General features: G+C 37.8%; 2 protein-coding genes across 3 annotated transcripts in view; both read right to left on the reverse strand.

Annotated features, from left to right (window-relative positions):
- Positions 1-507: 507 nt before the first annotated feature.
- On the reverse strand, positions 508-44,850 carry GUCY1B1 (guanylate cyclase 1 soluble subunit beta 1). The gene is made up of 14 exons (XM_076336641.1): positions 44,780-44,850; positions 44,359-44,432; positions 26,810-26,910; positions 25,666-25,784; positions 20,348-20,545; positions 13,593-13,823; positions 12,042-12,158; positions 11,073-11,206; positions 10,069-10,266; positions 7,985-8,222; positions 6,976-7,116; positions 5,670-5,824; positions 5,226-5,352; positions 508-1,837 (listed from the first exon to the last, which is right to left on the reverse strand). Exons 1-14 carry the CDS (start codon positions 44,780-44,782, stop codon positions 1,814-1,816), a joined length of 1,860 nt encoding a protein of 619 aa, XP_076192756.1. The 5' UTR covers positions 44,783-44,850; the 3' UTR covers positions 508-1,813.
- A 5,771-nt stretch (positions 44,851-50,621) lies between these two features.
- Positions 50,622-72,089, reverse strand: part of GUCY1A1 (guanylate cyclase 1 soluble subunit alpha 1) — a 39,726-nt gene continuing 18,258 nt past the window's right edge. For both annotated transcript variants that reach the window (XM_076336640.1, XM_076336639.1), the window contains 8 exons: positions 68,167-68,578; positions 65,153-65,214; positions 63,422-63,480; positions 61,651-62,360; positions 59,098-59,583; positions 58,437-58,580; positions 56,101-56,255; positions 50,622-53,835 (listed from right to left, as the gene is read on the reverse strand). In XM_076336640.1, coding sequence (XP_076192755.1) covers positions 53,634-53,835; positions 56,101-56,255; positions 58,437-58,580; positions 59,098-59,583; positions 61,651-62,360; positions 63,422-63,480; positions 65,153-65,214; positions 68,167-68,415 — 2,067 coding nt within the window. In that variant the 5' untranslated portion in view covers positions 68,416-68,578 and the 3' untranslated portion in view covers positions 50,622-53,633. The remainder of the gene's footprint in view (positions 53,836-56,100; positions 56,256-58,436; positions 58,581-59,097; positions 59,584-61,650; positions 62,361-63,421; positions 63,481-65,152; positions 65,215-68,166; positions 68,579-72,089) is intronic.

Consider the following 72,089-nt stretch of genomic DNA (forward strand, 5'->3'; position numbering starts at 1 on the left):
GTCACCATTAAAGTTTTGAAAGCTTGATCAATTCCAAGTGCAAATTGCTGTTGTGTACCTATTAGAGTGAGGGCAATCTCTCATGGAGTGCTGGGACGCGTTGCTGCCTGACAGTGAGATGATGGAAAGGAATGTATGTGGCTTCCTCTTTTCATTTCCCATTCCTAAAGCTTTGGTTGGTAATGTACCTCCTGCTCAAAGTGGATGGCTAATAATTTTTGATTCTTAAATATTGTCCAAGAGTTTCAAAGGAAGGTATGCATTTTTGTGACCTCGTCTACTATTTTTGGAGCGTTAATCTACACATTTTGAACACCACTTTAACCTGAGGATGTGATCCATTAACCTGAATGTGGGAGACTCTTGGACATTTGCAAACATTGGAACAATGACTTGGTAAATTATTTAAACTCGGACTTCGAATTATGGAATGGAGAACATACTTGTTTTGTATCAAACGATGAAATACAGCTTTCACCGAAAAGAAAATCCCAAAATTTCTATAAGTCAGTGGAAAAAATAATTTATTGCAATTTCTTTTGCACATTAACATGAAACATTTATACATATATATTCTGTGCTGATAAGGTATACTAAATATAGACAATTTTTATACACAAAGTAATTGCACTATCCTATTTTATAATGCAAATATTCAGAAATTATCAGTCAGATAAGAACGGATATGATTCACATAAAAATGCACTGTATGCTGAAGTTATGGAAGATCTACGCATCTGAAACCTTTTCCACTTTTACTAACTGTATCAGCTGATAAAGACACTATGTCCCCTTACAAGCTTTACATCCCTTAATTATGCCATGATGCCTAGAATATTATCAGGTCCTCTCAAGGAATAAAATAAGATCATTTCTGAAAATTAGAGAGACCAAACCAAAAGGCAACCATGACAACTGTGTCCCAGCAGCAAGCCTTTGAATTCTGGGAGCTCCATCAGAAAAGAATCGAAGGACTACAGGTGGTCTAAAATTGTCCAGCAATCTATTATTAACATGACAACTTAATTTAGTTAATATAAATCAATGAGAAACACATTGTAAGAGAACAGCATTTCAGTAGAAGTACATTGGCACATGCTTCAAATGGCAGTATCAGACAAACAACTGCCCCCTTTCAATATAGAAAATGTTTACATAGTGTCTACAAAGGGAAAATGCAGGATGATATCAAAAGAGGAACCTTTTTCTAACCAGGAATTTACAGTGCACCAAGTGTTATTCACAAAATGAATGGGAAGCATGGTAATAGCAGAACTAAATCTGATAAATAACATTTATACAATAATTTTCATAATGCTGCTTTAGGTATTATTTTTAAAAATAGTTCTTTAGGTTCATTGTTCTGCCCAACAACTGAAATACCTATCTTTCCAGAAATGTCACTGATTCACGTAACCACTATACTTCAGAGATGGAGATGAAGATGTGAAGCATCAGACTGAAGTGGTTAATTGTGGCGTGCATACTACAAAATTTTATTCAATATTATCTTGGCGGTAGGAAGGGCCACATGACTGACGTGCAAAAATGCGTATCAAAAAAAGGAAAGCTTGAAATACATGCTCACAGCAGAGATATAACAATACCAAACATTGAGGGGAAAAAAAACAGCAAGCGAGCCTGGAGAAAAATGGTGAGTATGATTTCAGGAGCAGGGCAAAAGACAATGGTACTGCACATGGCAATGGGAGATATGGTGTGAAATAACATCCACAGCTCAACCTTACTGCCTGGCACCCTATTTGGAGACAGTATTGCACCCTATGCAGCGTCCTCTTCCTCCTCCCTCAGCTCAGAAAGCATCTTGCTTTGTTTCCTTGAGTGCATGCAAGTAGAATTTGAGAAGTAAGGGATTTTCGTTGAAGCAACAACATAGTGGGTCAATGCAGTGACAAAATACATTTGACAACTTGCAACCAGTATCAGTAAATAATAAAAATAATAAAACACAGCATAGGTAACACATGTATTTCTTTTGTATGTGTTGTATGTAGGAATGTAACAATTCCTACATTCCCTGATGAACTACCAGCTCTGACTGAGATACTTTAACTTGTTCCCATCAGTAATGTGGGGGACAGGGCAGAAGAGAAAGATATTTGAAAGTAGGGAATGATGGAAATTGCAGTCAGACATCTGAGGCTCTGCAACTGCAAGCTTTATTTTTTACAACAAATCTGTTTCTCAAGAAAGAAGCTGCAGCTGAACCTCTGTTAAAATAATAATGATAGTAATAATTAATCTTATAACATGCAAACAAGTGGATGCAAAATGAGTAATTGGTCACAGTTGCTTTTGACCTATGTATATTTCTGATGCAATTCTAATTTTTGCTGTAATGGTATCATGGAAGAGGTATCTCAAGTGGAAAAAAGTGGAAAAAAGTAAAGGAGCAGCACTCCAAACCAACACTGATTCTTGTAAATCAGGTCTTTCTCAGAAGTAACTACTGATATTAGAGATGCCAACTTAGGAACTAAGTTTGAGGTATGCTGAGCTGCTCCAACCCGATCATTCTCTACAGGCCTAGCAGAGAGTCAGCATATTTTAAGCCTTGGTTTCACACCTCTATGCCAGCTGTAAGTATTTTGTCCTCTTTCCTCACCATATATTAATTACTGGGCTTCAGGGTAAAATATTATGCTGATAGATTTGCAAATGCTGAGCTAATCACTCTCTAAGGGATATAATGAAAGGGAGAGTATATCACTAACGTGAATCTATCCTAGATTTAAAGATATTGGAGGTAGAAAACTTCACAGTAAAAGAATAATCAGCAGAAATATCTTCAGGACGATTTAAGAAATATGTTCATGTTTACTTCTGTAAGCCACTTCTTGCAATATTCTGGAGTGACCCTTCAGGAAATTTACCATATAGTTTCTGAATATATGTTAACAAGCCATATTTATTGTTATGAACAGTCCCCCTGAAATTAACGGCACTGCACATGATAATACAAACACATGTGTATGTGTTTGAAAGGTCAGGGAGAATAAGATTCTAAAAAGAAAACCAAGACTACACCCTTGCCTAAAGCAAAGCGATTACTCCAAGGTAATCAAACATAAGAAGTTGGTTATCTGATTTCCGCTTTTGGATGACAACTATTATGCACAGCCTATAAAGTGCCAGAAATAACATGAAGAATGCCTTCACAAGACAAAGAGAAACTGTAAACAGTTCAGAAAATCGTAAAGGAGTAAAACTCAGTGCATCTTTTTGTGTATGGACAGATGAAATTGTGCAGGGAGTGAAAAAGAATTAAAAGATTAGAGGATTATATTCTTTCACTTTTCAAAATCACCTTTGACAAATGGACTATCAGTTCCAATCATCACATGAATGTATCTTTCTAGTCTCCTATTCTCCCAAACTTTCTGCAATTTAGAAGAGATACCTGTGATGGGAGAAGTCCTTCTATCTATAAGAATTACATGTATATCTCAATCTCAGAATTAACAAAAACTAACAAAAATTAAAGAGACTTTTTGAGTATGCTTAAACTGTGAGTCTTAAGTGCTCCTGCAAATCACGCTGACAGTATTTTTCTGTCAGGTTTATTCCTGCCCCCGTGTCCCCCTCTACAAAACTTGACTACTAGATAATACTATCAGCAAGTACCTCTCAGGACTGCAGTGAGGATTAATAAAACCAACTGTTGTACAAGATCTCTAAAAGGAAATTGCAATATTTAAAATTCTAAACTATCTGAACCCTATATTCATATTAAACACGTGTGAGGCTGAAACAAGGAAAATACCCACCTGACTCAATACCCCTCTGAAATTTTACATCTAAAATTACAATGTGCCCTGCTACAAATGATAGGACATAATTTATAATGCAGAAAAAAATGAAAGATGTTTAATTAAAATACATTTTAAATACAACTATAGATTTGAAAGAATGGTAGCCATGTGAAATTACAGTTAATCTTGATATAGAATAAAAAGAGAAAAGTACTATCAAAAGTGGCACCCAGAATATTATTGTAAGTAATATATACTAAAATACAGACTTCAGCAGAGTTAAAGTACAGGCTCTCCCCTGAAGTTTAATACTGGGGGTTAATACTGGGAGTTACCATTAAAAAGTCAGTATTCATATACTTGGGTACCAGTTGTAATAAATCTGGATTAGATCTCCTAAAGAGCCCAAACAGTTTAACAGCCTAAATTTCATTTTCAGAAGCACATGAGTATTCAGACGCATAATTAATTTCCTGTGACTTACAAGAATTATTTCAGCCAAGGTAACTGATGACTTTCGTTATTTTAGTCAAGTGTATTTTTAAGTTTAAATACATTAGCTTAAAACGCTTCCTTTTTGTATTACTTCAGGACAAAATTCAAGCTATGTAAATTACTTTTACCCTTTTTTTCTCCCTGTTGGCAATGGGTCGAATGTATGCACCTGCTCAGCTATGGCAAATCAGCTGGCATACTGTTACCTGATTAAGTGTCTAAGTTTGTAGCACACTTACGAGTCTAGATCTCATTGGCTTTTAATGAGGTTTTGGTTAATACATGCCCAGACTTCTGAAATTGAGGCATAAGCTTAAAGACCACTCAGTGCTTGAAGAGCTTTACCCTACATCATTTTGAGAAGAGGATTTAGGCTCCTGTGTCATTTAGAAGAAATAGTTTTCACCCTGTATATTTCTAAAGCAAGACCTCTATCATGCAACAGTCTCTGAACAAGCCAATTCATCTGGAGTTAACAGACCACCATACACATAGGTGTGAACCTGCCTGCAAGTAGTTGCTGGACTGTTGCCTAAATATTTGAAGGCACATTTATTCACCTACTGTAAGAAAGCAAATGGTGAATTTTGCAGTGCTGATAACCAGACATGTCAGCTAAACAGAAACGGACATTATATTCCAAAATCTAGTACAGTGGAGAAATCCGTATGAAGAGGGAGATATAAATATTTAAACACTTGGCACTCCCTCAAGGACTTTTTAAAACACAAAAGTATTCTTTCAGGGACTGCACAAACTGCAAAGACAAATAATCAAGGACCTTAATGTGCTGTCAAGATAGTAAACGCATTAATGAAATAGTGTTGTACAAAACTCTTCATTTTTCTCGGGAACATTTAGTTTTGCAAATGCAAATGGATCTCAGTGGTTTAGATTAAATTTGTCATGTTTATGCCTTGTTTAAAAAAAAAAAAATTACACTCTGGTTAGTCATACCTCTGTCTCTGTACTCTTTCTGGACAAAAACCAAACCTGCATTGGTTCTTTTTTACCCTTCATAGAAACTGGACCCCTGTACTCCAGGTGGAACTGAGGATCTGAATTTTCTGGTGTCATAAGACACCTGAAATTGAAAGAGAAAACATGTAAATATATGTACTATGCATGCACACCATGCACTATATAAAATATTAAACATGCTACAGATATGTGAGCAAATTAACAAAAGAGTAAAATCTATCTCTAGATCATTATTAAATTTGCATACCGATAACAGTGTATCATAATGCAGTCTGCCATACAGTTTCATGAGAACTCATGTACTTAAAGAATGTGTTGCAGGAGACCTGTCACTTTCAACTCCAAAGACACTTTGATGTTATGCTGACAAAGTGATTTCTTTTAAGATGTCAACACCAATAAAAATACTGTATCACTCACCTGTAAGTATATTCAGAGACATTGATCTTTCCCTTTTCTCCAGTAGTTTCTGTTCTGCTTGTTAGATTGACAGTATTTCCAAAGAGACAGTAACGTGGCATCCTTTGGCCTATGACACCTGTGACTACCTCACCAGTATGGATTCCTATTGTTATCTTTAGAGAGAAAAAATAACGTTTGAATATTCAAAATCAATGTAACTAATCTCATGCTTCTGACTAAATACAGGTATTATGCCATTTCTATCTACTAGAGTTTATTTTTTCAGTGTGCCACTCCTGCTTCTTCAAAGCCTTGCATTTTGTTTTGTTGCACTTTTTTTTATTGTAGTGCAGTGTCATGGCTCTGCCTCCCACATGAAAGAACAAACTCCATATTTTTCCAGCGTGCACCATGCCATGCTGCTATTATGTACGGTGAAATTTTAAAAAGTGGAAAGAGAGGCATACTCTGCAGGTCTTTGTTTAATGAGTGCTCAGAAGATGCAGAAACAGATGGTGTAGGTCAAGAAAAAAAGATGTTTCTCAGAGGAAACATCATGGTATTTTGCATTTAAAAGCTCAAGAGATAGGACAGGGGTTTGGAGAAGCTCATTCTTATAGCACATTACAGTTATTGTAAAGCCCCAAATCAAACCTTCTCACTTCTTTGCCCAGTGACAAAGTGAAGTACACAGATCTAAGCTAGGCGTTAGACCAACAACATTCATGTAAATAGAAATATGCATCACACTCATTACTTATTTTGCTCTCACAGCCTTCTGATGAGGACAGGTCAATGCAGCCTCCCCAGTTCTGTATTAATGCCACAACACCTTCAGAAAATCCCACAATGAGTGAACTTCCACTAATATACATTGTTGCCAGTAATCATTGCCATAACTGCCTATGGAGCTGTACTTTTCTTTTTAATGCAATATTTTCTCAGGCTGACGTGAGGATCTGAAGCGTGATCAAAAATATCAGTGAGGAAATGTTATTGTTCTGTTCATTGAGATGAAGAAGACTCAATGAATTGTACTTGATGCGCAATGGGAATTTGTTGATTAGATTGAAATGATTGGAAAACAGACATAAATGATGCGGACCTAATTTAGTCCTTCAAAAGGTTAAGCAAAATAATTAGATTTTAAGGTCTGGGAACTGCATATGTCACATCTACCTGTGACTCTTCATATTATTTGTAGATATCAGTCTCAAAATCTAACAAAACTTGCATGGACTGGGACTTGAGCATTATCTTATTTCAAAGTATTATCATCATATCAAAGAATGGGCTCTTCATTCAAGCCCGCACATTTACTAACCTGTACAGGCTCACCATCCACTTGAACTTGGCCTGCTATTTCCATCATATCCAATGCCAGGTGGCAGATAGATCGTGCATGATGAATGCAAGGCTCTGGTAGACCACTCACTGTCATATACTTGTCCCCAACTGTTTCCACCTATCAAGATATATATTTTTCAATTACTTTATTATCGTGGGCTTTAGAATACTAGAATGGATGTAGTGCTTCCTTCAAGACTCCTTGTCCTTTCAAACAGTTTCCCTTCGCTTTCATTCAAATCACCCTAATTCCCGTCATCTCTGCTCATTATTGAAGAGAATTTATTGTATGCCCACAATGTAACAAATTAAAATGACACTGTGATTGTGTGAACTTGAGCCTCTCTTTTGGGGTCTTCTGAATTTCTGTAGAAACTGAGCACTACATCTATTTTGACTCACACCCTTGATTCACTTGGTACAGGACATAAAATTGATTTCTAGTAAAAACTAGGAATGAATCTTATACATATAAACACACAAGCATACACATGTACATATATATGGGATCTCTCTCTCTCTCCCCCTCCCCCATCTACCTGCTATCAGCTGCATCTGCAACTACACCTCATTCCTAATGAAGGAATGAAATTCACATTGAATAACTGAATAATAAGTTATAATTTACAACCAGGAGACCGAGGTATATGACTGAAAAACTGAAAAGCACAAGGCCAGCAGAACCACAAACTGCTTGTATAAGTGTTCACATCTGCTAAACTTGGAAGTAGATTTATATATCCACCTAATGGGTGACTGTGCAGAAATCCTGCTGAGAACTAAGTCTTTTATGTTCCTTCACACATTTAGAGATAAACATACCCTTTTTAGCTATGTAATATCAGGTAACACAGTTCAAAGACTGAGAACATAACTAGAACAGAACTTTTTTTAAAAAGCCTAAAATACAAAGGATGGACGAGAGTGACATGATAGTAAATTATTGAAAAGTCACAGATTAAATACTTTGAAAATCTTCTGCTTACCTTATAAACAAATGGATTCCTTCGTGAATCAGTCAGAATATCAAATCTCGTGTAAAGATCATTTAAAAGATTAACAATCTTCATGGCTCCCTCTCCAGAGGCATGTTTACTACAGAAGGCATTGAATCCAACAATGCCACTGAAAAGAATGGTCACATTGTCATATCGCTTAGCTGGAACAGGACGCTTGTGTCTCAGCTCATTTGCCACTGACGGTGGTAGAACAGAGTACAGTAATCTAAACGTGTAAGAAAAGAAAGGCACAAGCAAAACAGAAAGAATGACTCTTCAAATATTAACTTAGTACCTCCCTCCCACAGGGTTTATAACATACTTGCATCATCAAAGAGCAATATAAAAGATGTTTACTGAAGAATATGTTATTTAGGAAACAGGAACTGATCTACATCAGCATACCTAAAGCCATGACATTTCAAACACACATTAATACATCTAAATTACCAACAAAATGAGGCATATATTACTAATTCTTCTGACATGATCTGTTTAATAGCGTCTTGGATCATTTTTGCTTATTGCTTAAGCATTTCTGCCATATCCTCAGCTCATATAATCCAGTTTTGCTCACAGAACCATAAAAACTGCAAAAAAGGCCATGAAGAGATCAAACAGTTTTCCACCTTTGATCAATTCATGCATTGCTAAATGTTTCTTCTTCTGTTCAGAATGCTGCTTTTAGGATTTATTGCATGTTTTTTTAATTAACAGTCTACATGACATATTAACACTTGTTCATATTACAAATTATGCAAATAAAATGTAAATCACACACACAGAGCTTCACCCTACTCTCATGTGTATTCCTTCAACTTTCTAACTGCCACCTGAAGGTATATTTCCCTCCTTACACAGCTGAGTGGGCAAGCTGAAGATCTCTGTTTCACAAATCTTGAGCATCATTTTGTACACAGCCTCCCGCACAAACCCTCATTAGTTGCATTTTTGGCAAGTTCACTACTGCCTGAGTTATAATTAGTGAATACTTTTGGCACATGATATAGTAACTGACACTGTCTGTTCCAGTGGCTGCCAAGAAGGCTAGAATTCCTGAAGATAAAATGACTTTATAAAGCAAGTCAACAGGAATGAATAGAAAAAATATTTTTTAGGCTCCTTTTCTCTCTGACTCTTCCATCCACCCTTTTCAAGTCTTTTTACAATAATTTCCATTACTCTACTACAGAAAAAAAATACCTGTCAAGAGAATTCATAGCACAACAATTGTTAATTCTACTACTAAACAAGTATAATCCACAAGAAATTCTTCTATTACAGAGATGGGAACTACGTTTTATAAACGAGAGTCAACCATCAACCCCACACTGCTTGTCACACAAACTTTTGTTTAATTTACCTGCCAGTAGTCCTTGAGCTGAAATGCCATAGACTAATGCTATGAATTTGATTTTATATAGTTACCTGTAGAAATGGACTTGGGGCCCAATGCATATACTTTATTATTGTTATGTACTTATATCTAGATAGTAGTATTATCTAGATAGCCCCAAATCCATTTCCACAGAGAACTATAAAATCAAAATCATAGCATTAGCCTGTTGCAAAATTTCACCTTTACACAGACTATTTTTGAGGCTTGCAAGATATGTTTTTCTGTTCTATTAACCTGTGAGCATGGCAGTCCAGAAAGACAAAGTGGTCTACAGCTGGTTTACAGAACTCTGTCAAATAGTAGTGTTTGGGCATTCATCAAATTCATCTTGGCTACAGGGACTGCATGTAAGAAAGTTTGCAAAACTACTGTTTTGGGCAATTCACAAAGCAAAAAGGATTGTCAGTTCCCTTCTCATAGCTTTCCTTACCAGGGAAGGAGCCATCAAAACACCTATGCATGTAACAGCCTAGACTGCAGATGACATTTGACAATCTAAATAAAGAAATACCCTATGAGGCGTTAAAGTAAAATGTTCTTTCTTGACTCCAAAATTATCGGCCCTGAATATCTCTTATATTCCTTCCAAGATTCTGTTATTTTTTGAAGAAGGTAGCTATAAATAATATATTGCTGTGACTGTTTCAGCTCAAAACCAGGATTTGGTTCTTACGTGTCTGTCTTTTTCTTTTCATCTTCCAGTGCACGCAGTGTGTGCTGCAGTCTGTCAGTGAGGATCTCAAGCTCTTGAGTCAGTTTATATTCCTCTCTGAACTGCTCTCCCAAAAGAACCAGATCACGGGTAGCATCATGCAATGGAATATCACTCAGATATAAACCTCTTCTGGTTAAATCATCCAAGTTCATCACACTGCAATGTGGAGAAATATATAATAGTATGGGTACAATTAAACTTGCCAAAGGAGCATTTAAAACTCAAATGAACAGCAAAGGCTGCTGAAAAACAGAAGAAAGATTATGCTTCTAAACTTGTGATGAGCTGTACAACATATCCCTTCTACGAAATACCTTATTTGTGTTCATTCATGTTAACACATGGCTCTTGATTTTTGCATTTAAATACAGAATTTTCATTGATGCGTTCAAATGTACATACTTCAGTATACAAATAAAAGCAAGATTACGTTAAGGTAGCCTCTTCCCTTTCTGTCTTCATCCACTCTCGCCCTTTTACACAGGAGATTAATTTATCATAGCTGTGTAATCTGATGTATTAGTTCAACACGCTCTTAGCTAAAGAAGCCCTCCATTCAATCCCCCATTCCAACCACTTATTTATAATCATCACTGCTCTATTACATTAAAACTACTGCAAAAATATATGAATCCACATAGGAAACCAAATCATTATGACATTTCTTAGCACTCTCAGAGTAAGAAACAAAGGCCAAAACTTGCCAAAAATCATGGCATCATGAGGAATTCCCATTTCTACAAACTGGGCTACAGCAACCCAATGTTTATACTGAATTATTTAATAATCAGTCAAGTTCCGATGTTTAAATGCTCCTCCCTCTTCTAGTATAAACACATCAAAATCAATGAAATCAATACTTGAACCAATTAATCTCTGTAGTACTACTCTCATAAGTGTTCTTAAAATTAGTAATTGAAAAATGAAAATCAGTATTATAAAACTCTTAAGGTTTAAAGTACCTTGGTGAACAAAGAAAGAGAATGCTGTCTGCTTCAGGCAAGTAGATCATTTGCCCTTTCAGGCGTAAGCAGCTGATTTCTGTGCCAGTCAGTTCATCTTCACACTCCAGCTTTTCCACATCCAACAGCCCCTCCTGGTGATGAAGTCACAATTATATAAGGGCAATGGTACATGTGTTATGCACCAGGCCACGTACATAAGTGCTTTCACTATGAAGGCAGTCAGAATGTTGGGAATAGAGTTACAGCCTACATTAAAACCCAATTAATTTCTCATTTGAACACCATACACTACCCGTATTTTAATAGTGTGATTTGCTACCTCAAAGATATAAAGTATGGTATCTTTCTTTACGTTCAGGTTCATCACTTCTTGTTTTCCTCTGCGTCATTTCTTAACAATAGTTTGACAGAAGTATTGCCTATTCTGTGAAGTTCTATCTGTGACTGGGAGCATCTGTAAGAAATCTTGTTGGTTTCTCTCAGGTACAGTTTTCTATAAATAAACAGGCTCCTTGACATAGTAGATGCTACTCTATATGCTGCATTTTTTCACATCGCTTGCCTCCTCTCCTGCCCTCTCTAGAGAAAAGGACACAGAACTATGCATGAACGTATGGGCCCAAGCAAGAACACATTTCATCTTTGTCTCCCATACCGTTATGAAGCAAAAGTAAATGTAATTGTCTTTCTACTTTTTCTTTGGTACAATGCCATATAATGGGTTGGCCCCTTGCAAGGAAAGCATCAGACACTAAGTATATGTACTTCACCATTCCTATAAAGCATTCTACTTAACAGCTACACATGAATTCACACCTGTGACTTTTTCTTGGCTCAAGACTCAAAAGGGACTGAGCGTACTACTGTGCAAAGAATTCTCTCTGAAGACTTCTGAGCTTTCAGCACTTCTTATCTCTCCAAAGCATACTTACTTAAAGAAAAGCCAGGTGAATATTCTCTAGTTACCTTGGTCCTCAGTACAAAGACCGTATTGATATGTGAGAGGATCCCATGGAAACTAATATCAATATGAGGCCGGACCAAGGAGAAAACTGACAACAGACTGCAATTTCCTGGCTGCAGCTAGAATAAAAAAAAATAAAATAAAAAAAAGGATTGTTATGTTTTATAATAAAAATATATGGAGTAATTATATTCAATTTGCTTAGATGACAATACTGAATGGAAGAGAATATATTTTATGCATTTCTCCATTAAACCACAAGGTTTTTAAATTAAGGATTTTACATCAGAAGTATATTGACTTCAAAGTGCAATTCTAGTCTGCAAGATGACTTTGTAAAATTGTGTTAGATTATCACATTCGTTATCTGTCAAACTGTTCCTGCTCTACAGTAAAAAAAGCTTTCCAGTGTTTTCCTCCTAAGCGACCTCCTTCAAACTCCCTTTTCAATAAGCTATGCTCTCTAAAGCATCAACTCTGATAATAAGGATTCTGATAGCCATCCTCAGTAGGCTGAATAGTTAGTTATAGCCGTTCAGTGAATGCCCTTGGGAAAAATCTGGCAGAGCTACTTACAAAGTTCTTTCAAATCTTTCTGCAAAATTCAGAGAGAAATCACCAAAAACAAATAGCAGGAAAAAGCAAATAATATAAAATAGCATTTTAAAAAGTATGTTAGTGATTCAGAAACAACATGGTATGTGCAACATTAGCCTACATAATTGTAAAGATCATTTGATGTTTCATCATCGTACCTTTTGCTTCACTCATATTACTGCTTTTACCTGTTGCTTATTTTTAGAAACACTGTCAGCTCTTTCAGGCAAGAACTGAGGTATCCTATTCATATACAGAATATATAACATTAATGGACCTCTGAGTACTCTTTCACTGTAAATAACCAGAGGAAATTGCAACACCTGCATTCAGTTGAGAACACACATATATATATATCACAAACACAGTCTGGCTCATCTTAGTTAATACTGATGCTTTTGATGCACAAGCCAAGAAAGTATACCACAATATCTTTTATTCTGCTCTTCAGTTATTGTGCATCTGACAGCTTAAGTATTTGCAGGCATTACTGTCAAGTAATATATATAGACTATGTATCTGCTGCTACACTATACAGTAGTACGGGCAAGACCATTTCCTGAACTGCAGGCCAAGTTGCACTGACCGTCTCACATCCACTTTAAAGAGTTATCTGCCGCTTTCATAGCAAATGTACCTTGGAGTGAGCTACGAGAAAGAATCGGGTGTCAAGCTAACACCTGAATTGTGGGGGTGATCAGGTTTGCTCTGCTTAAGCTTATTCTCTTACTGCACGTGGACCTGATCGTAAGGAACAGAGCTGTTGTAGAATTAGGGTTATTTTCACGGTCCTTTTTCAAACAAGAGGAGTACGATGTAGTAAACATTATACAGTTACACAGGAATGCTGTTTAGACAGAGAATGCTAAATCTATTTTACTAATCTTTAAAATAAACCTGTGAAGCATCTAGCATTAGGAATCTCTATGATTATTCATGCATAAGAATCATCTAACCTGTGGAAGGACTCTGTATATAGCATTGCCACACTGCGTGACCACCAGATCTCTGTCAAATATTATGTGGAAAGGAAATGCCTTGCAGAAAGTATAGGGACTGATGCGAGACTCTTGGGTACCATTTTCTTCAAATCTGTCAAGGTCTTCATAGTAGTCCTCTTCTTTAGACTCTTTCTCTTCAATTAAAAACTGAATGTGGTCACATTCCTCATTTCTCTGTTGAATAACCTAGAAAAATGAAGGAAAAAATGAAAACCTGAAAACTCTGCTACTCATTAATAACTGGAATGCTACTATGAAGACAAGAATACATTTAGAGCAGAAAGATGAATTCAAGAATGATATTTGCATCTTGAAAAATATTATATTCTAATAAGTATCTCTGATTTTAGAGAGTCTTTAAAATTCCAGGTGAATAATTATGCCTTTGCTTAGCCAGAGTTGCTCTTTGCGTGAACAACATATTGAAGATCACTCAAATACAATTTATAAAGCCTGAGTGAAATGCACATCCTGAAATCGGGGGTCTTGCTTTTACTGGTATGTGCCAGAAAACAGGACTCTCCCCTCCCCTTGAATGAACATGTGGCAAGTCTTGAATTACACAGACCACTTGAATCCTTATTTTGATGAAAGCTGTTTGCAAGGTCTGTAACTCAACAGCAAACAGTGCTGACCAGAGGATGGGCGTGTCACAGTCAGCCAGAAGAAAGGTGGATGGAGCAGATGTTTGAATATACAGTCCTTACACATTCAAGCAGTGACGACTGCAAGATCAGGACCAACAGATAAAACTAAAAGCAATGACAATCTTCTCCAAGCTGCATTCCATATTAAATGAAATCACAGCAAAACCAGAGTCATCTACATCAGTCGAATCTCAAATAAGTGTCTTGAATATAGCATTTCACACTAGTAATTTTACTCAAAGTTAGTAAAAAATATTAAATTAATAGGGATTATTTTGTTTGCAGTGAGAGTCATGTATTGCAGTATAATTAAAGCTAATAACTAGTAGAATAACGTAATTTACTTTGAGAGGCTAAATTCACCTCTTCTCAAGCCTAATTAGGTTTAATGACTGGAACAGAACAATTCTATTTACACAGTATTGTTTAGCAGCAACTTTCTGGAACATGTTGCACCTGATTCTACTTTCATGTAGAGTCTGATCCTAAAGCCACTGAAGCAAAAAAAGACTTCTTAAAACCTCTAATGCATCCTGATTCTGCCCTTTGCACATAGTCTAACCACAGAGATTAACAGTTACAATATGAAAACAGAACAGATATGCACAAACATTGCACTTGATCCCTAAGATGTTTAGTTTACTAAATATTTCTCCTCCACAACTGTCTGCCATGCTAGCTGATCGGTTGGGGAGTGCTGATTCCTTTATTTGTTCCTATACAAATGGAGGAGCGTAAAAGAACAAAACAATATTTTATTGCTAATTTAATGATGCTTAATTTAAGAAGGTAGCGTTCCTTGATCTCCTATTTGATTATTCATTTAAAGGAAAGGGAGGCTTTTCTGGAGGACAGTTCAGAGCAGGAGCCTGATTTAGGTGCTCTATACCACGTGCTGCATTAGTCTTCTCTTTCTATTGCATACATAAGTAACTTAGAGAAAGATCAGCTTACTAAATTTACCAGCTAATATGGGTATCTAAAGCTGGATGTATGACCCAGTTCAAATGTTAATGATGATAAAACCTAATTTCCTCAAGAAACTGTGTTGGTAATCCATATGGCAGTGTGTGGCAAAGAGAAGTGGGAAATTGTGAGTTAATAAGAGGTAAACCTCGGAAAGAGTATGTGGTGGTCACTTGAGGAAAACAACTTATGTGGGTTTGTCTAGGAAAATGGAACATAGTAGATGGAGACCTAGTTTTCCTCTGAGTTCAGGGTTTAAAGGTTCTCCATGTCTTCCTCTTCTTTTAAATCATTATCTCTGAAATTGTGAGAGACTGTGGCCATACTGAGGATTGACAGAATGCAGTTACAGTCTTAGTTCTTACTTTCTATCACTCATACACACTCCCACAGGTTTTATTTTATTATTACTATTATTGTGGCCAGGGATAGCTGAGATTATACACAGTAACCTTTTTCAGATTGTGTAGAATTATCACTAGAATTGATCTATGCTTCCAGATCATTTCCAGTCTTGGATCTTACTTCAAAGGGTTGCTCTTGCCACAATTGGAAAAAAAATGCATACTTTGGATGAAAAGCTTCTTCATTAGGCAAAACAGTCCTAAAATTAATTTTTAAAGATCTAATAATTTTTAAGGAAATGTTCATATTAACAGCACATCACCTTCCAGAGATATTATCACCTAATGATCATTTTAGTCACTGCATACTAGTATTCTGTTACCAACCTGCACCTGTACTTATAGGATTTTTCCTGCTACCATGCAGCACCTAACGGATTTTTCATAACTTCCCATTTTTTTCCATTTATTAGAAATGAATGATGGATCAATAAACAAAACTCAAGTGTTGGTTAAAAAAACCCCACCCCAAAAAAAAAACCCCAAAAGATTTTTAGTTCTTTTACTGAGACTGGCAGAACTTAAATATTCTTCGTGTGTTCTCAAAGTCAGCAATAACTCTTGGGACAATCCCTGCTGCAAAAATTATATAGTCTTAGCTCTATTTAAATAAAAATGGATTACTGTATCAGGGAAGATAAGACAAATTGGATTTGAACTAATTAATCAATTAATGTCAACCTAGGCTTTCTTGAACTATTCAACTGGAATTGTGAATCCAAGTTCAAAACAAATTGCCTTCCTTTCAGTGCTACCAGAGTTTAACAGAGACAAACTGAGACCTTTTATTTTTTTTTCTTGCCTTCAGCACACACATACCCTAGGTGTTAAAAGAAAAGGCGCATTTCCTGAAGGACACCATTGTGGAAAAAGAAAGCTCTACTGTATTTCAGAAGAACATGTATATACATATATATATGTATGTATATATAAAATAGTTCTGTGTGAAACTGCAGAAAGGTGATAAAATTAAAAAAAAGGTGATAAAATTAACCATTTTTTTTTTCCATTTAGCTATTTCTCCACCCAAAGAAACAATTTGAGACAAAACACGAACAATGTGTTTTTCTCAATATTTATTTTTCCTCTTGTGATCAGGAGATTTCTTAGGTTTTCTCTGCAGGTTGAGGGAGGTGATCCCTCCCCTCTACTCAGCACTGGAGAGGCCACACCTGGAGTGCTGTGTCCAGTTCTGGGCTCCTCAGCACAAGAGAGACATGGAGCTACTGGAGCGAATCCAGTGAAGGGCCACTACAATGATTAAAGCACTGGAGCATCTCTCGTAAGAGGAAAGGCTGAGGTAGCTGGCACTGTTCAGCCTGGAGAAGAGAAGGCTCAGGAGGATCTTATACTTGTGTACAAATACCTGAAGGGAGGGTGCACAGAGGATGGAGCCAGGCTCTTTTCAGTGGTGTCCGGTGCCAGGACAAGAGGCAATGGGCACAAACTCAAACACAAGAAGTTCTGTCTGAACATCAGGAAACGCTTTTCTACTGTGAGGGGGACTGAGCGCTGGCACCAGTTGTCCAAAGAGTTTGCAGAGTGTCCATCCTTAGAGATAGTTGAAAGCTCTCTGAACACGATTCAGAGCAACTGGCTCTAGGTGGCCCTGCTTGAGCAGGGAGAGTTGGACAAAATGACCTCCAGAGGTCCCTTCCAACCTCTGCCATTCTGTGATTCTGTGTAACCCATGAAACAAAACCTAACCACTTAATAAAAACAGTATGATTGTAAACAATTAAGATCTGCTACCACCTTCACAGAAACTGGTAATATGTAAGACAAATTCAAGCAAAATTTCATGAAAATACAGACTTAGAAGCACGCATTCTCTCAAGCAGATTTATGTAAGCAGTTGTTCTAAACAGCCAGAGAAGAAAAGTGGATAATAAATTATTAAACGTCAAATTGCAGATATCAACTTTACCCTAATATAAAGAGAACTTACTAAAACAGTCCTGTGTTGGATCGTTATGTAAATGCTTTGGATAAAGAGATTTGGAAGGACAACTTGGGAATTTCAGCTCTGTTCTCGCAAGTCAGAAGGCAACTCCCACAATAACATCAGGAACTTAGGGCTAGGCACTGAGGCTCTTATCAGTTCCAAAAAAATTCTTCCTTAAGCAAAATTCTAACTAAAGTCCAAACCAAAAATTTTACAGAAGAGGCACTGATTGGCCTACAAAAACTGAGGGGATGAAAAGCAACTCCATTGTTTTTCTGTGCTGTCCTATTTCAAACAATGCATTACTAAGTCTGAAAAATGAAAGCATTAATTTACTAAATTATGAGGCAAGGGATCGAGATGAAAGAAGTTGGTCAATTTTTTTCTCCTGTTCTCATTTTTTTGAACAGTGTAAAACTAGCCGGGTACCACAGTGGGAGACTTACTCTGCTTTAAAACCCTCACCCTGTACCATTAATGATTAATAGTTGACCTGTGGAGTAATGGAGGGAGACTTTCATTGTCTGTGTGGATAATCTGCAAATGTTGGCACTCTCACCTTACAGAAACAAGTAGCTGATTATTCTCTGCTTATCTACCACTGAAGTTTGTGAGTACCTGTGGAATAAAGCACTATTTAATGTCATGGAAGGTGTCAAAAGCCAGGCTTTATTAACCAGCAGAGACAAGAAAAAGTTCAGGGTTGAGGGCACATAACTTTCTAATGGCGACAAGGGAAAAAACAGCATAACAGACAAAATAAAATACAGACAATACGCACTTCCTTCAGTTTAGAGATAATACTAATTTTTAGGCACCTATGTGCTTTTGGCTCAGACAGTCTGGAAGAATAGTTTGGATTTAAATTAAACTTTGTGCTCACTTACAATAGGTTTGACCAATGCTATTAAATTTCTATTTAATTACAGTACAACAGTAAAATTGCCAGAAAAGCCTAACAAAGTCAAATGAAAATGACAAGTAAATTTAGAATCAATATTTAAAACTCTTTGGAACATATATTATTTGTGGGAAGTCCTAGATGGATATCAGTACTGTCCAATACAATCTTCTCAACAAAGTAACATTCAGATTGAGGGCATAGTTTGTCAAAAGTTTGTTCTGGTAGCTGCTTTGCACAACCCAGATTTCTCCTCTGCCACACTGATCACTTTTGTCTCTGCATGACCCTTCAACTATGCTGGCAGAACTCTCTCTGATAGACAGAACACCAAACCACATAAAGGAACAGATGAGGCTAAAAATAACCCAGAAAAAAACCCTGTTATTTTGAACCCAGTTCATTTCCTCAGTCTAGTTTATTTTATAGCTTCACAACAGCTGGAGAGACACAGCTGAAGAAGCTGTGGTAGGACAAGCTTGAGCCGTAAGAGAAGGAGGACTGCATAAGCTGGCTGTGCTACCAAAAGAAATGCTTGTCAAGCAACAGCTTCAGCACTCTTGCAGCCAACTTTCCAACATGCTCCTCTTTGTCTGTCTCAACACTTTGAATAAACAGGGACCTAAGAAGAAGATTGTTTTGATTCTGTTGCATCCTTCGATCTGATTACTAACACCTGCTGTAAAAGTTTGAACTATGGATTTCTACAAAGTATAATCTAAACAAGGACATCAAGTATATCACCATCACTATACAGAACTAGCCATTCACTATAAACCTGAGCTAGCTTATAACAAGAAACCTAAAAGGCAAATACTCTGATATAGCAGTACAAAGACCTTTGTCATTGGGTTCCTTGTAAATCTCTTATCTGAGCAAGATCATGTTTTTGTGATACATTAATGAAACTGGAACAGATTTTCTGAGCAAGTATACAATGAACTGTGCTAGAAATGTAATATGACTAGGGAATAGTTAAAAAAAAAAAAAAGAATGCTTGCTGTACCTGCTTAGATTCTTTTCTACTTGATGAAAAGTATTTTATATCAGTTGCAATATTTCTAACACCAAAAGCCTTTTATTTGCTGTTTTTCCCCAGATATACCTGCACCTTGGATCAAGCTCCGATTTTATACCATTACATATGCAAGGCCTGATCAATTAAATCTTTCTGTTGCTTTGTATGGACACAAAGCAGAAGCCTCTTTCCCATTTCACAAGTGACTTAGCACACATGACATTATGTAAACTCTGTGACTGAGGAAGATTTTTCCACTGCTGGGGCTGTAGGTGTATATCCAGCCACACTCCCACACAATGGTAGTACGAGACCCACAAACACATCTTGGTTCTGGGACGGGCCTGGCATGCAGGCTGGCAGGAAAACACTCTGCTCGCCAGCAAGGCCTCATCAACGCACATCAGCCTCACAGTTTGCACACAGATGAAGAATCTAGGACGCAGAGACAAAATGTCCGTGTTCTCAGAGAACACAGTAGACAGTAAGAAATATATGCCAAATATAAAACAAAGTGGAAAAAAGCACACCAAATAACCCAGTACCTAATTTCTGTACATGTCATCTCCTTCTTTGAATAAAGGATATTGTTCTGAACTGCTCCCGATTGGGTCTGTTTGCAAATTAGTGCTGGCCTTCTCAGCACGTAGCTGACCTGTCCTTAAAGCAACACAAATGATGATGGCTCTTCCTGAGTCTGTACTGATGCCACTGCTTCACAGAGGACAGCAACAATGAAAATGATTGTTTGCCATTACTTCACTTTTGATTTTCTTGATTTTGTCCTAATGACATAAACTTCCAATGTGTACATCCCTTCAGACATTACCTTCATATCTATTTCTGTACCGTGGATCTGTTGAGCTACTGTTTTGATGATTCCAATGACAATATCCTGGAGACCTTCTCTTTCCGAATAGTAATGCAGAATGAGTCCCTTCCCCTTCTCCGCATCAGTGCATCTAAAGGAAGGGGCTCGCATACCCGGGTAAATAGTAGCAAGGTGGTCATGCAAAGCATCCAGGTTCTGGAAGAATAAATTAAAAACATGATTATAAGGCATTCACTTACTAGTTCTGAAGACTATTCTAGACTATTCTGTCTAATCTGAACATTTCCTTTCTCCTACTGCTCACACTCCCTGTGCATTTGCCTTATTATTTGTAGAACTGTCATCATAGCAGGCTTTTCAGGTAGCTCGCAATGTTCTTTCCATCTGCTGTGGCAATATTTGGACAATGAATGGCATCAAAATTAGCACTATTAAAAATTAGTCCAGCTAGTAAGAATTTGTGCTTGACTATGCTGTATTTTGAAACACTGCAATGACTAAAGACCTTGTGTGTGTTTCTCAATCCAGTACCTCATCCATTTTCATCCCTTCCAAATTCTAGTCTCTATAAGCTCCTCTTCAGATGTGAATTTAGGAGTCAGATACAAATATGCATGTCTGAATAAACATGAATCTTTTTCCTTATTCTCAATGAAACAGGCTAGTTCTGACACCATAACAGTCAACCCAAGCTTACAGGGTCTGACAAAGTCTCAAATTTTAAAGTACAGATTTAAATTATTAAAAGACAAACCTCAAATACATACTTTCTTTGAGAATAATTGAAAAAAAATCCACAGGATACATAGAACATATCACAGCTGCTGTAATAATGTTTCAGAACAGGTTATTCAAGAAAGGGAACAGGTCTTGTATTTTTCCAGCTGATGTCCTGGACGTCTTACATATTTAACTTTAAATTTTGACCAGACAAATTGCTATCTGGAGAGGAAAGCTAAATGATAAATTGATAGGCATATCTAATAAGGACAAGAAAGAGAACAAAGAAATCAAAATCACACTTAGAACACAACCCTAGCTCCAACTTTGATTATGAAGCAATTATCAAGGCTCCAGTTTGCTATTTACTGTATATTTAACACAGAAAGAGCAACCTAGAGCAACCTTGCTGAATAGTGTTGCAATCCACATAATTATTTACCTATGTTGTAAAATTCATACAACTCCTTTACATCTGAAGTCCAGAACATTACTGCATATTTTAAATGTTGTTCTCCCACTCCCCCAGGTAACTGCTAGCACCAGGCTTTGCATATTGTTTTCTGCCAGCACAGGGAGAATTGAGGTGAAAATATTTTCAGTGTGCTGTCTGGGCCATTCTCCACCTTTCATGAGCATCTGTCCATCATCAAATTTGTGGAAGCATACTGAACTTCATTTCATGTGAGCTGTGAAGTGCTCGAACAGCTGTCTCTTCTCCTGGGAGGCCTCCAGAGGAAATGAGACTCTTAGAAATGAATTTGATAGAATGCACTCAGCCTGGAACTTCCTCCTTCAGTTTTTTAGTTTGTTTCAAATTCATGTTTTTGTTGCTATATCAACATCTCCAAATGTGGTGCATTGAAGAGGCAACAATCTGGGAGACAATTCATTCCAGCTGTTAGTGGGCACTCAATTGCAAAAAGTATAATGCTTGAAGGCAAATTCTGTAAGAACTTTGCAGGGTTCAAGACAATTAAATTGGAAGAGACTGCTTTGAAAGACTGTGGATGAGAAAAGAGTGAGAGAGCTGACTGGCTCCGAGGGAGTGCCCCACAATCTCCTTAATCGGTGCAGAACTGCTCTTTCAGTATACATGCCTCAGAAACAGCTGGGATATATTGACCTTTTGGAAAAAAACTCTTAAGGAGATACATGGGAAAAGACAATAATCTTCCAGTTACACAATCATCAACACCTGAAGAATTTCAAAAGGAGTTTGTTACGGGAAATGGCCAATGTCAAGGACAGAATTTTTTTAAGATGATTGTCTAATTATTATCATTCAAGTCTGGCACAAGTGTTGCTAACAAAGGACAGTGCCCCATTCTACAAGATCACTTTGCCACTCTACTACCCCATTACTGACTTTGTCCAAGCAGTGTCACAGGCGAGCCCATGTGATATGCCCTTCAGTCTTGACTCTCTAATCATCCAGAGTGAGGGACTTGCCCCAGGATGTATTGCAGCTGCTTTCCAGTCCCCAATGTGTCTTTCGTCCCTATGCATACAGATTATGGGGTGAGCAAAGAGGTTATTGTATTCAGAACCTTGCTACAACACATAGTCAAGAAGCAGCAGAGATGTGCTTCCAGACCAAGGAGCTGAAATCACTCCCAGATCCTGTCATTTGGACATTGTCATCGTCACTCCCACTCCTATTTTTTGTTGTGTTTGATCCACTCTAAATTGATATTGCAGCTTCTGGAAAAACAAATCTGTCTTTTTTTCTAGTTTGTTCACCTGCTGTGGGCCAGAGGTGCAGTCAGGTACAGATAATAATAGGTTAAGCTCTCTCCCTGAATTGTTGGCTCCTAGACTGCTCAGATGTATGCCAGAGCTTGCGCTGGGACCAGAGACACAAATTCTAGAGCTTTGTAGAGCAGTGATCAGCTCCACGGTGAAACACAAAGGGATCTCCAAGCAAGAACAAGCAGTGATACTAAATCAGGCACATCCTGGCCTGCCTAAAAGCAAAAGAGTTGTGATTGGCACCTGAAATACAAAGATATGCTGTTCAGCTCTGTGTGGTACAGAGCATCTGGAAACTTTTCTAGAAGAGGAATTAGTCCCCTGAAATTTATTGCACTGCCATTATGAACAACTAAATAGCCATGTAAATGATTCCCTAAATGAGAGAACTAACCACTACTCCAATGTTTGATTTTCATTCAGTAGAAAGCTACTGAACATAACATAAAAGCATACTTTGGGTTTCTTAGGAGGTACCTCTTTTCACATTGCTTCTTTTTGGCACAGTGTCTTTCAATATGATTTGCATTTTTCCAGGCCTGTGTTTTTCATAGAAATTATAAATATTAGATTTAGTTGCTCTATCTTTTTCCTCTTTCATGAAGCTTGAAGTACCTGTGTTTCATCTACGAATAAACTACATTTTCTCTGAGATGTCAAGGGAAACAGAGCATAAAATATGAGATTTATTTTCACATGCTTTAAAAAGCTGCAGCCCTCAATTATTTCCTATATCCTGGACTCAGTACAAATTTCAAGAAGCACCTTTGGGAACTCTATTATGTATTTTAAGAATCTGACAAAAGTTCAGCACGCTAAAACCAATCTGCACCTATTTTTGTAATAGGTATATAAATCAGTTTCCTGACCTAATCTGACTGCTGGAAGATGCAAAAATAATAAATCACGGATAATGTTGATTTTCCATCATAACAAAAAGCTAAAAAGTATACTTCTGGCACAGCTACTAATACATTAGTTCTGTTAAAATTTACAGAAGTATATAATAGCCAATGTCATCTGTTAACACTGAAATCCAAAGCAAGCAGCTTAAAATATTGTCATTAGAAGAATACAAATGTAAGCTGTTCACACTTTTATAGAGGTTTGGTGTGCACTATAAACGTGTCCAGTCTTTTCATCATCACACATGGTAAGGAATGGAAAGAGAAGTATACTACATGGAAAAGGGGATGAGGGAACGGAATAGGGAAGGACTGGCCCATCCATGTGTACCCAAAGTGATGGAGCAACGGGACAGCTACACCTTTTTTTTCCTCCTCCCCTATTCTTGCCCAACCCTAACTACAATTTCAGTACATGAGTCTCAGAATCATAGAATCATGGAATAGTTTGGGTTGGAAGGGACCTCTAAAGGTCATCTAGTCCAACCCCCCTGCCGTGGGCAGGGACATCTTCAACTAGATCAGGTTGCTCAGAGCCCCGTCCAACCTGACCTGGAACGTTTCCAGGGATGGGGCATCTTTAAAAATTACATTTCTCTGAAGACTTCCTTTGAGGGCAGCCTGTGAATGAAGCTATGAAATATAAAGGATGTCACATCCCATAGACAGACAACAGTATACAGATCACACATGGTTTGCACAAATCACACATGGTATGCATATGTTGGAGCATACACATACCCTGTCTATGTGCCCAGCAATTACAGTCCGTGGGACTTGTACAAGAAATCTGGGTTGACTACATCTAGGATGCTCTGGAATAATCCAGGGTTTGGGGCAGGTAGTGAGACACAGAAGTAAATATTCTAGTAATCCAGCAAACTATGCACTCTGCTCTTTTCACTTATTATTGCTGGAAAGATTTTAAGGGAACAGATGACAAGAGGCTGCTAAATTTCCAGTGAAAATCAATAGAGATTTGACACTCAGCTTTTGGGCAATCTTCCGTGAAATCTTAATCAGTTCAGTGTTTTTAAACTCATTGCAGCACACAGTTCTCTCCAAGAGTGATATATATCACAGATCTTAAATCCAAAGTGGTTTATGAAGTGAACGATTTTCAGGTGACAAAAAAAGAAAGCCTATTTTTTCTAGAAATCACGCTTTAGAGAAGTCACTACATTTCTTCCATGCTATTGAAAAATTGTTTTCGTTTTTGTTTTGTCTTACAGTGCAGCGTGACGCTGTTCTGCAGTTAGGAAAGCACAAAAATTGACTTAAACACTGCTGCTCTATCCCACCCTCAGTTCATGGATGAAGGATAATGTCTTAGAGATAAGCTGTGTATAAGCCCTAGCTCTGTACATAATGTACAAATAGAAATAACCAGTATCTATAATTAGTCAAAGAGAAGTTAGGAGAAGAAATATCCTACAAATTGGGAGACCACAATTTCTGTTAGTATAAACAAGGTAAGTCTTTTTACTTAACACACACAGACAATTTGAATTGCTGGGTTTTTTCATGTCTCCTGTAATCCATACTTTTGTTACATATGAAAACTCCTGTTAAAAACTTTTCTTTGGAATTTCAAATGAAATTTCAGATTTATGAATGCCTCTGCAACCCCAGCTTACCTGCCTTCTCACTCCTTTTTTATGAAATTGAACAGTCAAAGATGCTATGGGAAAATTATTACTCTATCAGGTAACTGAATAATATATTAACTGAGAAGGAAAGAGAACAACAATGCCAAAACTGCTGAGCAGTAGAAAGCTCTATAGAATACAAATACCAAGGAAGAAAGTTTTCAGACACCTCTCCACAAATAACTGGAAGATTATACAGTACAACTTATATCTCCAAATCTCAATCCAATCTGTTGACTAGACCATACTTCTGTCTGGTATCTGAAATAATTCAGCACAAAATTCTTACCTGCAAAAACTCTCTGACATTTGAGCCCAAGACACGTAGAATTGTATCATAACCAGATTCTTGACAAAACACAAAAAACATCTTCCCAAACATTTGAAGAATTTCCCCGGCATTTAGATCTAGTTAAAACAGGAAAATACGATTCAGTCCAAACACTGCATTTCACGCATTTTGCTTACTACTATAGTTTTTTATGCATAAATAAGAAAGACAGTACCTAAACTCTACCCAGATCCAGTAGGTCAAGAATATGAGAAAAACAAGATTCAGGGTCCACATGGCAAATAATGAGTATTCAATACAGGAATTTCATTAGGATTTACCAATCACCATCATGACTTTGTCACATTGTGCATTTCGCGCATGTATAGCATTTTAGATTTTGATACAGATAAGAAATCACTACTTGAAAATAAAGGAACTCGGTTGTTAGTAGTGCTCGCCTCAGGGGAGTTACTTCTGGTTTACAATAGCATGAAACCACATCAGCTGCTCCAATTCAACATAACTACTACAATCATCATGGTCTTATGGGTTCTTGGCTAATTACTGATTCAGAACAAATTCATACCGCACTTGGGTCTGCCAATAAAATAATGCTGATGGGCATAATTCTACCTTTTAAATTCCAGACCAGAGCTGCAATGATTGAAAATGAATGAGACCCAAATCAATGGCAGATATGAAATGAGATGTGCCCATGCCACAAACATTTCTGTAACTCAGCATGCTTGTTCAGCAGAGAGATCAAGGATTCATTCACGGGCTGCTCTTGCAGCAGTGGCTGAAACCTGGGTGTATTGGCAAGGTAGTTATAGCAGTATATTGTTACTTCATGACTGCTTGTAATACTGACCATGCTCTGTGGATGAGGTATATTACTGCAGTTTAAGGTGTACCTATGACTTGGAATACTTTGGAAGTAATAAAAATCACTTCAAGTAATAAAAGGAATAAAAACTTCTTAGATAAATAAAAAAAATAAAATCCTTTCTTCCGAGATTTTAAAAAAATTCTCTTTGACCAATACCCTGTTTTAACTTGCTCTGTGCTAAATCCTGTTTCTCTCTGCTACATGAATTTTTTTTTTGGGGGGTTATATTTTATGTGATGAATGGGCAAAGAAGATATCTGTATTACTTACTAAGGACCTTGCTTGCAGCTGCAACCAGATCATAGGTTTTGGAATCATCGTAAATTATTCTGACAAGAAACTGTCCTTCTTCATCCAGCTGTGCCTCCTTCCTAAAAAAAAAAAGAACAAAATTTTTTTGGTTGAGGGAGAAGAATCATATCGATAAATCAATTATATATTGCTTGGTATTAGACTTTTAAATAAAATAAGTTTGTAGGTTCTACCTTTAAGAAGTTACTTAAGACAGAAAATTAGGAATAAATCTGTTCCGTACCTCAGAGTCATTAAGGTACAATACAAATATTTCAGACCATATCTGTTCTGAAAATAATAATTAGCTGTGAGAAAATAAACACAATTTTTCAGTACAAAGCCTCACAAAGAAGTTGCTGAACTAATAAAGACAGAATTTGCATTTTAAAATAGGGGAATATCCAATAATCCAGCCCAAGATGGGCTCTTTAAACACTTTTTAAGCAAGTGTTTTCATTCCTTCCAATTTTGATTACACTTTATTTACAAAAGGCATGGGATATTTTTAACAACCATTTGCACACATCTTCAAAGAGGAATCTAAAATCCAGATGTAGGTACCTAATCAAATACCTTTTTTTCAGAATTCTGCACATGCCCAGTAGCTAGAAACAAAAAAAAAGGATGCTAGGATTTTGTAAGGCCTTGTTCTCGCATTGCATGTCAGCTCTTCATGAGTAAAGTGTCACCACTTAGCTAAAGCACAATGAAAATATACATTTCTTCACTAAAGGAAACAATTCTCAACCCCAGGTCTAAGACAAGACTCATGCATACGTCATGTGCACACTTTCCACTGATGCTAAGTAAAAAACCAAAACGACTCCTTTTTTTTTTCAGGATCATTTATAGAATCATAGAATCATAGAATCACTGAGGTTGGAAAAGACCTCTAAGATCATCGAGTCCAACCGTCGACCCAACACCACCATGCCCACTAAACCATGTCCCTAAGCGCCTCATCTACACGTCTTTTAAATACCTCCAGGGATGGGGACTCCACCACTTCCCTGGGCAGCCTGTTCCAATGTTTCACCACTCTTTCAGTCAAGAAATTTTTCCTTATATCCAATCTAAACCTCCCCTGGTGCAACTTGAGGCCATTTCCTCTCGTCCTATTGCTAGTTACTTGGGAAAAGAGACCAACACCCACCTCGCTACAACCTCCTGTCAGGTGGTTGTAGAGAGCGATGAGGTCTCCCCTCAGCCTCCTTTTCTCCAGGCTAAACAACCCCAGTTCCCTCAGCCGCTCCTCATAAGACTTGTTCTCCAGACCCCTCACCAGCCTCGTTGCCCTTCTCTGGACACGCTCCAGCACCTCGACGTCCTTCTTGTAGTGAGGGGCCCAAAACTGAACACAGTATTCGAGGTGCGGCCTCACCAGGGCCGAGATTATTATTCTCTTCAGCTTCAACATTGAGTCAGCAGCTTGTCCAAAAGGCGGCACAACTCTGTAGGCTACTTTTTTTCCCTGAGGAAAACAAGTTCATATCTCTAGGCAATGAACTGCTGTGCCTTCCAAGCCTTGCATATGACACTAGTGAGTTGCTAGGGAGGGCCCACAAGTTCCTCCCTGTTTTACCCCATGTGCTTAACACAGGAGCCAGGCCACTGGTGTTGCAGCGGTGGCTGAGTCCCAGCTCTCTGGAGGAGGACAAGGAGCACCTTCATGGGCAGGCAGACCCCAGGACCCTGAAGGGCCAGCTGCCCCATGTGGCTGGCCCTGCTGCACATAAAGCATGCCGATGGACATGGTCGCGACTCTGCCCTGTCGCAAGTGCAAGTCACATTCTGTATTTGTTCCTCATTCCCTGGCAAATTTCCCTTCAGCAGAGAGAGGGGGATGTGCAGGGGGCACACTGTGGTCTCCGATGAAGCCATGCTCTGTTTGTTGAAGTCCTCATCTGGCAAAGGGGCACAGCCTCCTTTCTCAGTGTATTTTGTATAACAGCTGTTCACCTTTTGTGATCTCGCCTACAATGACTCTATAGAGACAATGTGCTTTGCAGAAATAGTGACAAAAGAGGAGACATTTGTAGGCACTCATGCTCTAATTTATGTGCTTAGAATGTATTTTGGCTCAGCAAAACTAATATGATCATGACATTGATAGCATCTTTGCAGGTGGAGGGTCACAGCTACCTTGTTAAGAAGAAAAGATCCCCTTTCATCTAAATGCAGGTATATGCTGCAGACCACTTCAGAAAGACAAAAGAAAGGCAAAGAGGCAGGAAAGCCTAGAAGAGAATGACTGAATCACACCTTCTTACGTCACACCAAAAAAAAAATTAGTACAGGGAGTTGCTCTTCAGAAAAAGCCTTAGAATTAGAAAAAATATCAAAAAGACAGATGGTGAGGTAGTTTTTTTATAAAAAGCTAAGCATAAGTCATGCAAATCAAGACATTCATCAGCTCAGGACTGGAATAATTATTTTTCTAACGTACAAATGAAAGAAACCATGAATAAAAAATTATTTACTAGTACCATAGTAATGAAGGGCTTTTACCAGATTAGGACAGAAACGCTCCTGGAGATAAGGCTGAAACATAACAGTTTAAGAGCCAATATTTCTAACTGCTCTAAATTTCTAATGGTCATCAGAGGAATTATAAACCTATAAAAAGTAGATTCTAAATCTACTATGTAAAATCCTACATCCTCTTTTACATCAAAATGTTTGTCTCCATCATCATAACACAATCAACCATCAATCAAAAGTTTTTGACTGCAACTTGGATTCTAATTTTCTAGAGCTGCCATAATTTATTTTAAAAATGAAATAATACAAAATAATAATGCCTGCACAACAATTCAAGCATTTACAGTTGTAGTGGAATTATCCAGCCATACAAATAGAAACATTTTCTGTGTTACTCAAAGGGGAGAGAGGTCTGAGAATTAAGTACTCTTGTTCATCTTAAAACTGCTAGATGGCAAATGGTACTGCTGATAAGGCCTGATTCCAATCTCATATGATAGTACTCTATTGACCTAAATGAAATTACTTGTCATTTAACCCTCCAATTAGTAATCATCAGTCTTTGATAAACTGTTCATTTATCAGTGGAAGTCTGGAACCCATTATTTTCTTTTTCCTCTTCATCTTCCTTTAATCTTGCTCATTGCATTCCTACTGCTGATCAAAAATTATACTATATTGTTTTTATATTTCAAAAATATATCTACTTTTTAAATTAAATAATGAAGTCTTGTAACTGCTACTTGACATATACGTTTTTATACTCACTCCATGAATAGGCATAATGAGCTAAAAACAAGCTAAGCAATTTTCCCGAAGTAATATGACAAGGCTGTAAGGGAGGTGAGACTAAGCATCCTATATAATTCTACATAAAAGGAACATAATTCTCTATTCAATGGCATGAAAAACATTAATAAACTTAATGTGGGGTTTTTTTTCTTAAACTCTTTGGGAACATCCCAAAAGGAATGAAAGAATGGACACCAGCAAGCAGGACAAAACTGGCTGCAAGAGTGTTCTCAGAGATACAAAAAGATAAAGTACAGTATTGTCTTTTTTAAATAATCAATTACAATAATTTATTCATTACTTGAAGAAACAGTATATTTATAAAGAAGCAAGCAGAAATGGTATGGGTACACACAGTCCCCTAAAACACTCTTATTTTCATACTCCAAAATAGTACTTCTGGTCCTCTTCCCCAGCCATTCTCTGAAAACTTCAGATCAGCCTGCAGGATATCAAGTCTCACTGATTCCTGAAAACAGCTCCCATGCCCCATATTCCTTCTTTTCCTAAGTAGGAGGAGAGCTGGAGTTATTAGTGGGAAATGTTGTCTTGAAGCATATGAGGTCAGTCAGGGACGAGAAGATAGAGTTTACATTTCCTAAGAACTGAACTGAAATTAATGTAAGAAAAGAAAACCATCTTGATTCTTTGATTCTCATAACATGATATGTAACTAGAAGTCAGATACAGGTTGGAGGGAAGTTTGCAAAGGGTGAACAAACTTTCCCACATCTCTGAAACACACAGTGATTTCTTTTAGTCTCTCTGATCTCAGCCAAACCACAAAGGATAACACAGACATCTGGAAAAGCAATGAACATCTTAAAAAATACTGCATACTTGCACAATCCAGTAGACATGGTTTTTGTGTGTGAGAATTTTCTCTAATAAAAATTGACCCAGTTTGATGATGCTGGTATCTCTTTCAAAACTTCTTACATTTCTTTCCAATTACATTGACTGGAACTTTTCCTGTTTCCTTCTCTGTGCCAAGCCATGCTTCCTTTTTTCTTATTTTAATTGTTCTTAGTTTACTTTGTCAAAGTTTTTCTTCAATGCCTGCAGTTTCTCTGAGCCACCACTTTTTAAAATCACCACTGGTTATTTCAATGTGTATTCCATTTATATTATTTTAGCTATTTTGCTTTTCTCCAGTTTTCCCTAGATGCTTTGGATCACTCAGCAGCCATCTTCTCTGTAGCCTTAATGATGTATTTCCCATTAAAATAACTTTATTGATAAAGTTAAACAAAAAATAGTTCAATTATCAATCACATCTGCATTCCTTGGATATAATTTTCTGGGGTGAAACTCCCTGCTCTAAGGCTTCACTCTCCCTCAGCACTAGCAGTCTTACTGGGCGTTCCAGCAGTACAGGAAAAGGACGCAGCGCTTGTACTGCAGGCTAATACTCTAAAACAGAAAAAAAAGTCCTGCCTTTTAGTTATTATTATTTTAAAAAGAGAAAAATATATTTTAAAAAATGTAATCCAACAAAAGTCAATCTCATTTGGGGAAATTTTTTCTAGAAAAGTTGTCAAATAAAATATTTACTCCTGCAGGCAATTATACTCCTCGCTCAAAACCACATGGGCAAAAATCTCTTTGCTTGTCCTACAAATATGGCAAATGCCATGACAATCTCTGATCTAAACCTGTGTCAAAAGATAAACTGCCTTTTTAAAGCCTGTGCTTGAAAATTATTATATTCCAGAACTTTTGTTTTTCCTTTCCAGGACAATCCCTTCTCCATACCTCTATGCCCTGTTGTGCTGGTACATCCCAATCATTTAGCTAGATGCTGAGCTGAAATATAATTCAGTTAGATATTTGTTTTTCTGGGTTATTTTTCTGCCGGATGGATTACCCTGTCTGCTTCATTCATCACAGAAGTTGCTGTGCATATAGAACAACGTGTAGCCAGAGTGGCTGAGGACAGGATAGGAGGTTCAGTGAAGTCAGCTGAAGCCTTTCCCCTGCCTCCAGTGAGCTGGGTCTGCAGCTTCTGAAGCCTTTCTACCTCCCTCAGTAATCTGACAGCAGTGAGAACTTCCAAAAGTCTGTCTGAAGTATTTGATTAGCCTTAAGACTGCATGTGATGGGGAAATGCTGCTGTAAGCTTATCCAAAACGGCCAATGCAATGTGAAAACACTCCTATTTTTACAGAGGCACTTGTCCTTCAGCAAGTCTACAAAATTGCAGGTCATCTAATAAACTTGTATCAGAGAGCAGAGCATCACAGCTACCAGCACCAGAGAGGCTGACCATGATGTGACCACCAGCAGTCTAGGAAACAGGACAAAGTCATTGAAATGTTCATTCAGGTGAATGGGCAATCCCTAAATTGTTTCCTCATGGCTGCAGTTTTCTCACCTAATTACCTGACCCCTACCTGATCTATCAAACCTGCCTGCATTTACACTATAGAACTGGTTCTACAACAAGGGTGACATATGGCAGCTTTGCAAGGCTGCTGTGGTTGGCTGTCCATCAACAGTAATTCCTCCAGTGTGACATAGCTGTTTTTAACTCCATAATCTATGAGTACCACATATGAAAACAAACCTGCCTGTGTGGAACAACAAGGTATGGCTACAAACCGGAGTATGTGAACTTTAAAAGACCAGAAGCCTGCAGCTGTTCTCATCTGAACGGCTTCCCTCTCCTGGCTGACAGGTGGTTCATGAGCTGGGATTAGAACTGCAATATAACATGGCATCCTTAGATGCAAAGAATTTACATTTGGCTGACCATATTTCATAGAAAACTTCATAATCCATAGCTTTATGAAAAACTGTGGCATTTCTCTTGAAATGTTTTGCTGCAGTCTTCATTCACAGTTTTTTACCAGATAAAATTATGGGAGTAAATTAACATAGCTCTAATGTTTTCTGCACACCGCGGTGTTTGATCACAAAGGCATTAACAGCAATAACATGTTGGTGGCTTTCTTAAGGGCTTGACTGGAAATGAGCCAAATCCAACAAGCTCTGGCAAATTCCCAAGCCCTGGTTAATTCTTTAGTGAAGTAGCAGCACTATAGTAGCAAACTTTTAACTTTTATATGGTCTTTCTTTCAAAATAACTTTGAAGTCAAATAGAACAGAATTTACAATTAATGTCTCATTTACATTTCTAGAGACAAAAGAAAGGTGTGTATTGCTCCCCAGTAAGTTTACGTTCAAAACTTTAAAAAAATCCAGCATTTTAATGCTCTTGCCCAAACTGACTCTTGTTGTCAGCACGTGGGATGTGATACTTCATAGTTCAAAACTTACATCCTATGTTATGCCTGTCCTAACTGCTACGGTCTGGCAGCCCTTTTTATTTACTCTAGACTAATTTTGAATGATTACACAGAGCTATTCGAATTGTGGGAAACAAAGATTCCAGCCCAGACTTTTCTAAAACGCCTTTGTTTTCCTCCAGAATGTTTATATTATCCAGGTTAATGTGAGGAAGTTTACTTGGGAAAAAAGAACCTTAACCATTGCACCATGGAAAATAAGACAGCTATATAGATCCCATTTTTCACGTACAGGTTTGACCTTGAAATCAATGGAAAAATTCCTGTTGAGTAGATCAAAGCAGGACTAAGTCTTCAAGCAGCTTTTCCTCCATCAGTCATACTAACACCCCCCAAACTGCTGTTGGTCTAGCAGCACAGAATAGCGTTACAGGTGATACTACGCGTGTACAATGGGCCCTTTGAAAATCTTTCCCATTGTGAAACTAGTTTAGGATTTGAAAACACACTACTAATGTTCAAAGGTAATGTTAATAATTCACAGAGATGGATGAAATGTTCAGTGTGGACAAACATTCCGTCAAAAACCATTCTTAAAATCAGAACAGATCTTGCACTGCAGATTTTTAAGCCACAGATTGCACACATTTTTATTTCACATAGAGGAAATATTTCCTCTATTTTGATGTAGTAAGGATTTCTTTTGCCATCTTTAGAGATTTTACAGACAACATAGTTGGACGTGATGCCACATCAGGTTGGTCTTACTTATATAGCCCATTCTGCACATAGTGGATTTTAATGTAGTTTTGCAGTCAGATTGTAGCATTTAAAGGGAATTTGAATAAATCATAATCAAGAAGAAGGTTGCTGCTGTCAGAACTTTTTTACTCATGTGAAGTAGCAGTTGCTATCCTGTCTCCATAGTCAGTCATAAAACTGAAATTAAAAAAAAAAAAATTCTTACAGAAAAAGAACCCTTCCCATTACAGCACTTTGCATGCAGTAAATATTGAGAAAATGTAATGGATACAAACAGGAACAAAAGATGGTACAAGACTGCATGGAACAATTACTTTGTATCCTGAAGATGCACAGGTTTCTCTGTGATACAACAACATTATTATTTAGAAGCTGTTGGTGTCACTTTAACAGGTCATCTAGTGTCCCAAAAGCACAACTGGATCTCTTCCTATCAAAACTCCAGTCCGAAGTGCATGCCCTGGGTGTGTCACCTTGAACACACCACAACAACAGCTAGTTCCAAGGCTACCTCTAGGACTTCTTCCATGATAGGTATTGTTTCTGTTGGGACTTTTGCCACCATTGTGCTTAACTATTCTTGGTGTACCAAGGATGGAAAAAGTGCTCGTTAAATTGAAGAGACCAGTCAAAACAATCTTAATGACAAAATAACACTACTGCACTTAGAAACCCAGCATGGTTCTGATCTCACTGATAGGAGCATGACAGGTTTAATTCCGTTCCAAGAGAAACACTGTTAAACGGAATTACATGTGTCAGAACTAAAGATGGTATCAGTGAAACCCGAATCATTGTCTTTGCATCTCTTTTACATTAAAATAGCAAACTCATTGCTCATTGTATTACTCTACAGATGGTTTGTGTTTTCAAAATTCTTCTCATCTTTTTTTCATGTATTTCACAAAGATGCCTTGCTAAAAATTATTAAAAAAATCGAACCACTCTTCTCACTCCTCCCAAAAAGAAAAAAAAGAAAATAGACTTGTACATGTTGTGGATGGTCCAGAGATATTTTAAAACACCCAGCTGGGAAAAACATAAATTATATTAAGTTACAAGATTAAATAAAAATGGGAATCTGTCCAGGAAAATGACGTTCTGGGTAAAGTAAATAGGTGTATTTATAGACTTCAGAGCTCTGAGCTATTTCTCAGTTTTACAGGCTGGATATGAGAGTGTTTAATGTAGGTTTTCAAAACAAGATAATCCTAGAAGATACAGTTAACAAATGTACAAGTTCTTTGCTACTACTCCAAATACTAAAAATGTTATTAAAAATATAAAGTTAGTATTATTTTGCTTCCTTTTACATAAGTGGGCTAAAAGGAATGGTATTTACAAAATACTCTTTTAAGCATTTCATTTATAAGAGTGAGTGATAGAACACCTGGTATCCTGACAGGTCTAAAAGCACTTCCCAGTTCTGGGAAGACTGAAAAGTACCTGAGAGATACTGCAAGAACACTCACACCATGTTTTCACAACATGCCACGATTTCCTTTTAGCCAAGTTTCCCAGATAAATTAAAGAATTTGGCATCCAGGCAGTTTAAACTCCTGACCTCCAAGCAGGTCCTTCCGCTGTGAGGAACTGAAGGAGCAGGAAGTGTAGTGTCCTGACCCTACAAATCTTGTGAATATTAACCTCCAGACCTATGAAGAACCATCTACTCAGCATCAGTTTCAAGAAAACTTAAAAAATACTGCTTAGAACTTTGGAATACTATGAAATAAGGACTTAGAAACATAAACAACAATAAATGTTCCTACTTAATGCCACTTTCTGGATAAACACTCATTAATGTTAAGAGATGTGTGGATTAAAAAAATTGACCTATTGTCCTTTCACCACTAATGGCTTTCCAAAGTCTCTTTCTGACATCTATTTATCAGTAATCTGTATTTTTTTCAAAATTGTTATGAGATTGATTGAACAGAATACTCCATCTTCAGCACTGGGTAAACCCACATGGTGCTAAGGAGGCAGCGAAAAATCAATTTTCATGTTTTTTCACAGACCACTGCAATTAATTATAACTGAGTCCTACATGACCCAAAATAAGCATGGACTTCCAATCTAAAACTCTAGTGAATAGTCTATTTTTTCATCAGTGTTCATGGTGAGAAGACAATTAAGATAATTAACACAGTATGTCTGCAATGTTTTTGAGCATGAAAGAATCAGTAACTTTAGGTAAACTGTAAAGCAAGCATTCCTTATAATTAGTTGTGGGCTGGGAAAGGGAAATACTGAGCAAGCTCACAGCAGTTCAACACAGCAGGAGAGATGATCCACATGGGACCGATTACCACCACTGCAATATACAGCTATACATATCTATGTGGTAACATCCATAACCCACTTGTTAGCCACCTGGACTTTTTCTACAGCTCCTGGGAAGAGAAGTACGTAAGAAAGGAATAGGAAAGCCAGCAATTTGATGGGAGAAATCCCAAAGGCATTAATGGGATCAGAAAAGATTGGAGTCCTAGGCACATCCAAACCTACACTTAGATGTTTAAAAGGAGTTTGGCACCAAGGTTCTCTTGCAAATCAGCCCTTGTTGAGAAATACTACAAATAACTGGAAGGCTTTTCACTCACTTCAACTACGCATGATAACTAACTGAAATGCCACACTTCACATTTTGTGCATATCTTTGATTCTTATCTCCTGTTTAGTTTGCATTTTTATTGCCCAGGCCACGTTTGGTTATGTAGACATAATATGCACACACACACATATACATGCACATAAATATTTATGCATATGTATCTACATACACAAATATAGTTTCTCCAAAAACTTTACTTTCTAAGCTGATGATTATCCATCTTCTCTCCTAGCAGAAATGACACTGTTAACACTGTAGACAGATTGGTATAGACTATGGTACTGTTTTACATGCTTTTTAAAGGATTGCCCTACATATAGAGAAACTATGGTCAGCCAAAAACTTAGAAAACATGACATTTTCCAGAATGATTATGAAGAAATAAAACAACTGTCTCGTAAAGAGCCATAAGCATTTGATAAGCTTTTTTTTGTTGTTTTGTGAAAGCAGGAAAGATGGACTCAGGTACCACTCATAGCAACATTAGAGAAGTTTGCTCCAAGCCACGTTTCCCTGCTCCTCCCTGGGCCTGCGTGACGCAACCTACCAGTCACACCCATGAGCCCACAGAACCTGTTCCTTTTCCTCAGGCTACCCGTTCTTTCAGTACTGAGGCTAGATCCTACGCAGTTAATGCACAACTACTCCGTATTTTATTTTATCTCCCTCATCGATATATAAACTCAGGCTTGATTTACAGCATAGTTTTCAAATCCAGCTCTGAAGACAGCATTATTCCTTTCTAACAAGCCTTCCTGTGGAATTGATCCCTACACTTTGCATGCACAAGCATTAATTAGCTCTCCAACAAGCTCGTGAGGCCAATTATCCCATTTCCATTTTAAATGGGCAAGACTATCACAGATCAAAAAAGTTTCATTAATTTTGGGTGCCCAGTTTGAGACAGGTGGACCTGTTTTTTCAAGGTACTCAGTAATTTTTATGCTCAAAACAGCTTTCATGGACTTTACATGCCACCAGCACCAGACCTACAAGTTATCTGAATTCCAACACCTCTTAAGAGCTTACTGGTGCAACTTGTAACAACAGTCTTTCATTACAGCTTTTGTGCATATTTTTCTAGGTTTCTGAAAAGGCAAACTATGGTATAGTATGAATTATTATTACATCTAAACATTGTGCTAAGCAACAGTAATAGGCAAAAACCTTGATTTTTACAGGATTTGTCAAAAAATGTAAATTGTAAATTGTGTTTTGCCGTATTAGTAAGCAGAAAAAACCATCTTTGACAAGGTGACATTCTGAACTCAGTATACGGACACAGTAAGTCAAGCTAGTGCCTTTATTCTGCAGCTACAAAAGGTTTTCTATTATGTGCTTTGTTTAAGAAGCATAAAAACGGATAGTTTTTGCTATGCCAGAAATTCCCAGGAAACAATGTGATTTTAAAAAATTCCAATTCTGTCCCCTGTAAAAATATCGTAATACATATTCTTAAAGGCAGACTTGAGTAGATTTTCTATTATATTATTTACTATTTTGGAATATAACTGCAAATAAAATTAATCAGAATATCACATCCTGTCAATGAGTTGGTATCTAAATTCTAGTGAAAGTCAGTGGAGGATATTTTTAAATGCATAAATGAATAAAAGCATCTCCTTCTCCTGACTTAGCTAGCCAACCTGCAACAACACTGATGTACCTAACTACTAGGAATGCTTTTGAAAATTGACCCCATAAACATGTATTCTTAAATCGCCTACATTTTACTGCAAAAGCCACACCAAGTAACTAAAGTCTAACCTATGTTAACCTTTACCAATATGATGCAGAAGTTTCTGTGTCTGTTTAGTTTTCTAAAGGCAAATGATAGCCCTGCAGTTTATTTCACGCCCCCAAATTGTAGAGTTTTCTACCGCTTCAGTTGAACCCAATTTGAAACTGAGGAGAGAAGCTTTCCACCTACATTGCACCAGGATAATTTCTCAACCCTCAGTGTTTCACCATTTTAACCATAAGAGGACAGTTACAGAAAACAAATTCTGATAAGTCAACTAGCCTGGAGCCTTGGTAGGTGATAATGTGTGACGTCTGGAGGAGAACAACAAAAATTTCCTTCCTCATAGGACAAGCAATTGACTTTTGCTCTTCCTTTGTGTGCACTTCCAGACCATTGGGTCCATGTAAAGTTTGTGCTACCCAGCAGGCTCCCCGGACCTGGAGTCTTGGCATTTAAGAGCATGAGTGGACAGCACATGCCAGCCTAAGCCACAAAAGGAGGACAAAAAACGGCAAAGGCAGGATGACGCCTTAATTCTACATTAAGCATAGAGCACCAGGAAAATAAGACTATTACTTCTTTTCTGCATCCCATGCTAAGGTACAGCCAGCAAAGGATACATAGCTCTTGGGGCACAAAATGCCTATTCTGCTACTGTGCAAGTTTCAACACAGACGTTATTTTCTAATATCAATTAAAAAGTGGTTTGACTTCTAAGTAGTTACTTTTTGCAAACAGAGTTTTCAACTTCTGTTCTAGTTTTTCCATGCTCATCAGGCTACGCATGGGTTTGTGGGGACTTCTGCCATAGAAACAGAAGGAAGATGAAGACCGCAGTTGACCGATTGTGCCATTTCACTTCCCAAAACCAGATCTTTCATGTACCTCTATGTGGGAAAAATACTAATTTATTCTAGTCTTGTGATGAAGCATTTTAATGCATTTCTTAATATGATATTTGAGTTCTCATTCCTTTTCTTGGCAATATATTTGAAAGTGTCACAGAGAATCTAACCTGGCCTAAATTCAGATTTAGGAGCCCGTGGGAAAACCCTGTATTCATTTAATCAAACACAGAGGGATACTGTTGGGAAACACAGGATAAATGGCTATGTACATATTTCCTGATGACAACATGGCCCTAGCTCCCACATATTGTCCTGGAGCTGTTTCAAGAAGACATCCCTGTTAATGCTTGTTTGTTACACAATTAAACCTTTAGAGCTGCTGAATGGAGTGCTCAGAATTTCACACATATTGGCTGTTCAGCTCAGCCAGCTGTGACACCTGCTGCAGAAGAGCTCGCATTTTATCATGATAGAAGCCCCTTTTAAAAATGTGTAACCACACACCTATTTAAATATATTCACCACAAAAACATACCAGAGAAGACAGAACTTCATAAACATTGGATTTTTTTTTTTAATGTGGGTAATCTGTCTGTTTTGTTTTGGACAGGTACACAGACAGTAATTCCACACACACTACTTACTATCACATTCACACACTACCATATCACCCAGCAGTACAAATTTGGCCTTGATGAGACATGAGCACACAACTGCATGAATGTGAGAATGGTCAGGCCTGACAATATTTAGTTCATGTCAGTTAGCGTTTATGTTGACTGCAGAGGAATTGAAGATATCTAATGCCAAAGGAATCTTGAGAACCATCTTTTCAAGCCATTGCAGTTGTGGCCACACAATCTGAAATAGCCCTCTGGATGTGACAATGACAAAATAAGGGATTTGAGAGAGGTTTTCTCTTAAGCGGGGAAGGGACAAAACAAAAATGTCTTCTCAGCAAAAATGTGGTTAACAGCTCTGAGTAACAGGTTTTTTACTAAGAAAATAACTGTTTGCAGAACTACTGGAGTGCCGATCAAAGAAGCATGTCTCCACGTATTCCAGGTCCTAAGTCTCTCCTTCCAAGGACTGAAGGAGTGAACTACAATGAGAACTGTACATGCAGCTAACAACTGCCAGTAAGCAAAAGAAATTATTATGCTGAATCATCTTCACTTTCCACTAAGAAAAATCTGCTACTGCAGAATTCAGCAGCTGCAGGAGGGCTCTCCCAAGTGGCTCTCACTCTCCCTCTCTCACGCAGCTTCGCTAAATCCCTTTAATGCTTCTAGGGCTTCATCACAAAAAAACTGTGCACAAGCCCAAATTCTCAATTCTATGAGTGGTAGCCAGAGAAAAACTAAGGAGAAACAAATTTTTGAGACTTTGTGGTTGAGAAAATGAATAAAGGCTCCATAAATCAAGATGACCTTTCATCGATCATATGTCAGCTTTCTTCATCTTATTTTGAATTTAACCTATTTGGGATCAACAGTGTTGGTTCAGAAATAGATGGCTTTGAATTGTTTTGGGTTTTAAGCATTTTAGTTCTAGTTCTTTAGCAAAACCAAGCCATATTTCCACTGAGCTGACAAAATTGATATTCAGTAAAATTTCAGAGTATATACTGTAATTTTTCCATGAGCTTAGTGCCTCATTGTAAAGGTTGCCTGATGTGTAAAAAAAGTCCATTGTTTAGTTATGCTCTGTTTTAAAAGTGGATGAAAAAACCATGGAGTCTAACTTTCCCAAGAATTCCACTCTGGGACGTTTAAAAACAACATCAGTATGTATCTTTTTCAGATAGATCGTGGTTTCACAAGCATGTTGAAAAATTAATGAATTAGCAGAAATGGAGACTTGAAATCATCATTCTGACTCAGTTAACAGTAAGTGATGGCAATGAAAACACCACTCAGAAGAGCACCAAATTCAACTATTTGGTATCCCAAGTTCTGTGTATAAGAACTTAATTCGATGTCACTTTTGACTGAAGAAGCTACAGGAGACAAGAGTTTTCATGCTTCCGATGGAGCACACCCTTTCAATTCAGTATTTAAATTTTCTGAATGTACTTTTTTTTTTAAGAATGACCTGTTTTCATTACTTCAGTTTATTCAGTTCTATGTTTTCCTTTCACTTCTATCAATATTAAGCACAAATTCTCCCACTGGCATTTGAGAATCACTCAGCAATCACAACCCACCACTCTGCAATGCTGATTCTCAGCTTCTGGAGTGACTTCAGGGAGAACAAAACAGCAATATGTGATCAGCTCAACATAAAAAAAAAAAAGCTTAGATGTCAAATTTTGTACTGAACTGCCCAGAGGCCTTTCTGCTTCACAGAAATGCTTATTATTGCAAATTCAACCACACTAACAGCGCAAAGTTCCTCTCATTTTTTTAAACAGCCAAAGACTGTTGACTTCAACAATTACTCCTCCAATTCAATCATCAGTGACTCAACTGATTCAACCCAGCATGCCACAACACTGGTCTATATCTTCTCTTTGTTTCCTAAATGATTAACAGTTCTAACAAAGCCTTTGCAAGAAGTGTGTATTTGCTTATGTAAGGTAAAACATCTAACCTCTTCCACAACATCTCCTTAAGTGCACCACAGGAACTTAAAGTACCTAAAACAACAAGCATTTAGTGGCTATCAGTTGACCCTGTACCATCCCCTAAACTAGCACAACCACTATAATTCGTTCCAGTGAGATACATAGGGGTTTGTTTGCTGGTTTCTAAACTCTAGGATACACTATTTTTTAAGACAAATCCTGCTGAATAAATACCCTGTTGCAAACACCTTTTGCATATGGAGCTATGGCAGCTGTTGCATATATGTTGGCTCTTTCTTGCAGATCACATTCCATTCTTCTGTTTGGGTGGTGTTGTGGTACAGTTTCCTTCCAGAAAGCCATCTTCTCTGTGAGTTAATAGCAGAGCCTAGCTGTTGGGCTGATACAAGACAGAAATGTTTCTCAGCTGAAAGACAGAAACAGGATGTAGCAGCTTCCTGAATTTTCACAGCTGACCTTTAGCAAAATATTTCGTACCTTTCTATTAAATTTCTCCAAAGTGTTAAATGAGTAATACTCCTCATAGGCTTTAGCTATCTTCAGTATTCTATCAGCTGTGTGTAAAATCTTAGAGATAGGATGCATCAGGAATTATGATCAGGTTCTGACAGTCTGCAGCATGATCTTGTACTAGAAGATGAAACTTTGTATCTTCTCAGATGGATCAATCGTTAATTTCTGTTCAGTGGGTAATCTGGACAAAAGTGGACCATAGTACTCAAAAGCATCTTGGTAAGGGATGGCATGCTAGGAAAGAGTGAACATTCTTTATTGTATTTTATACATATTTTATTATCATTTTCATGGAAAATGATGTATGTATCACTATTTTTTTTTACTAAGTCTCTTAACTTACATGTGTCATATAAAACCAGTATCAAACCATAAGAATTCAAAATAGATCAGTGTGTTTAGATAAGGTATGTAAGAAAAATAAACTTATATAGCTCACAACTTACAGCACAAAACTGTGTGGCATTCACTGAAGACTCATCTATGCAAATCCATAGAACTGCATTTGCAAAGAGTAATTTATAGACTAACTGTCAGGGATCACTGGAACAGTGAATGTCTGCTGAACCAGAACTGTGGAGTCTCCATCTCTGGTGATTTTAAAGACTCAGGTAGACAGAAGTCATAGCTGAGCCATGATCCAGTGTCGGTAACAGTCCTGGTTGGAACAGAGACTGGACTAGATGACCTCCAGAGATCCCTTCCAACCAACATTTCTATGATTCTCTGATTTCATGGTACTGTGTAAGATTACCACATTCTTAATGAATGGATTAATGAAAAAAAGTGTCACGGTCACAAACATCTCACCGTCAAGAGCAGTCCTTTAACTCCAAAAATTGTATTAGGACAATGGCAAGACAGCTACATTGACATATTAAAATTGGCCCAAAATAAATGGGAGAGAGGATTATAGAAGAAGGTGTCCAGTTGAAAGAAGACCACTTTCTCCAAGTTGGATAATCTACTTCTTCCTTAAAACATATGATATCAAGAGATCATATTAAACCTTTTCTTCCAACTACATAGTCACCTGAAGCCTTACAAAGTATGTTTACAACTCTGTAAGCATTTATGTCTTTTTAAAAATATTTCTTGTAGTTTTGCCCAAGTATCAATACTACCACATTTATGGTAAATAGAATTTTGTTTGCACTACCCATTTCAAACTTTTTGTGCAATCTCACAATTCATCAAAAGTTTAAAGCGAAGACCGTCATCTCCTTGGAAGAATGCTATACTGCCAGGCAAGCAAGGGTTGGACACAAGAAGTCAGGTTCAAGAGAAGAAAGCCAAAAAATCATTCTTATACATACATTCTTATATGTATTTCTCTATACCAGTGACTTTTTTTTAATTTCGAGCTAAGTACATTACCAAATCTCACACTAGTTTTAGATAGAGTTTACTAGCTAAAAACTGTGTTTCAGTTCCTTCAGGATCACAAAGAGATGTAACTGTTGCATGGTTCATCTGGTGGTCTGACTCAAGGAAGGGCTTTGGTGGTTTCTGGCACGTTTTGCCCGCACCTTACTTCTGCCATACACTTTGTATAATCGAGGGAACCACAGGGATCAATGTCATCTCCGCTGCGGCTCCTGGAGATCAGTAAAGATGGAACAAGGCGGGTCTTTGCGGCATTAAGAAAGGCCCCGAGCCCGACGAAATGCAGCAAGAACCGTGCTGGTCTTGTCACAGCCGAGAGCCACCCCCTGCGGACCGCTGCCAGCCGCTGCCAGACGACAGACATTTATACGGGCCTGCCGGTACCGGAGAGCCGCGCGGGGCGGCAAGCGGGGCGCCGCCAGGCCGCGGACGCCCTGCCAGGTACCCCCGCGGGCGGGCGGCCCCGGCCCGCGGCCCCCGGCCCAGCCCGCCCCCGCGACGGGGCGGAGGGACACGCACACGCGCGGACACACACCCCCACACTTACTTGATGTCCTCCCAGACGGCGGGGCCGTAGTTGCGGATGACGAGCAGCTCCAGGGCGTGATTGACGAAGCCGTACTGCGGGGAGGCGGCGGAACGGTCAGACACCGGGCGGGGGAGCCCCTTCCGCCGCCCCGCAGCATCCCACCCCCCCCACTCCCACCCCGCTGCCGGTCACCCCGGCGGGAAGCAACCTCTCCGAAACACCCCCCCATCTCACCCCAAAACAAAGGGCTGGGGCCGGGCTCCCCTCACGGTTCCCTCTTCCCAAGCGGATTCAGCCTCTTCCCTCCCACCATGGGCCCGGACCCGTGCCCGTGCCCGGCCGGACCGGACCGGACCGGACCGGACCAGACCAGACCAGACCAGACGTCCTCCGTCAACCCCGGTCTACCGGGTAGGGAAGGAGGCCCGGCGGAGCTCACCATGGTGCCGCCGCTACCCCGCCGCTGCCGCCGCGGTGCAGAAGATCGGGACCGATCGCTTCACCACCACCCCCGGCCGCCACGGCACCGAGTGGCATCCGCCGACAGCCAATGGCGAGCGCGGCCGCTGCTATAGTATCCAATGGCGAGCGAGGCCGCCGTGCTCTCCTCCAATCAGAGGCGGAGGCGGGATTGGGGGGGGGGGGATGCGACGGCGGGGCGGGGGCTGGGCGCGTGGAAGTGGGAGCGGCGGGCGCGGGGCCGCGGGGGCCGCGGCCAACAGCCGTCCGCGGAGCGGCCCGGGGCGCCGCCGCGTTCGCCCGGCGGGGAGCTGGAGGCGCGGGCTGGGCCGGCTGCCCTGGTAGCTGGGTGGGTTCCGTATGCGCACTGCCAGGTCTGCGGCTCGCCCTGCTCCTCCTCAGGTGCTGAGGCGGCGGCGATCGGCGGGATAACAGTGTTTGCTGTCGCCCCAGGCCGGCGTGTGTGGGAGAGGCCTGGGAAATAACATACATCCCTCTCGGTTTTATTTTCCCCGATGCTCGCCTCAGCGGGGAACCCTTCGAACCCCTGTCTTACAGTTTCCCACGCATCAAAAAGGATTTTCCAAATGCTTTTCTCCAGCTGGAGTTGTTTGGACTCGCCTGACGCCGAGTCAGAAGATGAGTCAAAGTGCCTGGCAGGGCCATAGTGGTTCGGTAGGTACGTGTAGGGCAACGTGTGCTCTGCTGTCGGTGCCCTTTGCAGTGGCTGCCTTTGCAGGAACAGAAATGCTTTCTCAGTTGTTTCATATCCCAGTGCAACCACTTAGCTTTTAGGAAGATAAGGGCCCTGAAAAGTGAAGAATCTGAGGGGCAAAATGATCGCAGACATTTTCGTTTCTGTGCGTTCATTTTTCAGAGGCTAGTGAAGTTAAAAGCATAGTAATGAGTGCTTTCAGGAATGGTTTTTTTGTGTTGTTGAGTCCTTGTCAGTAGCCAACGTGAATAAACACTGCATTCTATCAGTAACCTGCCGCATATGGATTCTCAAAGGGTTCTCCAAGTAAGGTATGACCCTTACAACAGGAGTTTTTGAGCAGAAGATTGCTGACAACATGCCAAGGGCAGTTCAGAATAACACGCTGTCATCATATGTTACCATATATATGGAACTAAAAAGATCGTGCAGCACTTGAAAAACCCATTTAGTTTAAAACCCTTTGTACCATCTAAAGACCTGGCGTCAGTGTACAAAATAAAAATCTTATGGAGGCTACTGATTTTTTTAACTTGCTTAAAAAGAATCGAAATATATTCAAGAGATAATAAGATTATCTATGAGGATTATAGGATGAATACTTGATGGGCTACTACTGTAGTAGCTCTTGGGCGGAGATCTTGCTACATGAAGTCAGTAGAGCCATAGATGCTAATCGATCCAGATGGATTCTAGATATAAGTAAAATTGCAAAAGTTCAGTCCTTAGTAAGATAGTGCAAAATAAGATTAAAATTTGAACTGCTCACATACTTCATGAAAAAAAATTAAAAAAAAAAAAAGATGGACTATCTGTGTTGGAACTTCCAGGTAAGTAAGTTAACAAATGACAGCATTTAAAATCTTTTGAAATCTCATCTATTGCTTGGTGAACTTTTGAACCTGTGTTAAGATCTGTTAAAATTGCTAGTAAGTGAGGAGGCAAATTACGGGTGGATAGCCATTAGAAATTCGGCAAACATCATCTCAGTAGGCATTCCAAGAACAGGAGAGGGAAACCCTGCTTTTAGGTCACGTAGGCATAATAGTCCATTCTACTTTGTTTAACACATTCCAAATCTACTGGGAAAACCAATTCTAGATTTTTTAAAGGATGACCAAGAACAAAAGTTTCAATATAACCAGTTATATATAATAATTTTTAGAAAAAATAACCAAACTACTGGTTGAAGATATCTGTGTAGAAAACCAAACAAAAACTGAAGAGATGTAATTCTCTAAGAATCTTCAGTCTCCAGGAAATTGGCAACAGAGATGATGTAATAAAGCATGCTGTTGTAAACAGACAAAAGGCTATGTTTCCCTATAGCTGAGGAGGGTCAGCTTGTCACCAATTAACTAGGATTTGAGTACATCAGGTCACCATCTACTTTTCCTATTTGGTAGGAAGGAAGTTTTGGGAAAATGGGAAAACACCCTACAATACAAATGTTGTAGTTACATGCGCTTTGTAATCTTTGTGTACCTACTGGTGGTAGTGGATCTACACTACTGGAAGATCTAAGACAACACCTGGGAGTTTTGCCCTCTGATGTTGTGTAGTCTTCCTCTTACACACACACCCATAAAATAGTTTTGAGGATACAAAATGTCATAGAAGTCCTGACAGCACATCCCAGGCAGGAAACAAGTGTTGTTAAACACTGTTAACAACATCCCCATTCTTCATAATTTTCAAGGGAATCCACTTGTTCATTCTGTATATGGGGTAAACCCTCATGCTCATAAAATGATACTAGAGAGATTACATAAAATTCTTTTTGGATATGATTTTCGGAAAGTAGATTATCCTGGCAATTTTGTGTACCTGAGTGACACTTTTTCAAAAGTGCTGGTATCTGCAAAGGTCAAAATTGATTTAGACAATTGTGAAATTGCCTTTCTTCTGATTTCATTCAGGCTTGGTAGGTTGCATTTGCAGACTGTTGTTGCAATTAAGCTATTGTAATACAAGTGGAAGTTCTAGCATCTGAAGTGAGATTTGTAAAATGTTAACTGAAAACAGCACAGGCAGAGTTAAAGCAGACAATGATTGATTTAATTTTCTAAAACAGGGATCCCCTTTTAAAAGTTTGGAAGATGCTGAATTAAAGAATTCAGCCAAGTGATTTGCTGAGAAGGACCAGCCTCCATTCCAGATGCCTGCTGAATCAAGACTATCTGGTAGGTCTTAGGCAAGATTTGGTTTCAGCTGAAGGAAAGGCTCCAAGTCAACAAGACAAAGTACATGTCAGACTAAGCTGTTAATACTGGGCTGTGTTTTCAAGGCCCAAGCCTGTCAGTATCAGGACTGTTAGGTCACATGCATTATGCACATCACGCAACCATTTGGACTGTATCTGATGCACTTCCATAAAGCCTGCAGTTTATTCATGGTAGCACGCAATCTTATTCCCATTTGGGGACCCTCATGGACTAGGTACAGCTCATGACCTGCTGCCCAGCTGCTTTTTGGTATTCAGGAGTGGGAGGGTAACTGTGGCGCTAGCCACAGCTGGGACATGCATGGGAAGGAATGCTGGCGTGAAAGGAGCCTTTTGGAAAGTGTTTTCTGTAACTGAAATCCTACAAGGCAGCTTTTCCACTTTGTGTCCCCCTGAATATGTTTCTCAGGAGGAGTTTCCTGCGCTGGCCATCAGAAAGCCAAAAGAGTTACAGTCAGTGATTACAAGAGAAAAACAACTGCTGTACGTTTTAAGTGGTGGCATACATGTTTTTTCCTGATTTGAGATGCTAACTTCATCTGGAAATTCTTGGTGAGATCCATGAAAGCAAAAAGGAGCATAGGACCCTTTTATGCTGTATGAAAGGGCTGTTGCTGAGACAGTAACTTTGGGAAAACCACTAGCTGGCGAAGAACATCTACATTCAGTTCAATATGGTATGTGTTAATACACAAGCACTATAAAACAAAGAAAGTATTTTAATAAGTTGCATGTTTTACTTTGGACTTTGCTCTTACAATTTATATTGCTACTGTAATCCTGAATAAAAATACTGCCTTATATAGTATTGCTGGATTTCACTTACTGAAGATGGAGTTACTTTACTGACACCAAACTGAATTATGGGTATTTTCTACTTATCTGTTTCAAATCACAATGGTCTGAGACTTGACATTTGGGATTGTCATAATAATACTTCTCAGGTGCAAAAATACACCCTTTTTTTAAGATCACTTCAGCAAGTTTCATTATTTCTACTGTACCACTATACACTATTTCACTATACCATTGCATCCATTTTCCAATACTGGTATTGACAAGCTATGACTGAAACAGCCCTCAATATGTCAATCCTGTTCTGTAATGCAATAACCTGTGTAGATTCGAGAAACTCTGTGGGCTCTGTGGCACCCTCCTGTAAGAGGAATGTAATCTTAGCAATGCAGAGCAAACTAATCATATGTCCAAATCTTCCCTAACACCTTCCGCAATCAGTGGAAAGAGTCCTCTTGATTTTTATAGGCTTCTAGTCCAAAGCTCCTGGAACATTATTGTCCTCGATATTTCTTTGGCAGGTTTTGTTTGGGCTGAAAAAATCAGAAGAGTGGAAGTGTATCTATGACTTAATCTGCCCCTTTTCACATCCTTTGGATGTTACTGCATGTATTCCTCTAGGTTATTTCCCATTACATGCTCAGAAGATGAGCAAAACAATTTCAGCACAGATCTTCAAAGGAGGCCTTCTAATGGGGCTGCAAAGCAATGTGCTCATTTCCATTTATATTAGGAAACCACTGGCTCAACTTGACTTCACTGTCAGCATCAAAAATCTGCTGAAGCAGATGAGACACGCAACTTTATAAGGTTGTTTACTTTGTTTTAGATTATTTCACAGTTTATTATTTCTTTGACTTGCTCTCCAGCTTCATGTTCCAGCCTAACTGCATTTTTTACATGCAGATCCTACTGTTTGTGCTCAGGGGAGTACATATCTTTAAACTGTTACATCTGGATGTAGCAGAGATTCCAGAACCATTATCTTCCATCTTGTATTTGTGCTTCAGTATCAGAGCAATGCTGAGTAACATAAGACAGTGAGTTTTACTCTCTCCCTTCGCTCTGCAGGAAAGGACTGCCAGTGAACTCATGCAAATGGGATTGGGAAATTAAAAAAAAAAGGCAGCTTATATCTGATTATTTCCTTCCTATGCAGTTGTGAGCAGCCATACCATCAGACATGGTTTTAGAGGTCTCTAAAGACTGTTGTGGCACACATCTTGCAGACTTTAGAGGTAGAAACAGCTTCAAAGTTAAATTTGGTTCCTGCCAAGCTGACTTCTGATAAACTGGAGCAGGGCTTTGAAAGCAACACAGTCCCTTGTATGCTGTATGGCAAATAACCACAAAAATTATTGCTGTTGCAGGAAACAAAAACTCCCCTTCCACTGCTTTTGCAGAACAATGAGCAGGCATAAAGAATGGTAGCAGCTAGAGTGGCCTGTTAGGTTATAGGATGGGTGGGGTTTGAAAAAGGATCCCCTTGCCAAGATTCAAGAGAAATTCCCCTTAATTCTGATGGCTTTCAGCTGTGAATACCGATTTTGCCTCCTGTACTATTTGTTGCAGCTGTTTCTGCAGAGAATGCAAAAGAAAATGATGGGAGAAATAAACTGGGTTTGGGGGAGGTCTGAATTCTTCCTTTGTAAGATTTCACAGGAAAAAGTAGATCTGTCTTGGGGCTCAATTATCTGTGCATTTCACTGTTTTTTCAGTTTCTGTGAGTTCATTTGTTTTGTTTTTGCACAGTAGTTCAGAGAGAAAGAAAACATCAGCTCCACGCTAATTGCACTTCCTCTGACACCAGCAATGAGAATTTTTTTCCAACATCTCCCTGAAATCTTATCAGGTCTTGCCTGAATGAAATAATATTAGTTGAATTCTTTGCTATGTCACTGTTGAGATTCAAAGGACCCACTTTTTATTTATTTCAAGGGCCATTTACACCTCTTTGGCAAAGAAATTGCGGTGTGATAAAAATGTATCTTCCATCACATAGTGTAAATGTGAACAAGAATCAGCCCCACAGGATCTTCAAGAACTAATAAAATAAAAATTCACATAATAACAAAACTGTTTCTGGACTTAATACTAAGGTATCTGTATATTTATATAAATAGCATTACATAGTCTCTGAAGACTTTCACAATATCATACAACATAATACTATACAAGACATCAGCTTGAAAACAACTGTTTTATTTCCTTGCAAAATCTCCCGGTATTATATCAGTTAAATTGCCTTCCTTTTGTTTATCTCAACAATTTGCTTATTGGCTTTCTGATTCCTTTTTTTCCATTGGCTTTAATTTAAGTGAAAAGATTAGTTAAAAATAATTGTCCCTTATAAAATACATATTCATTCAGCAAAAAACTTAAACAGAGGAACAGCTTCAGTGAGACCTAAATTCTTAAGTTATGCTTAAAGCTAAACATAAACTTGTGGGGTTTTTTGCAGAACAGGTCTGAACACAAGTACATTTTAAAGCACTTTCTTGAATCATTGTCTTAAACACGTGCCTACATCCTACTTAATTCACCAAGATTCAAGCATATTGCTTTATGTGTACACTTAAGCACCTTATCAGGATTCTTCTCTGAACTAAGGCTGAAGTAGACATGGGAATGTTTTGAACTTTTCAGAAAAAAAGTTAGTGAAATAAAAAGGAATTCTACAGCAATGCTATCCTAGCTGGTAATGTAGCCTAGGGTGTATTAAAAAATAGGGAGTTATAAAAAGTAATGTTGGAAGATGAATTTGATCTGTAATAAGAACTTTGGCCTAGGACACATTTTATTTTACAGAGATACACTTAGGAAGGTGTCAGGAGCTGCCATGATGAACATCCTACTGAATGACAGATTTATATCAAATCTGGCTTTGAGAATGGCCATCATCCAGTCCAGCAATAGTTCTTTCCTAGGGACAAAAGGAAATTCGCTCCTAAGAGTCCCTTCCATTCAGAAGATACAGAGAAATAAATCCTTTTTATTTAAAAGCCTATTTGGTTTTTTAACATTCAACAGATGACAGGGATGGATAGATTCCCACTGACTTCAGTCATTACTGACTTAATATCACAAGCTTACCAAAGAGTCAGTAGTCAAATGCTCCCACATTTTTAAATCCAGGAGCACCCACATGGGACTGCTACTAGCCTCTGGGTATTTATGTCAATAGAACAGAATTTTCTGACCAAAATAATATTGCAAAGATCAGTTGCCAAGATTTGCATAGTTCTTGTTTCCTTGAAACACTGCTGTTCGTTAGAAATGTTACAAATACGTATGCTTGTATATGTGCATGTATATATATGGCACATGCAAGAGAGAGATGTATATATATAATATAGGGAGAGACTTTCAGGTACCATTTTTGTGTCACAGAATTATTTCTAAGCATCTTGGATGGACACAGGAGATCTCAAGCAACAGCAGGATTCAATGTTTCAAGTTTTGTTCAAATGCTGCTTACAGGAAATCTGAATTAAAATACGGTTTTGAAATGTTCTTAGTGCTAGTCCCTTATAAGGATTTTTCTCAAGGCTCTGATGGTACACGTTCTGTATGAGTTTCTACTGCAAAATAGTAGGATAAAACAGTATATTGAGCTTCAGAGTGAACCAGTCAAGTTCAGAAAATAAACAGAATGGCAACCTAGTCTAATGTAATTGCTCCCCATAAATATTCAGAGAGCAAAATCTGATTCAGTGGCAAGCAGCTTGAAGAAAGACTTTTATGGCTTGATATGCCAAAACCCAAGAGTTTAAGAGGTTAGAATAATAACTAATAATATTTGATACTACTGGAAATATTTGTATGTGAGTAAGCAGTGCAGTTCTCCAGCCTGCAGTTGGGATTAAACTGTGCAGCACAGAGAAATTTCTGTGCAGATGGATCTGCTAGTTAGAGAGGCAGAATCCTAAACTCAGGACTCGTAACTAACTCTATTCTGCCAGTTCTAGAGGCAGACCCTTGAGAGTTCTCCACTCATGTTCCACCATCCACAATAGAAAAGCTTGTATTGTGGTAATATTAATACTTCGTATGTGTTCATATGTTTTAAAGCATTTCTGTTCACCTGTAGATTCCCCTGGCAACTTTAAAGCGAGTATATCATAGGCATTTCAATAACATGTCATATCCACATCACTGTCCTTGAATAAGGATCATAGCTTTAAACTGGTGTGCTTCTGTTCCATTTTATACAGTCTGACTGGAATTTCCTTTCTAAGCAAACACTCCAAAGCATGTTTTATTACACTTCTTTTAAAACATTTCAATTTTAAATGACAACAAAAAGAAAACATTTATTGCTCTAATACATAATAGCAAGTGGATATTACTATTTTTTGTAAAGTATTTTAAAAACCCCAAGAACTAAAATATTGTTTGACGATTACAGAGACTTTAGTATGTGATTATACAGTGTTTTAATCTAAATTCATTTTATACACAAAATAAAGTTCATGAAACAGTAAGCAGCAAACTCTGCTATGTATATGTGTATTAGCTACAATTAGCAGCCTGATTCAGAAGATGCTGAGCACCCTCAACACATTGACTCCAGTCAGTGTTAGAAGATGGTCAGCAGCTTCTAGGATGGGGCCCAAATGATGCACTGGAAGGAGTATGTGATAGCAATGACAATATTTTAATGGATATCTTCTTATGGAATCACTAAGAAAATATATTTTAATAGTCATTGATAAGCACCAGCTCACAACACTGCATGTGGCTGCATCACTTGCACATTACATTTCCTGACACACTGCATGTACAATACATCTAGAATTCTCAGCACAGAGAGAACTGAGAGAGTTGTTACGTAGCACTTACAAATTACTACAGGGAAAATGTAGGTTTTAGTAGCATTTTCAACAGTGAAGTTGCAACATTATTTTAGTGACTATGTTCCTTATGCAAAGGAAAAATAAAAAGTAGTCAGTGACATACTTCCTGAAATTTTAATACTGGCTTTCAGGTGTTAACAATCTAAAGTGCTTTCATGTTTCATACATTTTTAAAAATTTTCAATTTATTAAAAAAAAACTGAAATATTTATAAATTTATTCTACACACTTGTGAATGTACAATTTAGTCTATTCCTGTTTCCTCACCCAAAAAATTGGCATTGCCATCTCCCAAATCTCTCTTTTGAAACCAAGTCTGTGAGTTTGTTCCTTGATTATAAGCATCCAGAAAATAGCAAATTCCAGGGATATCACTGGGAAAATTTGGTGGAAGCTCTTCTCTTGAGCGAGGTGTGAACACAAAACCTGGATATTCCTTTAACAACCTAGAACAAAAATGAATCATCTTGATTAAAAATGAATCAGCCACTAATTGTTACTACAAGTGCAGACATTCAATAGTTCTTCATGTACGGCAGGGCAGAATGTAGCAAGGCAGAATCTAATTTAATATTTATATGTTATTTACTGAAAATATTTTAAAAATACTGGTTATTTGGTAACCATGATAACCTATTAACTTGTGCACCAGCACAAACAGGAGTATTGCCTCTCTTTTTTTGTATTGTTGATGTTTTGCATGTAGGTGCTATGTTTGTTGTAAATATTTTCAAAAATGATTTAGTACTGAAAGCTAGCTCAGATTTGCACATGAAGCTGGCACCATAATTAATGTTTCAATAAATGAAATGTTGAAAAGCTTATTAACTAAACTACTGAGATCCTCTTACCAATTCTAATAATTTTGCTTTTTCACACGTGCATCCACTAAACCCAGTGGTCTTCTATGTCTGAAACAGATTGCTAATCTGTAGGGATAAATACTGATGACTGGTATCTAAGCTTCCAAACAATTATTGCAATATACAGGGGTTGTGCAAGGTGCCATAATGTTATCAATATGTGTTTAGAATTTGTGTACGAATCAAAAAGAAAAAAACACTAAACCAAAAGGAGGTTAACACATCATTCACTCAGGGAAAAAAACAAACGTACTACAGCAATAATAACAATAGTTTACTCTTTAACCAAATTGCCTATTTTCTAGCCACTCAGAGAATTAATTATCTTTTTTTTTCCAACAGTATACTCATTTCAAATATTCTCTTGAATGCACAGCTATGCAGAAACCTACTTATGCCACAAGTTACAGGCAAGTCTTGTGTGGACGAAGTGTCTAATGGTTTTAAGAAGAGACTGTAGTCAGTATCATTCAAAATGATTTTCCATATGGATATGGAAAAAAAATCACTGTTGGCCGGCACTGTTCTTCTGACATACATAAGCACTGGCGAAGCTAATGGTATCTCTATATTTGTTTAGAGTGCATGATCGAAAAGGTTACTTGCTGTGTGCCCTAATACCTGTGCTACTTTTATCTAAATCACCTATACGAGATAATCTAAAGCTTGGCACCCTGTAAGTCACATAGCACATGCTGCAGGGGATGTAGGGATCCTGTGCCAAATTCTCTGCCTGACATTGGACACGTAATCTTGCAACAAGGCGTTATCAGCTACATGGCAGTGGGTACAAGCTGAGTAGGAACAACTGACGGTCCAGGCTGCAGTGAGGGTACCGGAGCTTCCTTAAAAGGAAAAATAATTTATATCCATATTTCTGGTTATTTTACCCAGCCAGACATATCACTTTCTACTAGTATATTCACTCTTTACAGTTCATTCTTACAAAACTTTTGGCCACTCTGGAAGAAACAACAGTCTCTATCAGCTCAGTGGCATAAAATTCAGACCTGGACCTGGAATTCAGATGTAGACTGTTGTTACCATCAAATTCAAAACAGTTTCCTATTATTTTGCCTGGCACCTATAAGACACTATTACTTGGCCATGAACATGTTGCAAGGTGATTTTTAAGTACAATTAAACAGATAATACAAAGAGAGTATTAGGTTTGGAGGACAAAGGAAAGATGTTGTGTTTCCCATGGGAGAGCCTGCTAGCTGTCTGCATAACCACATAGTACACGTTGCTAAAAATGTCTGATCTGAGTGGATAAACAGTACAGCCTAAGTTCCATACTAAAAGGTTTAAACTGAGTTGGGATCAAGACCTGTATAAACTCAACACTGGCATGGTTGATTAATTGCAACCTATTCATTCATCTTCCCTAACCAAAAGAGAATGAAGATGTGTAGGGTGACGTTTAACAATTCTTCAGTTAGTTAGGTTGTTATTTTCAAGGGCACTTGCAGCCACTTTGGCATCCAGTTCACACTGAAAGCCATAGAGCTCAAAGAGGAGCCAACTATATGAAAGAAGAAAAAAAAAAAAAGGCAAGAGGTATACAGCTGCAGGGTAAGAAGCAAAATTGGCCCAGGCAGTCCATTTATTTTGAATGTAACATCTGAAAAATAAATATCAGCTGTTCTGTTTCACCCGTTTTCTTGCTGCTGCTGGTTGTATTCTGACTAAAAATAACCATGGTGCATTCATGAGCAGTCAGATAAAAAGAGAAAAAGGAAAATAAACAGCAGTACTTCAGAGGGGAAAAAAAAAAAGAACAGGAAGATAATGAACTATTACAATAACTACTTCAGGTGGACATTTTACAGATATGAAGCACTGTACCTGTAAGTTGTTGGGCTGACATTTATTTTTCTGGGTATACTGCAAGATTCAAACTTATTGGCAAGGGTTACATTATTTCCAAAAAGGCAATAACGAGGCATTTTAACCCCAACAACTCCAGCAAAGACAGATCCAGAATGAAGGCCAATACGCATCTTTAAATAAAAGACAGAAAACAGCATTATTAAGTAAAATAAAATGGTTAAAGTCAGTTTTATAAATTCTTCCTCTTTTTTAAAAAAAAAAAGAAATAACGAGCTACTACTATATATTGAGTTAGCACAGTCTCCTTAAAATGTCTGTATTCTGGTCATCACTGCTCGTGGAGAGGAAACTAGCTGAAGTTTACCTTGCTTTGCATTTATAATATCTAATCCTTCATCTGATATGACTGTGATAATGCTGGTCTCCGTGGCAGTAAATTGATCTAGAAACATCAGCAGGAGTTACTATGACAGTTGGATGCTTTCCTGGGAGGAATTACATGACACAATGTTGTTAGACTGGTCACAGTTAATGAATAGTACTTGCTTTGCTGTTAAGGTCAGAAGACAAGTCTTAGGGAATAGCAAAGACAGTATATATATGCTGTAGTTCCAACTGAACTCTATTGACAAGGTCACACATAGAGTAAATCCCAATCCCAGAGTACAGAATTTTGGTAATTAATCAAATTATACAGCAGTTGAAACATTTTGACATCTCCTCTTTGTAACTCGTACCCAGATTTGTGAGTTTTGCTTAGCTGGTGCTGCTTTCTACGTTCCTTTTTTTTTTTTTTTGGAGATGTGTTCTTTTTCTTATGTGTATTATACATATGTAGACATGTTTTCTTCAGAATAGCACTCTGACACAATAATGGCATGATGTCAGGAAGCTTGCATATCTACTATGTATGCTACTCTTTACATACCAAGAGAATATCACATCATTATGAAGAAGTCACAATTTCTAATTTTGAGTGGAAAAGCAGAAAAGTCTGCAAAAAAAAGCAAAAGCCACCCACTCAGCAAAGATGGCTGAAATATGTACAGCTATATACAAGTCTGATTTAAAGTAAGCGGTTTGTAGTCATGCCTTTTTCTTTGACAATTGATATATAAAATGGCAGTAGACTGTGTAACATATTTGTTGCTCTGCAAAACAGCCAATGCTTTCATGAAGCATTTCATTAAAATAGATGCATGCTTTCATTAAAAATAGAAAGATTCAGTTTTCTTCTAAGAAGCTTCTAGTAGATACTTACACAATTTTTTTCTCCCTATTTTAAAATTACTTTTTAAAATGTAGTAGCATTCCTCATTCAAAATTGTAAAGGTATCATTTGTGTGGAAATTGTAAACATGTTATAATATTGTCAAGATGTTTCCAGATTTTTTAAGTGTAATTTAACTTGGTATTGTGAAATACAGAAAGAACGACATTTATTTATAATGTAATACTGCTGTTCTCTGTGATAAATGTGGAGCATGTAATTCTCTTAATAACCATTTTCTTTGTCTTGGAATACAGATATTCCTTAACCTAAAATTAAAGAAGCCTGAAGTTTTCTAAAGGAACAAATGAACAGATAAATGTTAAAAATGAGCAAATGAAAGGCATAATGAACTGAGACACCTGTATTAAAAATAATAGGACCCCATTCCAGGACATTTGAACTTAGTAGAAAGCCCGTATCATTTGTCATGCACACAGGCCTTCCTCTTTTTTTCTCAGTGAGAGGCAAACCTACATGAAAAGTTCAGTACATGCGTGAGTCCTCATTGAAAGGAAGCCATAAATATAACTACCACTGAATCTAACAGTCACTTTGAGAGCATTAACACCACTATCTTACGGTAGTGGTTCAGTATCTGACTGTAAAACAAGAACAGCAACAGAATCCTTTAAAGATGTGTGGATTACTGCAATCCAAACATGTCTTTGATGATTCATATTTATACCTGTTACCTCAAAAGACTTAGATGTTCTCATTTGGTCTAATTTTGAGAGGGGATTAGTCTCCTCATTAGAAAACAGTAACAGAATATTCCATGCCACTGACAAATTTATTTCTACTGAGACAAAAACCGCAGCATGTCAGTGTGCACCTATTGATTTCACTGCATTTAAGTCGTTTGGGTTGATTTTCAGATCTCTGTTTCATCTTTACCTCTCCACAAAACTCTCATTCATAGAACTAAAAAGGTCAGCTTCTCCAGCTGTACGCACTCGATTTCCCAACTTGTCTGAGTTAATACAACGATGTGAAATTTCCTTGAGACAAAAACCCCAAAAGCAACTAAACAAGCAAAAATGCCCGCTTTAACCATATAAAATACAATAAAATATATGACCTTGATAGGCTCTCCATGGGGAGACACCACCTCATCTGACAGCTCCATCATCTTCAGGGCCATCAACGCTATTTGAACAGCATGTGTTTCACTTTCTTTGTGTAAACCTCCAGCGACACAGTAGGCATCTCCAATAGTCTCAACCTAAAACAGGCATATTTGTTCCTTACTGTTAGACTGTTTGACATATAAAAGAATAGTCTGTGGCTTCAGTAAGAATTGTACCTACATATTGACTGAGTCTTATTTCTCCTGCTAAATTATTTAAGTACTGGGCAAATCCTGCAGTATCATTCAGAAGGAAAAATTGCACAACTTGTATTTATTACTGGGCATGATGCTAAAATACTTTTCTTTGCTCACCTGCTGTCAGGCACCCATAGCTACATTAAACACCTATGTACTCCAGATTCACAGCACTGTCATTGAAATTAATTTTTAAAATTAACTCTTAAGTTTTGATGGGTTTCTCTCTTGGCTGCACGAACAGCTGATTTTGTTGGGGTTTTTTTGTTTTGTTTCGTGATTTATTTTAATATGTCTTTCTTATAATGAAGGTTTAGGGCAAAATAATTTTTAGACTTCTATTATCCTCTGTGCCATGTAGTCTTCATTTCCTTTCCTGCCCCAGAACCCCACAGAAATGCAATAAATTGTGTACCTTGTAGACATCTAGCTCTCCACATTGGTAATCAAAGCGAGTATAAAGCTCATTAAGCATGGTGATAACCTGCATAGGTGAGCATTGGGAACAGATGGCAGTGAATCCAACAATGTCAGAGAAAAGCATTGTGACATTATTAAATTTCTTGGCTTGCACAACTTGTCCCTGCCACAGCTGCTGAGCAACCTCTCCAGGAAAAATTGAAAACAGAAGATCTACGGTCTTCTTCTTTTCTTCTTCAAGTGCTTGATGGGCCTGCTCAAGGGTTGCTTTTAGCTTTCCTAACCTCTTCTTCAGTCCATCCTGAGCTCTGGCCTGCTCTCCTATCAGAACAACATCTCTCAATGCATTGTGAATGGGAATATCTGAGAGGTACAATCCACGTCCTGTAAAATCTTCTAGTCTATCCACACAAGGAGATCCCAAGAATAGGATGGCACTGGATTCAAAAATATAGATCATTTGGCCTTTAAGATCCATTACCTGAAACAGTTAAAGAAACAAGAATTCATGCAAAACATGCATGGCAATGGTTTAGAAGCAAGACGTTTTAGAGGAAATACATTTTGCTGAAACGTAGGAAAATCAGACTGGTCCATAGTCCTTACATTTTCATTTAGTTGCTTAAGAGAAAACATGGGGTGCTAAATCATAGAGCCATCAAATAAGTTTATTTTGCTTGAGCCTTCTGGTACAAAAGTTAGACCACAACTTAAGGATAAACACTTAATTGTGTTTGAGTATCAGTATCAGTTTTAGCTTAGGAAGAAAAGAAAAACAAAAAGAAGAATTTTGTGCATTTTCATCTATTGATAAAATGTTACTGACTGTAGTGGCCTATGAATTTCTGCTAATAACTCTAGTGTTTAGTTCATGCACCACTTTCTTTGTAAGATAAAGTGAGAAAATCTGCTTCAATTTTATAGGATGTTCAGTACTCACTGCAATTTCAAATTAAAGGTATAAATGGCAGAAATATCCCATTTTAATGATCTAAAAAAGCAAAATATTTTGTGTGACGTGTTTTTATGTCCCTTCTGTATTCAGTTGTGTAATGTGCAAGGTGCTGCAGAGCTCTGCTTAACACTGCTTTGAAAGACCATTTTTTGAAGAAAACTTGTTACTTGCTAATAGACATTTGCATATGTAAGTACATGCAAAAGCAAAGCAGAGTCTGCTACCCCTTGTAATTATTAAACTGTTGCCTAGTGCAGAAACGGATCTGAGATGAAGTAGCTAATCAGTGCTACATTTTTTCCCACTTCATTAATAACTGGATGAAACCTTTATACCGTTCTTCATCTAAGTTCTTGGAGTGTTGAGTCTGAACTGGTAATTCATCCTGGAGTGCCTCAGGTGTATATAAGTTGGAATTCAGGTGGGGCCAGGGATGAATAAAAGCAGCCATTGAATATTCAATGTTTTTTACTGTCCCAGGTCATTTGCCACAGACCCAGCTTCAGCAAAGATAGTAAGTAATCCCATCAGCTGAAACTAAGTGGGACCTTTGGCGACTGCATCTGATGAAAACATCAGAATATCAAAGATACCAAAGATACCAAAGGCTGAATGAGCACAGAAAATGTCTACTTCTTTCCCCAAATCCTAGAGCTGTTGTTTCCAGATGACTGAGGTGCACTTTGGTAAAGCTTTCCCTGCCACTGTCTTTGTGTTGGGGATGCCCTTATTCTCAGCAGCATGGCATGTCATTGGCTTTATCTCAATTTACTGAGTTTATCTCAATATTTCAAATTATTTTTTTTTAATACTGTCCTGGTTTCGGCAGGGATAGAGTTAATTTCCTTTCTAGTAGCTGGTACAGTGTTTTGGATTTAGGATGAGAACAAAGTTGATAACACACCGGTGTTTTAGTTGTTGCTAGGTAATGCTTACACTAGCCAAGGACTTTTCAGCTTCCCATGCTCTACTGACTGAGGAGGCTGGAGGTGCACAAGAAGCTGGGAGGGGGCACAGCCAAACTGGCCAAAGGGACATTCCATACCATGTGACGTCATGCTCAGTACATAAACTGGGAAAAGCTGGCCGGGGGGGCCGCTGCTCGGGGACTGGCTGGGCATCGGTCAGCGGGTGGTGAGCAATTGTGCTGTGCATCACTTGTTTTGTGTATTATTATTATTATTATCATATTATTATTATTATCATTTTATTTCAATTATTAAACTGTTTTTATCTCAACCCACGAGTCTTTCTAACTTGTGCTCTTCCAATTCTCTCCCCCATCCCACCGGGTGGGGGGGGAGTGAGCGAGCGGCTGCGTGGTGCTTAATTGCTGACTGAGATTAAACCACGACAACAATCAAGTTAACAGTCAGATTTTACTTGTGTAAAAGTTCTAAAGCAGAGTTTTGATTGAATATTGGCTTCAGAATCTGAATTACATTAGAGTGCCCTCAATAAATCATTATTATTCAGTTGTATTAGATGTTGAGAGGTAGACAATGCAAAGTGCACCATGTTTTGTGGCTATTTTAACTCTACTTGAAGAAAACAAATTCCTTAGAGAAGTAATGATTATAAAAAGTCTCTTACCATGGATGATTTCATATCAGTATAATCCCATCTTCTGACTCGTACAGTAAACTGCATATTTAGCATTGTCATTATTCCACTAAAAGTGCAGCTTACTTTGGGGGTAAGAATTTCAAAATACTCTTCAAAATTGGGCTTAGCTTGAAATTCTCTCCTGGTCAAAAGTCTTCTTATCCCATTTCCAATTTGAAGAACTGACATATCCTTGTCAAACATAAAATGAAATGGGAAAGTCTTACAGAACACAGAGGCAGGAATCACAAGTGAAGACTGTGGTTTACATGGAGATAAGGAAGGTTTTGCACTTTTGACTTGTATAGAGTACAGTAAATAAGGCTGATTAGCAAACTCAGTGCAGTCATTATGGAAACAAGGAGGCATGAGCATCACTTCCACCTCAGTTTCATACAAAATATGAGCTGCTGCTTTAATAATACCAGATAGAATAAGACTTGTGATTTTCTTAGGAAAGAAATAATACACATTTAAGAAGTCCTGATCTTTCTCCAGGCATAATATGGAGGCATCTTCAAGTCTGTCCTTTTTTCCTGCTTCTTGGCTGTGGCCACTCTGCTTCAGCAGAGTGGTGAAACTGTTCAAGAAGTCCTTAAGGGTTCCTCCAATAACCCCTAATATGTGTTCATCCTCTTCATAGCATATTTTGAATAGCTCTTCACCAAGAGATTCCTGTAGAGACTCCACAGGAACACCTGCATGGAACCACATTTTAGTCAGAACTGCGCTCATCACCCAGAATCTCAGGCTAACCTCCACTTTTTTTCATGCTAGACCAAATCAAATTAGCAATATCCTTCCCTGATCCAGCACTGACACCTGAGGGCCCTCTCATTTAGGTGTCCTGCTGTAACCAAAGACATACTCATGTTGCCTGGAAAACAGGGAGACAATCGGTTGTAGTTTGGAAAGATCCAAGACTCAGTGTTCTTTGTAGAGATGTAGACAGAATGGCACAGGATTTAACCCAATTCCCTTAGCTTGATATAAAGAAATAAAATAAGAATTTAAAAACTTAAAATAAGAATAAAAAGTAAGAATAAAATATGATCTGTGCGCACATGCAGATATAAGTACTATGCCTGATCCAATAAATTAAATGACCCTAGGAATATTCCAGGGCGCTGAGGCCAATTGGCACAGAACAGCTCACATTTTTGCTAGTAAATTTGTTTTAACAGGATAGCTGCATGTAGACTGACTGTTGGGAATGTCCCAACTCCCCGCTGTTACTGGGAATCATTTGGAAAAGTGTTATCTGTCACAGGGCAACTGTGTGCCAGGACCAGGTTAACAGTTTAAGTGTACAGAAGACCATGTTTCAGCTCCTGGAAATGTTAATTTACTATTACAGGTGTAGCCAGAGAGTTCCGTATTGCAAATTACAGCAGTTCTCTTTGACATCGACTACAGTCCTTCAGAAGATGAAAAGGATCAAACGGTTTTTCATGAGTATAAAACTGTAACTTATTACTGAATGTATGTTACAACTCCCTCTAGATGTTGGATCTTAGGGGTGGGTGATTCTATGACAGCTCAGACTTGAGAAACTCATCTCTTTATCTCAAATTTTGACACTCTGAACTGTTAGTTGCAGAGATCACAGTTTAGGCTCTGTGTTGTCAGCATCACTGCAGCCCTTATATGGAGAAAATTATTCTTAGTAACAAGACTAATTTATATATACATGTATTATTTTATATATATAACTTATAATCTATATTTTTATATTAATTATTAAACAAGCTTACATTACCTGCTGCATTAGCATGATCACTGATTATTTTTTCAAAATCTTCTCTATCCCCAGTTTTTCTGTAAAGATCATAAAAATATAATTAAAACCCCTGAAAAATCAAGATAAACATGGTAAAAATAGTAAGTAACAGAAGTTACCTACCCTGTCTTTAATGTGTACAGACCAAGTTTTGCTGATCAAATAGGCAGTTTTTCATTAATTCAAAATAGGGTGTTGGTAGGATCTTAGATTATCCTGTGCATTTGTGATAAATTAAAGTTTTAGTGGTCTGAGCTCAGATTACGGATTGAGGCCAAATGCTATAGACTGTCATTGATTAAAAACTCTTGGGTTGCAACAGTCCTGTTTTTTGTTTGGTTCGGGTTTTCTGCTTGAAGCCATAACTATATTTCATAGCGTATTGTAAAATATGATTGGAATTTATATTCAAGCATTTATTGGAATTACATTGCATTAAATTCAAAAGAGGTGAGAAAGTATTTCTGTTTTGAGAGGAAATACCAGTAACAACTATTAACTTCAAAATTACTTGTTCATTGATAATAATCCAGATTCTGTGACACAAAACCTCTGAGTTCTCTGAGGTCAGTAAACGTCAATCTGAATGTCAGACCCAAAACGATAAGAAGGGCATGTAGCTTAGATTAACCTCCATATAAGGAATACATGCTTTCCGAATTTCTTCACTTGAAATATCTTAGATATATTTATATGCAAAAGCAATGCAGATGTTTAGATCTCATTTACATTTGCATTATTACACCATTCAGAATAGCATAATAATTTTTTGTTTCAAACTAATACTCCAGGAAGCAACACATAATTAAAGATAGGGAAAATATTCACATCAATAAGCCAGTCAGCAATTGCAATGCACATCTGACCAGCTTTCCTTGGTTCAGTCAATGCATGTCATTTCAATACTTCGAAAATATCAAGTATCATTTAAAAGATACATTGTAATTATCTATTCTTTTCAAGGTGAGCAACAGTGTAGTTTCCAACTTCATTATTTTTCTCCACTTTTGAACGGAGATTTAAACAGAGGGGCTTATTTTTTCAGATGCATTCAATAAATTTAATCCTCAATGTATAATGAGACGCTAAGAAATTCTCACTCCCTACAAGGCTCAGATGATTAATATTGGATTAGTACTAAGGAGTGCTGAAAATCAAGCTGAGTTCCTCAGAAACAGAAACCAGAAGCCAAGTGAGCCCAGTGAAAACATGTATGTCAGTACCTGTAGCGTATGATTGTTCACTGTATCAGAAACCAATTTTTTTTGTATAATACTAATCGTTTGCATTTAAAATTCTTTTCCTGGGATCTTAGAAACTCTGGGCTAGATCCATATACAACCATATCTACCTTTCCATGCCTGAGTAGTCTCTGAGTTCCTCCAAAACACCTGCTCATTTTAAACAAAGTCCTTGCCTGTTTCGCTGCACAAATGGCTAAATTTGCCCATTAAGTCAACTTTGTGAGTGATTTAAATATTTGTGAATATTTTTAAATAAACCATTTTAATAAATTTAAAATTTAAATTTAATAATCTAAAATAAATCATTATTAACTTACATTACATGAAATGTTACACACCAATTTGACATGATAATTGAAAACAGATTCCAGAAGTCCTGATTCCCAGTCACCACCCCAGTCCTTATGAACTGTCTGCAAAACATTTTTGTTGTGAAGTTAGTTGCAAACCCATTACACATACATACCTGGTTTCTTTTATTCTGTATTTTGCAAGTGTTCTCTGAAGTGCAAGATTTAGCCTTTCAAACTGGGGAAGAAAAAAACGTATGTTGATTAAAATGTCATTGCTGAAAATTTAATCACAAGAGTAACATTTTTATAAAAAGAAGAATTACTTCATTGTCCTTGGGACTAACATCTTTTTTTAAGATGATATAGTTGTTAGAAACAGCATGTCATTTCTGTGTTTTGGGTTTAGTTTTGTTGATGTCTTCAGCTCCGGTACCACTATAATTAACCCCTTAGCTCATGTGCATCAGTGGTTGTGCATTTTAAATATAGTAATGTGCTTTACATCCAAGTTGTCTGATGGCAATAAAGACAGTGCTGCTAAGAAATAAGTATAACTAACCCAACTTTCTATTATTACACATCCCCCCCAAAAAAACCCAGCCTAGCATGGATGCAAAATGTAGAAAGAAATCTTTTAAGTTTAAAATATATTCTCCTAACAGAAAAAGCCAGTTATATTCTGCATTATGCCCAGAGCAAAATGGTAAAAAGTGGCTCTTCTACCTAGTAACTTTTCTTGGAATATTAAGAGTTAAATTTTTTAGGGCAATTTTAAGAAGTGTCAAGATTGAAATTGCAAAAAGCAACAGAGGTTCAAATGCAGCTATAAAAGATCAATATAGCATTCTGTGCTTCAGATTACCTCCTTTTCTGTTTTCAAGACTATGGCATTTCAAGACAACGTTAGAACCATTTATTTTGTATTTGTAGAAAAATAATTTTGGCTATGTACTCTGCAAACCCAAATATCCTCCAGATGAAAATCTAGTCACTGTAGATAACCTCTGTAAAAAGATTCTGTAATAAAAGAAAGACCCTTTAGAGTATCATGAAGATTTACCTTAATTTACCTCAATGCCATGGTTCCATATCCTTTCTGTAGTTCCTAATTGGAACAGATACAACACTTTCCAAACATGCATATTTCAATTTGTTGGGGCCAGTAAAGCTGTCTTCTGTACATAGTCTCTGATCATTCGAAACCCAAACTTCCCATAAAGACAGGGTCATAGAATGGTACTATACTGCCATGATAGAATTTGGCTGTGAGGCTTGCTGTGGTCTGGCTTTTTTTTGGTTCTCATTCCCTGATGAAACTAGCGTTTTCTACTGCATCTTTTACTTTTTGTATTTTCAGAAGGAAAGTTTGCACACCTGAAGAAAATACCATGTGAAAGAAAGGCAATATATTCTGGAGACTTTTTCCAAGCAAAGATCTAAATTGAATAACTGTTCTACCATGTAAATGAACACAATGTAAATTACATCTGCATATAAACTAGTGCAGTAAGTGGAATGCCATCCAATTAATTACTCATCTCTGAACAATGTTCTCTATATTTCTGTAAACACCCAAAGAAGCAAACAAAATAATCACACGCACTACATTATATCTCAAATTTAATCAAAAGTTCTGGATGCACTTATGTCCTGGACTTCCACGCACAACTCACTGCTTTCATGAGGACTTCATTAATCAGTCGGGGTCGTGATGCGGCCCCCTGTTTTGGAGTTTCCAATTGGAAAGATGATGTTAGTCGCTGATAGTTAAGTAAGGCACTATGAAGTCTCCAAGCAATGAAAAACATGTTTTTAAACAAGCAAAACCCTTCTATGGAGAACCAGGATTGGGAAGATGCTTAGGTCTTGACCCCAAATCAGCATGAGAACAGACTGCTATACTTGGACAAAGTTCCAATGAATATGACTTGAACAACTGTAAATAGCAGTGACAATAACCTGGAACTTCAGTAGCTCCTGGGGTACGTGGTCATAATATCCTTGACTTTACCAAGCTTTTGTCCCAGCTGATGAACTAGCCTATCATGATTATATAATGGGCAGCTGCATACATTTATACCACTCTTTAAAAAAAAAAACAAACCAGTTATTTCATTAACAATCCCACCAACAACTATATACTAGAAAAGCAATACAGCAATCATGACACCATAGATAGAGTGCTTTGCCAGTTCATTCTTGAGTTAAATGTCCTTTCCTTTACACGTTTAAAGATCAGTTTAAAGGGATTAGTTTCTTCTGTGTAAATGCAGCAGAGGTAAAAAGGGGTCTATCAAAAATTGATTATGTAGAGTTTTAGCGAAAGGGCAATAGATGAAGAGTTGCAAAAACAGATCTTCATACAGATTTAACAAAACTCCGGCACTTTTAGTAAGGTGCACTGAATGTCCAAGTAATAGAATTGTAACAAATTGAGCACACAGAGTTGGCATTTGCCATTTTAGTCCCAATACATACCAGTCAGTCCCTTCGCACTTTCCACAGAATTTGAGGCAAGCCCAAGTATTGAATGTTATGGAGCTGCATTTTTCATGTTCTTTTTATAGAGACAAACCACGGTATTTATCTCCACGCAAGCAAACCACTGTGCATGCATTGTAGCTGTTTTCAGTTGAGTTGAGCAGAAACTAAGAATACCTTTGTGGTAAACACCGACAGTAATGTTTTTAAAAATAGTATGGCGGGAGGTTAGCATCATAGCAGATGAAAACAGCTATTTTAATTTTTTTGTGATAATGACTAATGTACTTAGCAGTATGGATTCAGTTTAGGTGAATTGATGAGGTGACCACATAATTTACATAATTAGGTAACAAGGCAGTGTTTTTCTAATTGTATCTCCATGTAAAAAAATTGCTACAGATATACATTGATTTAAAAGGAACAATTAAAATGATCAGTGGAAGATTGCAAATACAAGGCAAAAATATAGGGAAATACAATGGAAGGGATGGTGTGTACAAAAATGACTGTGGCAAAATTGTATCCAGAAGGAATGGAAGAGGATGAAATGAGGACTTAAACTATGCAGAACTAGATAAGAACACAAACTTTCAAATCAAAACAACTTTCTAAAGGCTTACATCTAAAGGCTGGCATAAAATGCTTTTTTAATATTTATAATTAAATGCTATTAAAGTAATATTATTATGCGGTGTCTATTTACCTCAGGAAAGATTAGTTTGCAGATGCTTTCAGTTAATGTGTGCAGGTACACTCTGCTTCTGCTTGTTTTCCTTTGTGGAAGGTTTCCTTGAGCATCTTTTTCATGGACTTCTTTGCAGATGGGCAAAGCTGCTCTAGAGCTGTTTTCTGTGCAGTCCTTGTCATGTTCCTCAGTAATGTGACTTTGAGTCAGTAAGGAGAAAGGACATTCCCCTGTGATCTTCAAGTCTTTCAGTTTTGTACAGAACATAGTGTACAAAGTCCCTCCCTTGAGATTAAGAGTACTTGGCTTTGTGTTTAATAGTTCTCTTCTGTTTACTAACAAGAGCAGAAGATGCCAGAATAGTAGATAAGGCAACTACTGTGGAAGATTATTGGTAGCTATAAACCACCACAGGAACAAATGTGTGCCCCTACAAAACAAGAAGAAAGAAAAAAAATTAAAAACATTTATTTTCTCTTTTAAGTTCCTGTGACGTGCCAGTTTTACCGTATGTGCATTAAAATAATGGCTTTTCTAGGACCTTGCTCAGGAAAGCACTTAAGCTCATGTGCCATTTTAAGCATGTAATCCCTACTCACTTCAGTGCTTCAGGTAATTAAAATTGCGTGCATGGTTAAGTTCTTGGCTGAATTGGGGCTCTAGTGATTAAGGCAGAAGAGTTGTTTTATCTGATGTATCTTTGGTCACATTGATGGATGAGGTTTCTGAAAGAGTGGAGAGCAGAATTCTAATGAGAAAACCTTTTTAATTCTTCATAAGCAGCTATTAAAACCTACCTGATACGGCACAATGAAACTGATTTGTTATGGATACTTAAATCTCAATTTACTTGATGCCCAAGATATCGTTTTTGTAATAGAGAAATGTATGACTAAAGTTAGTACTTGCACTTCTGGAACAGCAAACCATCCAAGACCAAAGGTTAGCGCCTCGTGTAAAAGCCACTGACTGGTGACAACTAACATCATGGGAATTTGACCACATAACTGAACTTGCTTAGAAACACCAAGGGATTTTTTTGAAGGTGGTATCTTTCAAACAACACATTAAACAAAAGGGCTGAACTTTTCATTTTAATAATTGTTCCCTGTTTGTTACATTCATTTCAGTTAGACTTAATGTGAAAAAGGCTCTTCCCTTAAGGGCTTCATTTTCTATTGACCGTATCTCATTGAATCAGATCCTCTCATTCTCATATAATACTCTAACAAAGTAATCCTTGAGAGCTTTTGGCCACTCTGGAGGCAGCTGAAGTATTACATTTGTCTCTCTGGAGATACAGTACAGTAACGATTTCTTTCAGAGGCACTATGGCTTTAATCAGCCTGTGCACCACGCTGCTTATTTCTGCCCCCGAGACACCCAAAGGGCTTTTGGGTCACACAGCAACTGTACCAGGGTTAAAAATAACTAAATCCCTGATACAGGTTATCAGCTGCTTCTTTTGAAACAGCTGGAATGAATGCACAGCAGAGGAGCGCTGCAGACCCAGCACAAGTGGCCCGGATAAGAGGAGAAACAAGCAGAAGCTACTTTGGCTGGGCCTGCTGCTGAAAATAATATTGGGCAGAAAAGGCCCTTTTAAAGTATGCTGTAATACTGATGGTGTCAGGCCAGCTTCTAGGGGACATCTATCAAAATTATTAAAGTATTATTTTAAGAATCAATAAACACAATACTAAGAACAAGAGGCTGAAGAATGTTTACATAACATTCTATATTTCTCATTTCTGACTTTACATAGAAACTCATTTGTTTCTACTGCATGGATATCAGTAATGCTTTATTTTTTATTGCTGAATACTGTCGCGTAGCAAATGAGGCAGTGAAAAATTTCAAGCAAGAACCACACTCTCAGTACATAAATACACATACTACTTTTCTTTATAATGTAAGCATTGTTCTATATATGTAAAAGTATTTTTATTCAGGAGCCATTATATAACCTTGTATTACTTTACTAAAAAAGCAGAAAAGAACCACCTTTTCTGTAGTTAGACTGATCTGTGTACTGAAATAAACTGTTAAGAAAAATAGTATCATAAATATATACATGCACCATTGTCAAAGGATAAAAAAATTTATGGCTTTAATGGATCTTACATATATACTTACGTGCTTTGCTAATTTGGGCCTTAAATTTCAAGATAAATCTTGAATTTATAAAATAACACTACTAAAACTTTTAAAATCAATTATACCAGCATTTTGGAAGAAAAAAATTTCTGAAATACAGTTTTGTGAAAAAATATGTATTAAAACATTTAAAACATCTCCCAGTGAATGTAATACTGCATTTATATGTGCTGCTATTAAAACAAAAAAAAGTTTCTCTCTCTGTGAAGAATGTAAGACTTAATTAATGATTAAATTAGACACCAACAAATATTTGCACTAAACTAAGAATGAAGGAAGTGAATGACCCTCAGCAATTACCAATAGTTTTGATGGTGGTTTTTTTTTCCTGCTGGTGAAACTATGTCTCTGTTTCTAGAAGACAATAATCTGGAATTGTTTGGGGGTTCACTTCCATGCTAGCGTATTGTATTTTAATTAAATTACATTTGATGTGGTAGGAAAAATATGCAGGCAGGTAGAATCAGCTCTGTGAAGGAAGTGATGCCATTATTTTACACCTGGAAAACCCGAAGTCTCCAGAAGCTGACAAGTGGGAAGGAGAGGTCCCAGAAGATGGTCATGGGCCAGGACTTATTCAGGGGCAAAATGGGCACTGATGTGAAGGTTCCTGAGTCGACAAAGCTGCTGGACATGCAGCTACTGTGTCTGCAACTTCTTTTTGCGATGCAGACTGCCATCCTTTATGCTGCAGGACACCCACATGCAGCCTCTTCCTGCCCTGGTGGGGACTGGAATCTGTGCCCTTGCTCTGAACATGTCCTTGGGCTCCTTCCAATTGCTGTTTATGACAAAATCATCATTGATTTGCAAGAAAGTGGAGATCCATGATGTTTCTAGTAATAAAACTGTTGTACAAACCCAGTATAATTAATTTACAGATCTTTAAATTCCAAATAATGATGACACAGTTCCTAAAGAAAGCTTCCTGCAGAACTATTTTCTAAGTATCCTGAAGCTCTTGTTTTCCCAGAAACAAATGGGATGGTCCTTTGATAACATAGATCCCAGTTCAAAACCAGTATCAACTTAATAGGTGTAACAATTTTCAAGCAGTGACCAATTCAAGACTCTTCCTGACCTCTGCAATGACAAGACCCCCTAAATCACATCTTTAAAGAAACAAAGTGGAAAACCTAATTCCATGACACTTCAGAGGATTCAAATACTGAAAAAAAAAAGCATATACTAGGTCTTCCTTTATTAAAACATTAAGTTTGCAGCTGCTATCCTAAGTGCATCTGCACTTAATATAACCAAAATTCAGGAAAAAAGTCTACTGCATTATAGGAAAACCTGTCTCACTCAAATGGTAATTAGACAGTGGTTTTAAAGGTCTGACAGGAGAAAGATAATGAATCGCCAGTGTAGAGTTTACAGAAGGCATTTCAGCAGTATAATGGACCTTAAAAAGGTATGCGAAAGGTGATGGCACACATCACAGGTTAAGTCAAGTCAAACATTTGCAGATGTGTTTCAAGAATGAGGAACACCAGCCCTCCCGTTGTTCACAATATTTAAAGACATTTTCTGACCATAACAAAAAAATAAGAAACATGAGGAAACATGGGAAAGGTTTCTGGTTTTAATTCCTCTCCAAACATGCTTTGAGAGAGCTCATCCCAGGGGAGCAGCAATATTTAATGTGAATTCTTCATCTCTGCCATATTAATTGCTGTCATATTTGCCTTGGGAAGCAAATTGAAAATTAAAATTAAATAATCTGCTGTGAGATCAAACTACAAGCAACCAATTTATTCAGTGTCTGGCTGAATGCAACATGG

This window comes from Aptenodytes patagonicus, chromosome 4, assembly GCF_965638725.1.
Source record: "Aptenodytes patagonicus chromosome 4, bAptPat1.pri.cur, whole genome shotgun sequence".
Classification (NCBI taxonomy): Eukaryota; Metazoa; Chordata; class Aves; order Sphenisciformes; family Spheniscidae; genus Aptenodytes; species Aptenodytes patagonicus.

Bases quoted from the DNA above. Each gene is read 5' to 3' on its own strand.
- GUCY1B1 (XM_076336641.1), bottom strand. The intron at 12,159-13,592 runs GTTAGATGATTC...TTTTTATTCTAG, and splicing joins TATACAGAGTCCTTCCACAG to CTGCAGCCAGGAAATTGCAG. The intron at 1,838-5,225 runs GTATGACTAACC...CATGCACTCAAG, and splicing joins GAAAGAGTACAGAGACAGAG to GAAACAAAGCAAGATGCTTT.